The sequence below is a fragment of the Otolemur garnettii genome, unplaced genomic scaffold (genome assembly GCF_000181295.1).
Source record: "Otolemur garnettii isolate 467f Iridium unplaced genomic scaffold, OtoGar3 scaffold00055, whole genome shotgun sequence".
Taxonomy (NCBI): Eukaryota; Metazoa; Chordata; class Mammalia; order Primates; family Galagidae; genus Otolemur; species Otolemur garnettii.
In genome coordinates this window covers 7,771,047-7,825,196 of record NW_003852450.1, presented here as the reverse complement: position 1 = coordinate 7,825,196, position 54,150 = coordinate 7,771,047, and the positions used below count along the sequence as shown (strand labels likewise).

The 54,150-nt window shown below is 48.9% G+C and overlaps 2 protein-coding genes across 2 annotated transcripts; both read right to left on the bottom strand.

Moving 5' to 3' along the window:
* Window positions 1–6,735: 6,735 nt before the first annotated feature.
* On the bottom strand, window positions 6,736–10,170 carry PHLDA3 (pleckstrin homology like domain family A member 3). Its single transcript, XM_003792281.3, has 2 exons — window positions 9,252–10,170; window positions 6,736–7,393 (listed from the first exon to the last, which is right to left on the bottom strand). The coding sequence occupies exon 1, from the start codon at window positions 9,693–9,695 to the stop codon at window positions 9,318–9,320; it is 378 nt and encodes a 125-aa protein (XP_003792329.1). The 5' UTR covers window positions 9,696–10,170; the 3' UTR covers window positions 6,736–7,393; window positions 9,252–9,317.
* Window positions 10,171–20,583: 10,413 nt separating this feature from the next.
* On the bottom strand, window positions 20,584–45,576 carry CSRP1 (cysteine and glycine rich protein 1). The gene is made up of 6 exons (XM_003792279.3): window positions 45,412–45,576; window positions 32,843–32,955; window positions 27,305–27,473; window positions 26,167–26,296; window positions 22,017–22,110; window positions 20,584–21,771 (listed from the first exon to the last, which is right to left on the bottom strand). Exons 2-6 carry the CDS (start codon window positions 32,952–32,954, stop codon window positions 21,695–21,697), a joined length of 582 nt encoding a protein of 193 aa, XP_003792327.1. The 5' UTR covers window position 32,955; window positions 45,412–45,576; the 3' UTR covers window positions 20,584–21,694.
* Window positions 45,577–54,150: the final 8,574 nt, after the last annotated feature.

Below are 54,150 nucleotides of genomic sequence, written 5' to 3'. Positions count from 1 at the left end.
CGTGGAGGCCCACCCCCTCACGGCAGGGAGTCAGCCAAGGGTTCTTCAGAACTTGCAAGTTCTCCTCCTGGCTTGGTTGGCGACATGCTCTGTGAACTCAGAAGGGTTGTGCAACTTGTCCTCTCTTCCCTGGCAGGGGGATGGGGCCTTCACGTGTGTGGAGGGCTCTGAGCCATTGGAACAGAGCCTGGAGGAAGAGAATGACAGTGCAACACAGCCTGATGACAGAGACATCTTGATGAAGCGATGCCTATTCCCTCCATCCTCGCTCTTAACCAGGAAGTTCAGATGCCAGGGAGCAAGATCTGAGAGCTACCGTGAAAAAATTCCAAAAACCAAAAAACACACCAACAAGGTACAAAAGGTATTGAAGAGATCACAGGACCCAGGGTCAGGAGGCAGAAATCCATGCTGAGCCACTGGCTGGCTGGGAGACCTCAGGCAGCTGCTCTAACTATCTGAGTTTCAGCTTGAGCCTCTGTCAAATGAGAATACTTATCTTGAAGGGATGTCAATCTAGCATAAAGTCTGAAATTTAGGCCATAATTTGTGAAAACTAGGAATTAGGATTAGATAAAAGTGCTCTATAAGTGTTACTAATTTAAGTTGTTAATTGCATGCAGTTTTCTAAATAGGGAAAAGTCGCTGAGAGGATTATTACATTCCTGTAATAACAAACATTCATTGCGCACTATCTAAGTGCTTTATCTACTTTACAGGCATCCTCTCAACTTCTCACAATGATCTTAGGAAGTAGAGCTATTATTTCCATTTTCAGGAATGCCAAATAACTTGCCCAAGTCACATGGCTAGTATGAGACACAGTGGGAATTCACTCTCAGGTCTGTGATTATTTCTTAACTGCTGCTGGAATGCCTCTGAGAGGGTTTCATGGGGCGCTTAAGCATGTGCCCTGCACTGGCTCTATCTCATCAGTGCCTCCCACTTCCCTTTTCCGTTCCCACCACTAGTCCTCATTATCTCATTAACTCTGCTCCTAATTGACTTCTCTGCTCCCAGGGTCTCCTTTCTTCATTACTGCTACCAACCTAAAACACAGTGCTCACTATGCCTCCGCCCACCATCAGTGGGGACCCAGCTATTCTACCTGAAGAATTATCCTGGAAAAAAAGAGAGACAAAAAGAGGTAAATAAGCAAATAGTCATCAAAGCCTTTTATCTGAGCTTTATATACTTGTACAAAGAAAAAATGAAAATGAACATGAATGCCCAATACTTAAGGATTGTTTTGCTGGGCGGCACCTGTGGCTCAGTGAGTAGGGCACCGGCCCCATATACCAAGGGTGGCAGGTTCAAACCCAGCCCGAGCCAAACTGCAATAAAAAATAGCCAGGCATTGTGGCAGGCGTCTGTAGTCCCCGCTACTCAGGAGGCTGAGGCAAGAGAATCACCTAAGCTCAAGAGCTGGAGGTTGCTGTGAGTTGTGACGCCACAGCACTCTACCGAGGGTGACAAAATGAGACTCTGTCTCTAAAAAAAAAGGATTGCTTTGCTGAATATAGCAGATATAATAAAATAACATACAGGCATTAAAAGAACCATTTAATGGCATGGCCTCATAGCTATAATATATTGATACATTAAAAACCAGGATATAATAGCATACCCATAGTACAACCCCATGTGTGAACACCAATTATATATTATATGTAATAATCATATATTACATATTTGCATAGAAATAAAGATAGAAGAGAATACACCAAAATGTTAACAAAGATTATCTCTGAGAGATAGGAACATGAAAATGATTGTTTTTATTTTTATAATTTTGTGTGCTTTCACACTTTCATTATAATAAAAATGTGTATGTGTGTGTGTGTGTAATAGAACTCTGTGCTGGGCTCCCCACTGCCTATAGAAAGAAGCCCAGACACTCAGCCCAAGGTCAGGGTGCTCCAAGCCAGCCCACTTCCCTGGTGCTCAGCTGTCCCACCCCCAGGGCTGTGCAAACCTGTTTGTGTCTCCTGTCCTGCCTCGCCTGCCTTTTCTAGTCCTGGCACCTTTGTGCAGGTGATTTCTTCCACCTAGAATGCCATTTCCCCTCTCTCTGAGGGTCAGAATCCTATCCTGCCAAAGGGCCAGCTCAAATGTTCTGCCTGCACTTTACAGTCTCCCTCCTCTCCCTTGCTGCCATGTCTGTCTCAATTACCTGTCCTTGTGCAGTAAACGCTGTGTTTAATAAAGTACTGAGGTTGAGTTGAATTGAACTGAATTACATTTGGGATCCAGTAGAGGCCCCCAGAGCTGATTGGAGCATCCCCCAAAGACCCTGAGTTCTCTTACCTCCCTACAGCTGGGGGCCTGGGTCTCTCCTCTGAGATGATAGGAAACCAACAGTGCCTGAGTTGAGGGTGGGTGATCCCTGGGGGCCCCAGAGCTGTTACCCACAGGCTTTGACTCTGCTGGTGCAGGGAGGCTGAGTGCTATGGGCAGAGCTGACTGGTGAGATCAAGAGGCCAGGAGATGCAAGGCTTCCTATCACCAAGGGAGGAGGTAGCATGGGCCAGCTATCTCCGCTTGCCCAGGGTGGATGGGAGTCTCAGGATATGGAGCTCTCTGCGCTGAAACTGGAGAATCGCAGGCCAACTAGGATGGTTGCCAGCACGTGAGTGCTCCCTCTAGGCCCCTGGGACCAGGACTACAGCTACACAGGGCCATGGCGGCCAATCCTTTAGCCCTCATCTGTGCAGCCTGGGGTGACCCTGCACTCAGGTCCTAAGAAAAAAGAGCGTCTCAGACCAAAGCAGCAACAAATTTCTGAGCCTGGAACATTACTCATTCTCCCAGAGTTCTCATTGCTCCTTCCCAACCTGGAGTCCCTCTGTTCTTCCCAGCTATTTCTGCACAGATCCTCCCAGACCAAGGGACACTTTCCTGGGTCCCTCTTGTTTAAGGGTCTGGTTCCAATCACTTTCTCCACAAAGCCACCATCATCCACAGCCCACAAACCCATCCCTTCTCTGTCCTCTCATGGTCCCCACTCCTTAGTGCTTAATCCTCACTGATTGTCTTGCCTTTGAGCTCCTTTCTCCCAGCAAAATAGTGGATTCATTCACTCACTTATTCACTGGTGCAAAAAGAATTAATCTAATTCGTATTGGGTTAGAGTCCCACAGTGATCAGATTGACTCTACTTATTAGTTGCTGTGTTACCCCAAAAAGCCAAACAAGTCACTTAACCTCTCTGGGCCTTATTCTCTTCATATAAAACACAGGAGTCATAATAATGGCACCTAACTCAAAAGGTTGTTGGGCCATTACATGATTAAACAATTTTATGGTTCTTAGATCAATGCCCAGCACCCAGTAAACACTATATACCCTTTGCCATTATTAGTAAATTACTAAGAATTTACTATGTGCCAGATACTCTGAGGTACCAGGAATATAAAGTCCAAGAACTGACCAGTCTAGTTGGACAGGCAGACACATAAGCCAGCAATTGCAACACAGTGTGACTAATGGAGAAGGTATGGCAGCACACGGAGGGAGAGCAGTTACTCAGCCTGCCCTCTAGGCAAGGCAGCCAGGAGAGGCTTCTCAGAGGTGGTGACATGAAAGAGACAGCTAAGCCAGCTATACAGAAATGTGAAGGAAAAATAGGGGTACCTAGGTCTGGCAGTGTGAAGTAGCCTTCGCTGGTCCTGGAATGGAGCTAGTTTGAATGCCAGGGTCCAAGATATGGAATATGTAGAGTCTCAGCCACTAAAGAGAGAGAGAGAGCCCTGATTGTGGGGAGCAGGCACTTTCTTTTTTTTTTTTTTTTTTTTTTTTTGAGACAGAGCCTCAAGCTGTCCCCCTGGGTAGAGTGCCCTGGCATTACAGCTCACAGCAACCTCCAACTCCTGGGCTCAAGTGAGTCTCCTGCCTCCGCCTCCCAAGTAGCTGGGACCACAGGCGCCCGCCACAACACCCGGCTATTTTTTGGTTGCAGCCATCATTGTTGTTTTGGTGGGCTGGGCTGGATTCAAACCTGCCATCTTAGGTGTATGTGGCTGGCGCCTTAGCCGGTTGAGCTATAGGCGCCCAGCCAGGGGCAGGCACTTTCAAGGAGCTTGGCCTCTTCCCCTTGCAATGGTGAAACTACTAGCAATTTTAGCAAAAGAATGAGTTGCATTCTGGATGGAACACTTCAGCAGACTACGGTGCCAGACTGGGGGGGCAGGAGATTGAAGGGTGCCAATCTCTGCAGCTGCATGGCAGCTTGGCACACAGCCAGGCACAGTCTGGCCAGGGTCCTCCAGTCCTGGCCCTGGTGAAACAGCTGCCCACAGTGCCTACACGGCCCCAACAGACTTCAAGATTACACAGCATAATGTTCTGTAGATGTGCCCTCATGCCTTCTTGCTACAATTCTAGCTTTCAAACTCTCATTCTGGCTCTCCCCCTAGTCTGCACTCTCACCCTTGCAACAGGCTCACTCTTGCCAAAGCCTCAGCTCCCAACCCCAGCTCACCCTGACCAGAACAAGCCCATCCCTTCTCCCCTCGGCCTCCCCACCCCACCTCATCAGGCTCCCAGTTGCTCAGCTGAGACTTGCTCTGTCTCATTTTCCCATGGATGACTCATGTATCGGGCTGGGGTGAGGCCAGGGCTGCTGGAGCAAGGGGAGAGTTGGTGGCAACAGCTCCTCCCTGGCCTCACAGCATCCTCAGACCTACTGAGCAAAGTTTTTCCATCTCATGCATGTCTGCTGGCACTGTTATGGCCTATTTACACCCCCAAAGAAGCCTTGACCCTGCCCTGTGGTCCAGCCAAGCCTTCCTAGGGTGAAGGCCTATGCTCTTTCTTAGAAATTCAGAGCAGTGAGGACATCCATGAACTCAGGAAGCGGGTCCCCTCTGCCCCATCAGATATGGCAAGAACTCCCCAAAGAGTTTATGTATAATATCTTCAAAAAACAACCCTTGAACCCCAGACCTCTGTGCTGGGAGAGTTCTTGGAATCCTCAGACAGCTAATGGGTTTTTACAAATGATAGTAAATAACGTCCATTGCAACAAGCACCACCTATACTTATGAGAGTCTACTAGCTTCTAGGGTGTGTGCTGTAGGTCTAAGAGCAGCATGCTCTTCAGAGAGGCTGGGACTTTCCAAAGAAGAGGAGAAACCAAATCTGGGTTTGGGTAAAAACCAAAGCATACTTGGAACTGACATGACTGGGTGTTCCAAAAAAGCAGGGAGTGCCAGAAACTAGAGCCTGCTATCCCCTCCACCTGTCCCCTACCCCTATCTCATGCTGGCTGTGCCCCCCTCAGCCCTTTGCAGCCAAGCTCCAAGAAGCTCCCTAGTGCTAGACAGAGGAAGTATTGTCCAGTGCTCCCCTGGCTCCTGATGGCCAGCTCTCTTGGCACCAGTTGGCATTGACTGATCTCCCCAGAAGGATCTGGGTTTCTTGGGGCAGAGATTGGATCGTGTCTTTCTTCTCTGCATCCCCAGGCCCAAGCACAGCACCCAGCTCATAGAGGCATCTAGTTTATGGAATAAATGTGCCCTGTCTCCCAATGCCCCCTGCTCACAAACACTCCATTTCTGAGGGCCTGGATATCTCTTTTCCTTATGTCTGTAATCCCCATTATTGGTGATCCTTTGGTTGGATTGAAAGAGTAAAGATTCTATTTTATAGGCTGCTATTTTATAGAAGGATGGAGATGCTAACCCTTTCCCATTAACATAGCCTAAATCAAGAGAGGGGAGGCAAACACCCTCGCTCCACCACTACCCACTCCACCTCCCATAGAAGTGCTGCCATTCTCCCCACCTTTTTCCCAAAGCCCATGGCAGACATCACCAATTGATCACAGCATTCTGAGTTAGCCCAGATCTTTCTTACCACCGATCAGCATTGACATGCAAGATGCTTATTTGCCATGGTAGGATTATACTATCCTGAAGTATCCATGAACAGCTATATAACCTAATATGATAATAAATGAGTTATTTGTAAAAATTCCTTTGTAATTTATCAATTCTTAATCAATTGGGAGATGTAGTTCACATATCAGATGAGCAAGATGTTCCTTTGGACTCTGAGAGACTGAGACATAGGAAAGAGGAGTTTTGATTGGAAGGCAAGAAAAATCTGAAGGGAAACAAAACATGTTGGAAGCACAAAGAGGTTATTAAAGAGATTTTAAATTGCTGAAGGGGGCTGCTCAGCCTCCTTGCTAAGAGACTGTGAAGTAGGCCACTGCTTTGAAACAGGGAAAGTCTGACATGTTTTAACTAATGGAGCAAAGGAAGGCAGAGTGAACTACTGAACACAATGCGGAAAAGTCTCAGGGTTTACCTCATCAGTACTTCCTGTGTACATCAGAGCAGTCATTTCTCTATACCTCAGTTTCCCGTGTTGAAATTATTCCTTTTAAACTGTCCAGTAAAAAAAACCTTACTGTATAAATGTATAAAGCCTGAGTGTATAAAGGACAGGGAGACAAGCTCTGCCCAGAAAACTGAACATCCTCCCACAGTGGCAGGGGCAGGGTGACCTTTTGTAGAAGAGGAATCTATGGGGACAGAGCTGGCCAGTGTGACATGCCTCAGTCCAGGTCTAACGTCCCCTCCTTCCTAGGACTGGCAAGCCTGGGATTGCAATGTCTCTACCTACCCAGGCTAGAGATTTCAGAATGGGCTGTGGATTGGGAAAGTGGGGGTGGAGAGAGAGATGCTCCAAGCCATGGATCTTTGTGTGTAAAGAATTTTACTCAACAGATGCCCTTGTAGGGCATCTTCATTCTGGGATAGGCATGAAATGGTAATGGCCAAACCCACTCCCACCCCCACCACTTCCAGGCCTAACACCACAGTGGAGGGAAAAAGGGTAGAGTGGGGGAAGAAGTGTGCAAAGAAAGGGCCTGGATGGGTGGGGGTCCCGAAAGGACCTAAGCAGCAGGAGACCCCCAGGTGTGGGCCTCAGGCCCAGCAGCTCCCCCCTTCTTAAGGTGAGTCCAGAGACTGTCCCAGCATAGTTCCTCCTCTGGGTACCAGGCTGGCCTTCTGAGTTCTGAGGCGTTGGCTTGCTGCCATTCTCCTTGGGAATGCCCTCCTCCAGGCATGGCACAAAGCCAGGGGGGTAACAGCAGTCTGCAAGACAGATGGCAGGACTACAGCAGAGAGGGGGCTTTGATACCAGCTCTCCATTGTGCTATATGAGGCCAGCCTGTGGCCAGACGACCCTGAGCTGGGCATGTCCTGAGAGTCTGAGAGTATGGAAGGGCTGAATCTTCATCCTCAGCCCTTCAAGGCCTTCTGCCCTCTTGTCTGGGCTCCGTCCATTCCCTCAGCTCCAGTGCCTCCTCCACATGTCCATGGCTTCTGCCTCGCCACATGAAGCACAGTCATGCCTCCTCCAGCCAAAGGGGGCAGGGAAGCTGGCATGAAAGAACACCAGTTACAGAAGGACAACACTGGGGCAAAGAGTACCTACTGAGCTGGGTGTTTTACACCAGACCTACCCAGCCTTTTTCATATCAGCATGAACACAGAAAACAGTATTTGTACACACTGTAGTCAGTGGAAGTTGCTTCCTCCTAGGCCTCCCTAAGGCTATGTGATCAATGTGGATCGATACTCAGCACAGGAGTGTGCCTGACCTCTAGCCTCTTAGCTAACCCTGACTACAACGTGGGAGGGAGCTGACCCCAGGATCAAAGGGGGCACTAAATGGGGCCCCCAGGTTCACTGGACTCTCTACGTATTGAAGTGACAAGGCCTGCAGGTGGGTGAGATAGTATGTGAGGTGGTAGTGGGGGTGAGGGGAATATAGGTTCCCACTAGAGAAATTAAGACTAGAGTGGTGGCTCGGCGCCTATAGCTCAACCGGCTAAGGCGCCAGCCACGTACACCTAAGGTGGCAGGTTCGAATCCCCAGCCCGGGCCCACCAAACAACAATGACAGCTGCAACCAAAAAATAGCTAGGCGTTGTGGCGGGCGCCTGTGGTCCCAGCTACTTGGGAGGCTGAGGCAAGAGACTCGCTTGAGCCCAGGAGTTGGAGGTTGCTGTGAGCTGTAATGCCACGGCACTCTACCCAGGGGGACAGCTTGAGGCTCTGTCTCAAAAAAAAAAAAAAAAAAAAAAAAAAGACTAGAGTGGTATAAATCCCTTCTCAGCTCTGCTCCTAGTTCCCATGGGGAGGAGTGGCATCTGGGGAAGAGGGGACAAGGCTGAGAGCCAGGGCTTCTAAGTTCTATTCCTGGTCCCTCCCCTGAGCCTTCCTGACCACAAATCCACCCCCACCCTTGCCTACTGCTCATGGAGGATTAGGACATCACAAATAACAACTCACAACCCCATCCTGCACCCAACCACCCCCCTGCCTCAGTGCCCCATTCCCTCCTCCAGCTTCTCCTCCTCTGGCCCAGCCAGACCTAGATCAACATTCATGGGCAGGTAGACAGCCAGGCTACCCTCTTTGGCATTTGTGGTCTGGCCTCTGGCCTGGCTTGCCCATCTGCCAACTTCTCTGTTCTCTCAATAGCTCAGCCCTAGGACCCCCAAGCCCACTGTAAAGAATGGGTGGCTATATTGCACACCTAGGCTATATGGAAATAAATTAAATAATAATTTAAAGAGGAAAAGAAAAAGAATGGGTAGTTAGAGCCTTCAGACCCAGTTTAGCCAAGCCCTACCATTGAGGCTCCACCGAGTGCTGGGAGTCCTTGGCTGGGTTCCCAACCCTTGATGACTCCTTTCTAACAGGGATATGGTCTTTCTGCATCAATTCCACGTTCAAAGTCTAAGACAGGCGTTCATCCTAGAAAGGAGGGTAGTTCTCCCCAACTCATCCCCACCTTTGGTCTCCACCCTTAGTTCTACCCAGCAGCCAGAAAACCAGTTCAGAAGTTTCCCTGGGTTGGGGTAGAGGCCTACAACCTGGGGGACTGTGCAGGCCAGCCGCCCTCCACCGGAGTCAGGGCTGAATCAACCTGTGGGAAGGCCCATTCCCCCACCCTGGAGTCTCCTCCCAGGGCTTCCATCTTCCTCTCAGACACCTGGGTCACATTCAAGACCCTCCTGCCTGGTGCCTCAGGGAAGATCCAGCTCCACTCAGTTGGCCACTGGCCCAGGCCTCCCATGTTCAGATTCCTGGGTCCTTAATCTCTTTTAGCCACAGGAACCTTCCCTAGGATTGTCGGGCTTTTAAGTGGAATGCTGGTCCCTGACTCGGTAGGGAAAGAAGAGAAGGGAAGGAAGGAGAAACAGAGGGCTCAGTCCTCTAGGGACTTACCTGACATGACCTCCAAGCACCAGCAGTTGTAGGGAGCATGAAGGTTAAGATGGTACGCCTGGTGGTTTAGGACACGAGGGTCCCGGCCCCAAGGCTCTGCCGGGCACGCACTGTCTGGATGGCCTGCTGGTTCTTGAACTTGACCAAGCCTAGGGTGATCTGGGCGTTCCAGCCAGGGTCTTCGAGGGGGCAGCGAAAGTCGATCTCGCCGCCGCCCTCGGTCACCAACGTGAAGTAGATGTGGCGCCCAGTGCTTTCCACACACTCCACAGCCTTGATACGGTCGAAGCTGAGCTCCTTGGGCCGGCCGCCGGTGCCCTTGGCCTCGAAGAGCTGCAGCCCGCGCTCGGTGAGCACGCAGCGCTTCCGCTTCCACAGCTGCAGCAGCCCACTGCTGCGCTTCTCCAGCACGCCCTCCTTGAGCACGGTCGCCGCGGCCGTCATGGGCACCCCACGGTTCCGAGACAGCTGTAGGCTGCGGCGGGTGTGACGCCCCTCCCCGCTCGGCAGAGCCGGGTTCTGGGGCCCTGGGCTAGCTGGCTGTGCCCCCTACTCACTGGCGCCCTGACTGCACCGTGCGCCCGCGCCGCGGCCCTCAGGACACCGCTGCCCGAGCGCTGCGTATTGATGCCTCTGCCCGCTCGGCGCCAGCCGCCCCGCTTCAGCCGAGATGCCCCGCCCCGCCTCTGCCCGATGCCTCTGCGCCTCCCCGGCCCGTGAGCCTCGCCGCCCGCCCGCTCGCTCTCCTGGGCTCTGTGTGTGCGCTGGGCGGCAGCTCGCGGGATGTGCCCTTACATGTTCCGCCGCTCGCCTCCTGCGCCGCCCGCCCGCCGCGCATTCCTGCCCCGGCGAGCCCTCCCCTCCGCGCCGCGCACCGGCTCGGGTAGGGCCCCTGTGGGCGGGGCCGCGGTGGGGGCTCCGGCCCTCACTGGAAGCGCAGGGCGCTAGGCGGGACCGCTGCAGCCGAGAGGGGGCCGCTTACCCAACAAGCCCAAGCCTTCTGGCCTGCGGTCTGCCGCTTCTCGGAACACAGCTCCCCCAGGCCTTGGACGAAGGGGGTGGTAGTGGGGGGGAGGATAGGGGAGGGCGCAACTCCTAGATTGGAGAAGGCGCTGCTTGGGAGGGCCGTGAGCTTTCTTCTTTCCCTTTCCCCAGTTTTATTTTCCTTAGAGAAGGATGGGGACCGTGACATTAGGCCAGACACTGGAAGATGGCTCTCCTAGGTCCTTATTCTGCCCCACTTTGGTCAGCTCCTCCAAGCCCACTGTTTAAGGGCCTATTCACCCACGTGTTAATAATAGATTATTATGGGACTAATAATACGTAATAATCACAAGAATAAGACCTTTCTGTACGGACACCTTGTGTCTCCATCTTCCTGGCCAATAAGCAGAACCTAACGGGCACAGGGAGGGCCCAGTTGTGGGGGAAGGGGGCGGGGGACATAGCCCTTCGTAGGCACATGCTCACCTGAAGCTCTTAACTCCCAGAATGCCCCTGCAGGAGAGGGAGTAGACAATGCCTTAAGAGAAGAGAGGTAAAAAAGCGAGGTGTCTCCTGAGGACTAGAGGCCAGCAGTGGAGGGAGCTAAAGGTGGCCACAGTCCTCCCTGAGTGAGGCTCCCCCATGGTCTCAGCCTGTCTGACAGTCATGCCTTCCCATGGCTCCTCTTCCCCACCCTCCATAGGAGTGCACCAAGCTGGCACAGTCCTGCCATGATTGAAAGTTCTTTCCCTGAGTAAACAGGGCTCTAGACCAGGCTGTGCCCCTCACTGTTTTATCTCTATCAGTTCTCCCTACCCCCTACTGTGCTTGGACCTCACTTATGTCCTCTCTAGTTCCAGGCTAGTTCTCAATTGTAGACTTTTAAAGTTTACAAAGCCCTCTCACATGTTTTACATTCTTAAGTCAGATAGGTGTTATTAAGAAAAATGAAACTGGCTCGGCGCTTGTGGCTCAAGCAGTTAAGGCGCCAACCACATACACCTAAGGTGGCAGGTTTGAATCCAGCCCAGCTGGCCAAAACAACAATGACGGCTGCAACCAAAAAATAGCCGGGCGCTGCGGCAGGCGCCTGTGGTCCCAGCTACTTGGGAGGCAGAGGCAGGAGACTTGCTTGAGCCCAGGAGTTGGAGGTTGCTGTGAGCTGTGATGCCACAGCGCTCTGCCCAGGGGGATAGCTTGAGGCTCTGTCTCAAAAAAAAGAAAAAGAAAACTAGGCCGGTGAGGTGGTTCACGCCTATAATCCTAGCACTCTGGAAGGTGGATGCAGGTGGATTGCTTGAACTCATGAGTTCAAGACCAGCCTGAGGAAGATTGAGACCCCATCTCTAAAATATACAATAGCTGGATGTTGTGGTGGGTGCCTATAGTTCCAGCTACTCGGGAGGCTGAGACAAGAAGATTGTTTGAGCCCAAGAGTTTGAGGTTGCTGTGAGCCACAGCACTCTACCAAGGGTGACCAAAGTGAGACACTGTTTCAAAAAAAGAAAAAAAGTGAAACTCAGAGAGGTCAAGTAAACTAAATGAAGTCATACATCTTCGTAAATGGCAAAGCCAGGATGAGAATGTATGGTGGCTAATAGGGCCTAGGATCTTTTGATAATACCAACACTTCCTCTACATAAGCATCTGAGTACACATAGTTCCCTTTACAAATGACCTGCCACCCACACTTTTCTTTTCAGCTTACTGAGTGGAGCCATGCCAGGCTTTTGGTCAGAGGACAGAGGCAAAAAAAGAACAAATATTGAATAGCAACAGTGAGTAGACAAAGAAAGGGCCATAGGAGGGAATTCAGCAGGGGCTTACTCCACTGCTACAAGGGTCTTCACCAATTAAATATCCAGTTCTCAACACTGCCACTTTTTTTCTAGTGGCCGGGATAGGTCCTGGAAACCTGGAGTCCTGCTCCCAAGTCTCATGACCTCCTAGGAGTAGAGGAGATGACTCATTGAGAATCTTTCCCCAGAATTGGCATCTTGCTTGGTAGCCCCATCTGGGAGAGGCTCAGGGCCAAGTTGGATTATTTGGGCCATAAGAAGAATAAAGAAACATTCCAGCACCAGGGGAGCAGGGTAAATAGGGAGGGGGCTAATGCTGGCACTCCCTTTCTGGTAAAATATCTATACCTCCTCTAGGAACAGAAGCTCTAACTCAGCCTTTTGGGACACTCAGCTGAGGCAGTATTGGGCCCCAGCGCTACTTTCTTAATCCCTATTGACTTGTTGACTGCATTGATGGACAGAATGTACCCTGGTAGCAGCCCAGAGCTGGCTCCTCCTCTGCCCACCCCAAAGGGAAGGCTGATCTGCACTGTCAGTCAATCTGAGTCCAACTAGAACCAGCTAGATTACAAAACAGCCCTAGGAAACAGCATGCTGGAAAAGTTTCTAGCTAGGTCTGAGCCACTCCACATTGTATTGGGAGGAGGGAGCCATGTGAGGAGGAGGAACCATTCTGGGTGGCTACCTAGGACAAGGTAGAAAGAAAAATGGGAATAAAGTGGGATAGAGGCAAGACTGGGACTCAGAGAGATGCAAAAAGTAACACAGCTTAATTTTTCTACAGTACATTTTCTTACTAGAAATTCTGTTAGTGGTCATAAATTGTTAGATTCAATCTAAAGAAAAAGAATTGATGACAATTTTATTAACAAAATAGAACATATACTAACATTGTAAAATTTTTTTTTTCTTTTTGAGACAGAGTCTTACCATGTTGCCTTCAGTAGAGTGCTATAGCATCACAGCTCACAGCAACCTCAAACTCTTGGGCTCAAGTGATTCTCCTACCTCAGCCTCCCAAGCAGCTGGGACTACAGGCGCCGGCCACAACACCCAGCTATTTTTTGTTGCAGTTGTTGTCACTGTTGGTTAGCTGGCCCGGGCCGGGTTCCAACCTGCCAACTTTGGTGTATGTGACCAGCAGCATAAGTACTGTGCTACGGGCACCAAACCTAACACTATAAAAATTTTAAAACTATACACAATGTCACCCCTTTGCTCAAAATCCACCAGAGCCTTCTCATCTTATTCTGAGTAAAGCCAACGACAGTGACGCCACCTGCAAGGGCCTCCAGGATCAGCCCTTTACTTTCTGACCTCACCTCCTGAACTCTCCCGTCCTTCCCCTGGACCCAGCCACAATCCTTACCACCCTTCTAGGAAACATAGAAAAAAAGCTGGGTACCTCACTGGCACGTATCCCATTATCCCCTGGCGATGATGTGCAAACAGATCACCTGGGGATCTTATAAATGTGTATTCTAATTCAGTAAGTCTGGGATAGGATCTGAGATTCTGCAGTTCTAGAAGTTTCCATGTAACACCACGGATTACAGGCTACTAGTTTACAAAACTGTACTTTACATAGCAAGGGTCTAGAGCAGTGAGTGGTCTTCAAAGTGTGGTCCCACACCAGCAGCATCAGTATCGCTGGAGGAGTTTGTTAGAAATTCAAATTCTAGGGCACGGAGTGGTGGCTCAAGCCTGTAATCCTAGCACTCTGGGAAGTGGGGTGGGGAGAATTGCCTGAGCTCAGGAGTTTGAGGGTAGCCTGAGCAAGAGTAAGACCTCATCTCTAAAAAAAAGTAATGCCTGTAGTCCCAGCTACTTGGAAGGCTGAGGCAAGACGATTGCTTCAGCCCAAGCATTTGAGGTTGCTGTGAGCTCTGACGTCAAAGCACTCTATCAAAGGCAACAAAGTGAGACTCTGTCTCAAAAAAAAAAAACAGAAGAAGAAAGGAGAAAAGAAAAAAAAAAGGAGAAAGAAGAAAGAAGAAGAAGAAATGCAAATTCTAGGCTCCACTCCAGACCTACTGAGTCAGAGACTCTGGGTTTGGAGCCCAGCGATCTATGCTTAACAAGCCCTCTCTCTGGTGATCCTGATGCACATGTATGAGAACCACTGGTGTCGGGGAAGAAGCACTTAGCTAGGAGACAGGTCACTCCCGCCCCAGCTGTAACAGTTGGTGTTAGTTACCTTGGACAATCAATTCCTCCATCTGACCTAAGTTTCCTTATCTGTAAAAAGGAGGCTGTCTACCTTTGTCTTGCAAATTTAGTACAGATTTGCAAGAAAGCATGACTAGTTTATGGGGGTTAGAGAACTCCCTACGTAGGCAAGTAAAGAAGGACACAGCTATTGGATTTGCATTCCTGGATTTGTCAGGCCAGGTATCTTCTCCTCACCTAGATGGGGCAGGAAAAGGGGTTTGTCCACAGTCCTACTCCCTACCCCACACCCCTACTTCTGGGCTTCGCATTTACCTTCCAATCCGTAGGTCCCTCTCTGCTCTTTTCTCCCTAGAAGCCTGGGGGTAGGGAGAACCACCCTTCTGCTGACCTCTCCCTGAGACTTCTCCTGACCTGCTGGAACCCCTTTGATGTACAGCCCTTTGTTCTAGGGCTTTGGGGTTTCCTCGGATCTGTTTTTTTAAAGGGAAACATTAAAAAAAAAAAAAAAAAACAACCATGGTTTTAAGTCTCTAATGACTTAGGTTTTATGGGCACCATTGCAACAGACCTCAAGTGAGCAGCAACCCTGCAGCCAACCAGCCCAGGCTTGTTCCTGGGCCTGGCTATCTTGGTGGAAATCCCCTCCCACGCTCAGCCCTTTAATCATTTTCCAGCCCAATAACTTTTCCTGATTCACCAGGGATCCCTTTCGTCTTGAGAGCGCCCACTGCCCCTCTCTGATGGAGCTGAGTCTGAACTTGAAGGCATTTGATCCCAGCTTGGGTTTGACAGTGATTGGACTTGTGGGCTGGGAGGTCAGGTTGGGGCCTGCAGAATTTTCCCTTTTCCCATGCCATCTTGGCATCTGGGTGCCCACATTGTAGGAGCAAAGGGGCTGCCCTGGAATGACCCTCGTCCTTGGGGACACTGGGGTGGAGAGGCAAGGATGCCAGGTGACTGGCTAATGCCCAAGGAACTAGTGGCCTTAACCAACTTGCCAGTAATATTAATAGCTGTGCAACCCTTGACATAGCAATTGTTTTCTGTTCCATAGCTTCTCTTTTCTTTTTAATAATAATGTGCTTTAAATGCAAATAGTACTTGAATGAATTTCTATTACAAAATATTCAAAACATAATAACATCTTTTTACCACTCTTCTGGTCCCTCCTAGCACAGGAACAACAATAACTTGGGTTGGTGTGGGTCTTGCCAGACATTTGTCTTCACTTTTCACACATTTGCACCCAGAATAGTATAAAGCAGGATTCTCATTGGTAATGGCAGGGCGGTGGTTGGAGGATTCCTAAGTCCCCTTCGAGCTCTGACATTTTCTGTGTTTGTGGATGGTTTTTCCCTCTTCTCCCAAAGAGCAGACATTAGTAGGATCTCCCTAAAATTACAGGAAGAAGGAGAATACAAAGAGAAAAAAGATTGCAAGAAAAGATAAAAGTGTCAGTAATAGTTCTTTCTCATGTAGGTGAGATTATGGATGATTTTTTTCCTGCTTGCCTCTGATTTTCAAATGCTTCATAGTGAGAGTTTATGAATGTTATTATTCATGAGTATTACTTTGATAGGGAAGTTCCCATGCAGTGTCATTGTTGAAATCAGGCAGAGTAGAAGGCTGTTAGCTGTCCAACCTGGGACTGGGGCCAAAGAGAGTTAACAGGTAGCTCAAGGCAGAGAGACATGTGGAGGGGCCGAGGGAGGAGAGGGAAAATCACAGCCTGTTCTTAGATGTGATGATGGGGAAATTCATAGAAAAGAACTTTAGAGTAATTCCTACTGTGTGTGAATTAAATATTCTGTGATCCAGGCCTCAGGCTAGGGTCTGGGATCCAATGGCGAATTGAAGAATCAGAGCTCTCTTCTTAATGGGGACTGGCACAACAGGGGAGGTAGAGTTCACATCCTCAGGGAATCCCTTCCTATCTTTGGCAAGGAGATGCTCCCTCCTCCTGAAGAAGGTCCCAGAGATATCCTGACTTTGCAGTAACATAGTCTCCCAGTACTAGGTGTGTCCTATTTAAGGTCACATCACTGCTGGTATTAGTATGCATTCTAGTTGGAATGGGCCTAGGTTATTATGCACAAACTCCCTGCAAAGCTTAACACCACAAAGATTGACCCACTCATATCCTATGTGTATTCTATTCGGGCAGAACTGTTCATTGTTGTACACACAGATCCAGGTTAATGGAGATGCTGTCTTCACATCACTGCCACCCTCTCTGCAACTGGAAAAAGAAATGAGTCACTTCTGGTCTCAATTAGAGGCCATATCTAAATTCAAGGAAGGAGGAGAAATGTAACCTTACCATGTGCTCAGAAGATGAGGAATATCTGTGAACATCCCTAAAGGACCAGACAGTGTGGTTGCCATGGGAATGGTGGGGGCCCCCAGGAGGCAGGACTACAGACTCCTCTTCACTCCAATAGGGAGCAACAATGCCCCTTGGCCCAGGACCAAGCCCTTATACTCTGTGAAAGAGTCAGGCTGAGGTCAACACAGTAGAAATGGAGAAGGTTCAGGGGCATGTGCTTCAGAAAAGGCACCGAGGATTTGTCCAGGCATGAAAAATGTCCACTAAGGGCTTTATTCATGATAATCTGCTTCCTCAATTTCCATGGCCTTTGGGGGTGAGTCTTCCTAGGCCCATAAATGCAGAACAGCAGAGTGGGGTGAGTCCCCTGGAGCCTGGCTGCACAAGTGTGGTCCCAGGAGGAGCAGCAGCACCACCTTCCCCAGGGAGCTTGTGAGAGATGCCTAATCTCAGGCCCCACCCAAAGTTACTGAACTAGGATTTGCATTTTAACAAGATCCCCAGGAGATTCATATGCACATTAAACCTTGAGAAGTACTTCACTAGATCTAATTTAGGCCAACATCTTCATTTCACACTTGAGGAGCTAACACCCAGAGGGGAGGAGAATGGCTCAAAGTCACACAGCTGGTTCCAATCCTGGCTCCACAATGTGCCAGGGACTTTGAGTAAGTCATTAAAAATTCACTGAATTGGCTTCCTGCCTGTGGCTCAAGCGGCTAAGGCGCCAGCCACATATGCCTAAAGTGGCCAGTTCAAATCCAGCCCGGCCCGCCAAACAACAATGATGGCTGCAAAAAATAGCCAGGCGGGCACCTGTGGTCCCAGCTACTTGGGAGGCGGAGGCAAGAGACTCGCTTGAGCCCAGGAGTTGGAGGTTGCTGTGAGCTGTAATGCTACAGCACTCTACCCAGGGCTACAGCTTGAGGCTGTCTCAAAAAAAAGAAAAATTTCACTGAATCTGATTCCTCTTCTATGACAAACAGATAATATAACCACCCCCTAGTGCTTATGTGATAATCACATAGAACAGCATCTATACTGGTGTCAAGCATATAGCATGTGCTCAGTAAATGTTAGCTATTGCTATGGTCCTAACTCACTGTTCTAGCGTCACTCCTCATACCCCCAGTATGTACCAGTTTCTTCTTAAGATGAGAGTGCAGGGATGGGACCTGGACCCAGCTGCCTGCCATTTGACCTTTGTCGGGAGCCAAATGACGCCAGATGGCCGCCCATCCCCTGTCCCGCAGGACGGGACAGACCTTGAGCCAATTGCCCAGATTAGTCTTTGGTTCTTGGCTTCAATTTGATCATTTGTAAATGGATATGTGGGTTTTTGTGAGTATTAAATAAGTTAATACATTTAGGGTTTTCCAACAGTCTATGGCACAGAGTAAATGCACCGATGGATGAATGGTGTTTCCAAAATGTCCAAAAGGAGGCTAGTGTGGAGAGAGCTGGGCCCCAGGCAAGGTAAGGGTCTTTCTCAGAGGGAGCTGCTTCTATCTTACCACATTGACCCATTTTAAGTCCCCAGTCTGTTTCTCCCACCCCTGGACAGTCTGCACCCCTTGGTTGTGTTTTTCCTTCTCAGCTAATGAACTACTGATCGCCCGGATGCCCCTATCAGGAAGCACAGAAAGGAAAGGCCAGGCCATGTTTGTGCTGGGGAGGAGCGGACAGGCAGCCGGGCAGCTGCCTTCAAATCTCTTCAGCGCTGAGAGAAGGTTTAGACCTGTTTTGGATGACTGTAGGGGACAGAAATAGGAAGTTCCAGGAAGTGCTCTCTAATCATTAGAACTGTTCAGAGGCAGCCGCCGGGCGGGGCGCTAAGCTCGGCTTGTCCCATCGGACGGGTAGCGGCCGTGCTGGGCGGCTGGACTAGCCCGCAGGTTCTTAAGCCTGGCTGAGCTTGAGCACCAGAATCACCTGAGTAGTCTTTCAAATACGGATTCCCAGGCCCCACCCCAGCCAACTGAATCAGAATCTCCGAGGGTGGGGTTGGAAATCCATTTTAAAAGGCTTCCTCCGCGGACTCTGAAAATAAGGGGGCGGACTTGGGGCGGGGCAGGGCGGGGCGGGGTCAGAGGTGGTTGATCTGAGTTGCTCACTCTACCCCACCTACCTCCCTCACCAGCTCTGGGTGTGGTGACGGAGGGGCTGGATTTCTGCCCCTCAAAGAATTTCTGTGCCCTCCATTCGGAGATCACTCCCACACCTAGCAGGAGCTCCCCTAAAGATTTCTGTCCTCACTCCCCAAGTCTACCTCCCTCCGGTCTCCCTGTCCCTCTCAGGCTCTCTGGTGACCCAAATAGGTTGCTAAGTCTCTAGGAGCAGCACGAGGAAGCTGGGTCTCCCTCCCATCAGAAGGGTCAGCTCTTTCCCTTCACACCCTAAGAGCCCAGGGCACGACCACTCCTGCAACTAGGCCTTGCGCCTACCAAATGCATTCTCCTGGGGGCGCTCTGGACGCTTTGTTCAGAGATCACAGAAACGAGAAAAGAAATACCTGAATTTACATAAATATCCTTGCTCACCTCTGTGCGCAAATCCTCCCAGGGAGGAGAAGCTAACATCAGGGATGAGTGCGCGGGGGCACACAGGAGCTAAGGGTCTTCAGGGCCCACTGGGAGAGAAGGGTAAGAGATGCGCCGGACGGGAGAGCCTGTCCTTTGCCCCAACCCCACAGCACCATCTGCTGTCTCGTGGCACAGCGCAAGCGCCGCGCCTGCGGATGCTGGGTCCCTAGCTAGCGGACCTTCTTTCTCCCAGTGCACCCCGACCTCTTGGTGCCCCTCCCTCCTTGCCGCACCCTCCCGCCCCGCCCTTCGCTGCCCTTAGGGTACTTCCTAGCCTTAACCACATCTAACTTACAGCCCTCTGTCTCTACTCGGCTCTCACTCCCAGACGGTGCGTCTAGGCCCCTTCCCCACTGTGGCATCGCCCCAGAAGAACTGTGGTCCCGGAGCAGGAAGGACAGCTAGTGGAGCAGGGGATAGGAGGGTGGGGCGCCGAGAGGCCTGCCCGAATAGCCAGTAGAGGGCAGCCTATCCCAGCTTTGTGCCCCCAAAGTCTCCCATCCTGACCTCTCCTTTATGTCCCTCCCAGAACAGTAGGAGGATCCACCTGTGCTTGTGAACCACCCATCCATCCTCCCCACACAAACCTTTCCCCACCACCTCCGGTAGGCCACGCCCTGTGCGGGAGCTAGAGGGCATACCAAACCAAGGAGACCTTAACCCCACTTGGAGAACTCCCAGCCAGTGCTTACCCTGGCCTGTATCCTCCTCTGGACCTATCACCTTGCACTTTCCTATTGCTCTGCGTCATTGATTTGTCTCATACATATATCGGCCCCTCTCCCAGAATCCAGGAGGGGACCCATCAAGGCCACTATTTGGTCTGCACATTTGTATGCAAGGACTTGTTAAAGCAGCAGCTCATCATTGTTTTCAAAATTCACAGTGGGTGCACATTTGCAAGAAGGGCTGAAGCAGTAAAGCCCAACCCCAAAGCTTATCAGACAGATGAGCATATTTCACAAAAATTTGGCCTTCCATGGACTAGGCTGTGGGGGCCCCACAGTGTGGCAGGCTGAGCTAGGCCTCTCCACCCCAGCCCTCCTAGGCAGAACTAAGCTTTTCAGATTTGACATGGAAGTTCTTCTGGCCGAATTTCCTTCTCTGGAAAGGAGAGGAGCCCTCTGCTGGGGCTTCCCAAACTGGTAGAAGTCCTGAGTACAATTTTGGGGCCTGGCTGAGCCCCTCAAAGTCAAAAGTCCACCCAGTTCCCATGCCCAGATGTGGGGGTGGAGTCCAGATAGGGCAAAGTGGTGGTATATAGTTGGTCATGTCACTTTGGGCAGTGTGGTTCATTTAGATCAATACCAGGAAGTAGTTGGTCCTCAAGAAAAAGCAGAACAAATCCATTTTAACTCATTTCCAACTGGCCTCCTGCTAATTTTACTGTTCCCATTAAGTTCCCTTCCAGCACCAGAGGAGTGGCAGTGCTCCACAGATACAAGACTGCAGGATCAGACACCAGATTTTGTTCTAAACAGCTTTATTGATCAGATGAGAAATCAGCTTGAATATGGCCTGTGCCTGCCACCCTTTTAGTCACCAGCCCCTTCCCTCCACTGCTCCTGATCTGGGGCCTGGAAGGGATGGAGTGACATGGTCAGAGATGGTTCCCTGGAGAAGAATGGAGTGGAGGAGGCAGGGTCTTGGGTTGGAGAGAAGGTCCTGAGGAGTAGGGGCAGAGGGAAGGGGTGTCTGGATGAAGACAGAGGCTGTGTTGGCTTCCCTCCACTTCTCAGGGTCAAGCAAGCGTGTCAAGAACAGAAAGCCCTGGCTGTGCTGGGACAGGCAGAAATTCCCATCTGTAGCCTCAGGACCTAGGGTCAGGGCCAGAACTAACTCTCCAGAGATGTGTGCCCCTGATAAACGCAAATGTGTACTGGAGTTGTTTCATTAGGATCTCCCCACCAAGCATTTCTGGGGAGGTCAGACAATATCCCAACATGAGTTCCCTTCCAACTAAGTAGTAGGATGCAAGTTGCATTAAAGACTCACAGGCAAGTGGCCTAGAGAAGCAGGGTCTCCTACAATCCTGCCTGCACAGCTCTCTGCCTCCAACAGTGACTCCCTGAGCTAGGACTCCTTATTCCGAGGGACACCAAGAAACCCATCTTTTTCCCCACAGATCCAATAAAGCCCAGCCTTCCTCTATCTCATCTTGGTCCTGCTTCCTTTCTCCTCCAGGCCTAGTGCTGCTGCTCCTAGTGCTGGGCTCCAATATGTGGGCTCACCCGTCTTGGCCAAGTGATGGATACTCAGCCTAGGAGGCTAAAAATAGAGGGCTGTGGGGTGAGGTGTGGGAAGCCAGCAGAGGGCAGCCTTGTCTCACCCAGACCAAAACCACTGAAGCCCTCTACTGGTGATGGTGTCAGATGCCACAAAGGGGGACCCCTTAGCGGGTGGGACCTCAGGCAGACCCCCAAATCAAAGGGAGCCAGATGATAATGTTCAAGTCGTTAGTGATATGTGGCAGGGCTGAGAGAGAGAGAAGGCATCCCGGAGGCCTCCAAGGCTGCTGGGAAGGGAATGGCGATTTAAAGCGCAGGAGTGGGCAGGATACAGCAAGCGATGGTGGCCTCACTCAGAGTGGACCAAGGCTCCAGCTCCTTGCCCAAATCCAAAGCCTTTGGGCCCAAAATTTTTAGCATAGCATCCTGCAGAGAGAGGAGAGAGGTAAGGGCATACTCCTCTGCCCCCAGCCACACCACCCACCTTCCCACTAAAGATACCCCTCCCCTAGTACCAGACACTTCATTTGTAAAATGAAGGAGTCATACTAGATGCTCTGGCTCTCAGGTCTCAAGGCCAGGAATTAGTTTATATTCAGCAAAGCTATAACTTCTTAGGGCTCCTACCCCTTTGGGCCTCATGACCCTCATTCATAAGTGAAACCACCCACCTTTACAGTAAATCTCTCCGTCCTTGTCTGCCAGGGTGGTTGACTCAAGGCCTTTGCCACACTTGGCACATCGGAAGCAGGACTTGTGCCAGGACTAAGTAGAGAAGGAAACAGTTAATGCTGCCACCAGTGACTAGGGTACCCTCCACCTCCAGCCCCACTCCCCTCGATATCATCATGGAGGACGAGCACAAGACACTTCTAAAGTGTGCTCAGCTGGTACCATAGGAAGCACATGGCCCGTGGTGCCAAGGAGTAGAGGGAGCAGGTTGGGGACCACACACCATTTCACACCATCTTTGATGAGGTGCTGTAATGGCTTGATGACTAGTGTTACCAGCTATCCACAAAAGGCAGGCGAGGAGATGGGATTACTTCCAAGGTAGCTGTCTGTTCCCCATAGGTGGGACCAGATGAGCCTTCTCAGGCCGTCTCCTGCCTGTGGATTAGTGGGATGACCAAGGGCTTTGGACTCTTCCTGGTTCTGCCACTTACTAGTTGAACAGCCTCACAGGTTCCTCATGTGGGAAGCATCTCTGCCTACCTTGCAGAATAAATGTGAGGACCAGGCAAAGCAGGCATTTGTAGTGGGGATTCTCTTGAACCAGCCAGGCATCTGAAATTCTAGAACTGGATGTTTCATTTACCCAAAGGCCATCACCCCTCTGAGAATGGGTTATCTCTCTCACTAGGTAGCTGCCTGTGAGCATTAAATAATGTCACTAGTGTGAAGTGCTTGGCACAGGGCCTAACACGGGGGAGGCCCTGAGTCTGTGTTATCTAGTATTACTCTGAAAGGAGAAAGGACTTGTGCAATGCATTGATTTTAGCAGGAAAAGGCCTAAAAAGTATAGTTTCTCCAGGGGCCACAGACGGCCCTACGTGGTTCTAAAAGGTTCACCAAGGCAACACTGGGCAAATAGCCTCCCAGGGGAACGTAGGACCCAGGTTTGCACACAGTCCAGGGACCTTGCACAGAAAGAATTGTCAGCAGCCAGCTCCTATCAGCAACAGCTGAGCAGGCTAAGAGGCTGATTGTAGACTGATCTGCTAAACCCAGGAAAAGCAAGAGGCAAGCAGCAGCCAGGACAAAATAAGGCCTTTTAAGGACAAAGAGACTCCTTCGGCACAGCCGCCCAGGCTAAAGGATAAGAAAGGAAACTGGATCCCCTTGGATTTCCTGGCTGCCTGACCCCGCGTGGTAGGTCCTCCTTGTGTGCTAAAGAATATTGGTGGGGTGCAGAAAGCTGAAATAGGCAGAACCTGGGACTCAGTCCTCCCCTCATCACTGGGTATGACCTCAACTTCTCTGTAAAGCAGGGACTGCCACCCAAACTCCCCAGGCTGGAGAAAGGCTGAATCACAGCCAGACTATCACCCATCCCCACATTTCCTAGCCAACCCTCCTTTTAAATTAGCTCAATCCTTTTGCTCATTCACACAGCACTTAAAAGTACGCCCAGCTTTTCAATGTATTTCTTTTTTTTTGAGACAGAGTCTCACTATGTCACCCTCAGTCCAGTGCCATAGCATCACAGCTCACAGTAACCTCAAACTCTTGGGCTTAAGCAAGTCTCTTGCCTCAGCCTCCCAAGTAGCTAGGACTACAGGTGCCTGCCACAATACCCGGCTATTTTTTTGTTGCAGTTGTCATTGTTGTTTAGCAGGCCCAGGCCGGATTCGAACCCACCAGCCTCAGTGCATGTGGCCAGCACCATAACTACCATGCTACAGGCGCTGAGCCTCGCAATGTATTTCTTGACCCAGGCAATAGAGAGGTGATGGCTTCTCTTACATTTTCTACTTGAATGCAAAATTCTCTTATCCTACTTCTTAATACAGTTTTAACTTTACCTTATACTCTGTCTAAACATTGGAAACAGTGATTTTTAAGTAAGTTTTATAATTTCCTATTCTCATGGTGAGACAGAGCAAAAAAAATCCCAATTTAGTAATAATATTAATATCTCTTGTTTTCATCATTTAATCAATAGCAATCTTCATTCTGACCACATAACAACCCCAAAAGTAAACAACAATAATAACTATAGCTGTTGAGCACATACTAGGCACTACACTGTATACTACGCAGGCATTTTTTTCTTTTTTTCTTTTAGAGACACTTTGTTGCTGCTGGTAGAGTGCTCTGATGTCATAGCTCACAGCAACCTCATACTCTTGGGCTCAAGCAATCCACCTGACTCACCCTCCCAACTTCCCAAGTAGCTGGGACTACAGGAGTCTGCCACAACGCCCAGCTATTTTTTAGAGATAAAAAATACCTCAGGCTGGTCTTGAACTCAAGCAATCTACCTGTGTCAGCCTCCCAGAGTGCTAGGATTATAGGCGTGAGCCACTGCATCAGGCCCAGTTGAATATCTTTTTTTTTTTTTTAAGACAGAGTCTCATTCTGGTATCCTGACTAGAGTGCCATGGCATTATAGCTCACAACAACCTAAAGATCTCAGGCTCAAGAGATCCTCTTGCCTCAGTTTTTTCTATTTTTTGTAGAGATGGGGGTCTTGCTCTTGCTCAGGCTGGTCCCAAACTCCTTAGCTCAAGCAATCCATAGGCCTCAGACTCCCAAAGTGCTAGGATTACAGGTATGAGCCACCATGCCCAGCCATGGCATTATCTTATTTAATGTTTTAAACTACCTTGATTGTCAGGGAACCGTGATTTGCTCCACCATCCAGGTCTACTGGATGCAGACCTGAGGCTCAGGAAGGTTAAATTTGCCCAAGGTCAAACAACTAGTAAATAGTAAAACTAAGATTCAGACCATGTTATCTAGGGTCCAAGCTCCTCATCAAATGCTGGGAGTACTTTTAAGTGCTATATGAGTGAGCAAATGGATTGAGCTTATTTAAAAGGTAAGGGTTGGCTAGGAAATATGGCGATGGGTGTGGTTTAGCTGGGATTCAATCCTTCCCATTTTCCAGCTGTGGAAATGGGTTCAAAGGGGTTAAATGGCCCCAAGTGAAGTTAACAGAAGTAAGAACAATAAGAAAAAGGGCTTCAGTGTAAGGGGCTTCATCCTTACTTAGCCCTCCCTAGCTAGCAGATGTGGGCAACTTATTTAATCCTTCTGACTCAGTTTTTCCATCTGTAAAATGGGGTTAATATTACCCATCTCCATCTGTGATTGAGGGTTGAGAGCCTGCTATAGTTAGATTTGGCCTAAGTGACAGTTCCTCAACTCCTGACCACATTCCTCAAGGTCAAAAGGGCTTGAAAGCCAGGACCCAAATACAATGGAGCTGAAGGTAGGCTCTAGGCTCAGTTGTCCCACAGCTTACTGTGGAACTTTGCCAAGTCACTGCTCCATTCTGGGCTTCCTACAATGATCCAGAAATCCTCTCTGGCTACATAGCTTGAAGATACCTCTTCTGTGATTTTCTGACTGCTCAACTGATGCTGCCAACTTCTGGGGCAAGAATTCTCCTGCCTTTTCTTCATTGCATCCTAAGGGATGTGATCAGCTCAATTTAGAATGGTTGGTTTGCTACAGTGATTCTTACAGTGCACTGGTGATTGGGGCTATTATCAGGAATTCATGGGGGAAAGGGTACACATAGTAATTATAAATAGTTTGAAAAAACCTCCCAAGCAGCTCTGAACCCTGAAAATCTCTGCCCTGGGGGTATATGAATGGGTTTCTAGGAGTCCATATCCCATGAAACAGAAAGTATATTTTGAGGTAGTTCTTAACATTTTGGGGATCACAAATTCTTTTGACAATCTGATGAAAGCTATGGGTCATTTTCTTAGAAAGAGATATGTTCTCATAAAATTCTGTGTATAATTTCAGGGACTTTGTGGACCCTCTTAAACCCATCCACACATCCTTAGACTCTGTGGTCCCCAATACTAGAGTTGACCTTTGCAACTCCCTACAAATTGCTCATACAGCCTATTGGTGCTGGGGATGTTACTATTTATGGGTAATATGAGCTCCTTGGAGACTGGAAGGCACAGGACAACCAAGCCATGGACACAATGAGTTACTCCTCTGCAAGGGAAGGGGTTAAAGCCCAGTGCTCAGGTTGCCCTAAACAGAGGTAGGGTCAACACTTGCAAAGTTCTGGAATCCACATTTCAGGAAGATATCTCCCTCCCCCCTCCCCATCATGCCCAGCAGCCATCTTACCTTCCCAGCACCAATCACCTTCTCCGCAGCATAGACTGCCTGGGTGCATCGGGGACAGCGCTCGGAGCCACCAATCTTCTGGGCAAACTTGGAGGCATTTGGATTGGTGGTGGGCCTGTGACCAGGCACCCTGCCAAGGGGAGGACATGGTGTGAGAGGACTTATGTTGACAAATACAGGAGAGGCTGGCACTGGGAGGGTATGGCCCGCCGTCATCTCATGCTAGGGTACAGGGAGCAGCTCTCTCTACCAGAGTTATCAAGGTTAGGGCCACCAGGGTCTCGGGTCATCTCCCATTTTACAGCTGGACAAACCAAGGCTCCACACCATGTTGTTTTCATTGAAACATACTTCCCTCAGTCTCCAGTTAAAACACTAGAATCATTTGACACCTCATTTGCTAAGAATTGACATTTTGTGCCCCTTTATCCTGTAGCTGGTCTATTACCAGATTATTTTCAGGAGAAATTCTGCTGAAAAATCATTCCCACTGGGGCAATGACCTTGGCTGAAAGTTGGTCACTAGCCTGTCATTTCCGTCCATCTCCTAGGAGCTAGCCAGGCTGACTGCCAAAAGCCATTTTTTATCAGGAGGTCAGAGGCCGGGGGTGGGGGGTGGGTGGGGTCCGGATCAGGGGACTCAGTGACACCCTGTGGCATTTTCAAGGAAGGGAAATGACTTCCCCATGCAGGGGTGAGAGGTAACAGGGCTGAGAGCCTAGTTATAGTAATGGCACTGCCCTGGTCTGGCTCAAACACTCCCCCACTCATGGGGCCCAGGTTCAGTGACTGGATTTTCTCATCCAGAAAAAGAGGAAAATTTTCTCATCTAGAAAAGGAGGAAATTACTGGATTAAATAATTTTCTCATCTAGAAAAAGAGGAAATTACTGGACTAAGTAATTTTTAGGGCCCCTCCCAGCTCTGACCCTTATACAAATATAGGATGCACACCCCAGGCAGAGAGAAGTCTGTTTCAGTACCCATGAACCCCAGCACCTCCAGAAGTTCTGTGACTACTTTTTAAATAAATGGCTTTCTGTGCCTTCCACTACTTAACCAAAAGTCGTTAAAACCATGTGTTATCCAAGGGTAGGGGGAGAAAACTCAATAAAAAGGGTGAAGGGGTATTTACTCACTCCTCATGTTTGATGCCTAATGATTCCCCCTTGTCGGTGCTGAGCGTGCCTGCACCTTGCCCGTAGCCATAGCCTTTTGGCCCATACTTCTTGCCATAGCAGGACTTGCAGTATATCTCCTCACCATGCACAGCCACAGTGGTACTGTCCAGATTCTTCTTGCAGACCACTATGGAGGAGAAGCAGGTATGATGCATTGAAGCTGGGGTGAGCTGCTTGCTTACTGCAAGCCACCCCCTGCAGCCAAAGCTCTCTGGACACTTAGCATACCTTATACCCTGATCTTTCAGAAACAGTCCAGACATAGAGGCAGGTGGAGTGGCCAGTGGGCTGGAGGTCAGGGGGATGGGAGCTGCAAGCCTAACTCCAGTGTGCTAGCCAAGCCACCACTTCCAGGAATCCATATGTGTCTCCCTCAGTGCTCAGCACCCCTGTACCTCCTCAGGCTGCAGTGTACCCCAGGTTCAAAGGCAAAAGCCTAAGCTAACCCTAAGCCACAGGACACTTGTTGAGATTCTTTACTCTGTCCTTGACAGAGACCATGTGTCCCAACAGAAGAATAAAGACAGGAAGGAATAAGGGCAGAATCTAGAAGAGATGATCTGTGCATACTAGAGGGAGGCGAGGGGGAGGGATGCAAGTGAAGTAAAATGCCCAGAAGAAAAGTTTCACGTTTATTAGGTGCCCCAACATGATGGACTTTGACATGAGTTGTAGGTCATGATAATTACAATAAGATTTGAAGTTTTGGGTGGTGCCTGTGATTCAAAGGGGTAAGGCACTGGCCCCATATGCCAGAGGTGGCAGGTTCAAACACAACCCCAGCCAAAAACCACACACACACACACATATACACACAAAAGCTGTTGTATCCTGATTTTTTTTATTTTTAATTTTTTTGAGACAGAGTCTCATTCTGTGGTCCTGGGGTTGAGTGCTGTGGCATCATAGCTCACAGCAACCCGAAACTCCTGGGCTAAACAATCCTCTTGCCTCAGCCTTTCAAGTAGCTGGGACTACAGGCACCCCCTACAACACCCAGCTAGTTTTTCTATTTTTAGTAGAGAGGGCGTCTTGCTTTACTTAGGCTGGTCTCAAACTCCTGAGCTCAGGCAATCCACTCGCTTGAGCCCTCCAGAGTGCTTTTAATATTTTGCTTTATATAACTTTGGATTGTTATAGTGACTTGTTTTAAAATATTCATCTGCTACTACCAATGATTGGGTCACCTTATGATAAGTTTTATTTGGTTGGGTTTTTTTTTCTTTAGAGAATGTGTTACATTTTCTTGGTTTATCAGTTTCTTTTTTGTATGTCAGATAATTTTGGAATGTATCATGCATGCTGTAAATGTTAAATTTTGAAAAATTTGACTCTAAAAAAAAAAAAAAGATTTGAAGTTTCTCATCTCAGAAATCATTTTGCTATGGGAAGAAATAGGGAAGAATTTCCTGATACCTACCATAGGAGACATTAGGCTGGGATGGGCTAGAAAGGCTGTGGGCCTATTAATCTCAGAGGAAAGCTGTGCCAGGTATCCAGAGTAAAACATTCAGAGCCTGGGATCACGTGGAGTTACGCAGAATCAAATCCTAGCTCTCTCTCTTTCCAAGTGTGTGATCTTGTGCAAATTATTTTGCCTTTCCAGCCTCCATGTCCTCATTTGTAAATACAGATAATAATGTCTGTCCCAAAAGGCAGCAGTGAGAATCAAATATAATCTTACATGTAAACCACTTAGCACAACACCCTGCACATAACAGGTCTGTAATAAATGTCAGCTATTCTTATTAGTCTATATAAAGTTTCATCACTGGGAGATAAGGGAAGGGAGGGACAGGCCCAGCCTCAAGAGACCATTCCTTCTAACCCCCAAAAACTCCTCTCAAGAGAGTCTAATTCACCTCTTTCTTTAAGTCTCATTCTGTTACCCTAATCTGGTTCTGTGATATTCTTCAAATATTGGAGTTCAATGTGCCCAACCAGACTGCATCCTCAAATGTGTCCTTCTGAAATAGAAACCTAGGGAAACTGGGCGGCGCCTGTGGCTCAAAGGAGCCGTCCGCATACGCCAGAGGTGGTGGGTTTAAACCCAGCCCCAGCCAAAAAAAAACTGCAAAAAAAAAAAAAAAGAAACCTAGGGAAACCACCGGAGGAGCCACAGCTCTTCTCTCCCTCACAGAAGGCTCTTAGCTCAGCTCTTTGCAGCTGCCATGCTCTTGCCTTTGAGCGCTCCTCTGGCAACTTCTCTCTTGCCCTGATCCCCAGGTTGGAAACTTCAGACTAAATAAGGACCCTCTTGTCCTGCCCTGGAGATCTCCATCTCATTCCAACACTCTGGGCTGCCCAAATATGGAACTTCCCATCACTTCCCCTGGGGCTTGGCTCCCAGGAAGAAAGGAGAGGGAACAATAGGCCATGAACTCCAACATTCCCTTCTAGGGTGGGAAGAGAGGCATTCGCCTGGAATTGTTTCCTTGTAAAAACCCAAAATGAACTGGGAATTCCAAGACCACAAGGAAGGCAGATAGCGGAGATAAGTGTGGTTGTATCAGGGCCTATAAGTTGACACCCTCCACTTGGCTCCCTTGCTAAAGAGCTCCCTGCTCCACTCATTCTGCCTTGGCCTCCTCTTCCCTCAGAGGTCCAATCCTCCCATGCTGGCCCTTTGACCCTCCACCCAGGTGATGCAGTTGGGGATCCAGCTCACTGTAAAGCCCAACAAAGACTCAATCAAGGGCAACTGTGCTCTGTAGGAAGGCCTGAATAAGTTTCTACCAAATCATGGTAAGCCATAAAAGATTAAATTTGTATATTTTTTGGGAAAATCTATTCCCAGATGTCCCGGAGTTGGTGAGGCCTCATGATGCTGTTTGGAAACACACAAAAGAGGTTCCCCAGGGGAGAGGTCAGAGTTCCCTCACCCCACTTGAAAGTGGAGAGTGATTCTTTCTGCTTCTACAAGAAAAACCAAGGCCCACAAAAAAGTTCAAGCTGACATAATTAGCCAGAAGCAGGGGCCGGCTCTGCTGACCCCTGTTCCATCAGCCTTCACCACATGAATAGGGTAAGTGAGCTCTTCTTTTCTACAGCTGCTCAACCCCGACCTACCCCAGGAGGGAACTGGTTACAGCTCAGAGATGGGCACACAGCCATGGGCAGGTTCCCAGTCACAGAGCTAAGCTCTTCTACCAGGCTCTCAACCCTGCCTGCTAATGGGAACTGGAGGCCCCTACTGAGACCACTGGAGTGTGCTGCAGTCCTGCTTGCTCCCTGATCCCAGGGTTTGCACTGGCTCTTCCCTGACTGTACTTATTATATTATCTTGTCTTCCTCCTGCCCATCCAGATGCTTAGGGCAGGGATGCTAAGTAGAATCCAGAACTAAGGAACCACATGGTTAGAAGAACTTTTGGGCACCCACCCAGGGCCCAGCCAACAGGAAGATGGTCCTTATTGCCCCCCAGGCCCGAGCCCTGGCTAACCACTCCATTCCTTAGGAGAAGGAAGTCCTTTGATTCTGTGGGATGCCCTGAATTCAAGCTGGATATTCATCACCCACATCACTGAAAAGGAGAAATGAGGCTCCTTCCATTTATAAACAAATCTTTGTCAAAAACCCACTGTGTGCCTGGCACTGTTCTGGGCACTAGGACTAAGCAAGCTGTGGATGCCTCAGACTGCTGGGGCACGTGTGGTGCTAAGCAGTCCACATGAAGCTCTGACACCAGGAACTGTGCTGGCCCCACGACCCCAGAGAGAATGCAACTGTTCCCAGTGGTGTTATTACCTAACACACCCCCAGCCCTGCTCCCTAGCCTGACTTTCTGCAACTGCTGCTAATCCTCAATACCCCCTCATACCCTGCCCCAGGCCCTGCTCCTTCCTTCCTCTGCCACTCCCTGAATTCCTGAATTCCCGACTTCCTTCTGACCAACGGCTCCTCTACCAGCAGGACTGTGGGCGCTATTGCCACAGCTGGCCCCCCTTAGTCAAGGATTAAGCAACATTTGACAGCAGAGAGAGGTTGCTAGGACCCTATCAGCCTGGAACTTCCACCAAGCCCTCTCTTATATCTTCTGAAAAAATAAACAACTTGTACATTCTTAAGTGCAGCAAACTGCTGATAACAAGACATTGCTGCTTCTGGCCTCCATTGCAGGCTGGAAGCCAACAGAGCTCACCAAACCCTGTTTACTCTCCATTCATTAGACACAGCCCTGGGGTTGTCACTCCAGGCTGGGCTGGGCAGGGTGTCAGGTGGCTTCGAGCTGGTCTGCCCAGCAACAGGTAGACATGTGGCACATATGCGGTGAACAGGCCTCATTCATCTGGATATTATTCTGGAACACAAATCGCCGGGGAACAAAGGATCCTCCGATCTCCCGACTTTGCTCTGTGTGATGCAGGATGGAGTTCAGCTCCCTGTGAGAGCTTCTTTGCACCACAGCACCTTGTTAGAGATCCCTCAACAGTGTGTGTGTCAAGGGAGCGTTTATCATTTATGGAGCATTCACGATTGCTTTCAGTGCTTCACCTGTTTTACAAGCTCCTTTCATTTTAAGTCGCACAACAACCCCATGGGGGCATTATTACCTCCACTATAGGGATAAGAGAACTCTACCAGAAGAACTTGAGTAACGTGTCCTTTATCACACAGATAATGAAAATTGAATTCAAATTCAAACCCTGATCACACTGGCTTTGAAACCTAGGGGTTAACCAAGACATTCTACCGCCTTCCACTATTTGTCTGCTCTTGATGAAAATGTGTCTTGCTGAAGTTGCCTCTTCTTCTAACTCAGACCTTCTGCTCTGATCACAATGAACTAAATCATTTAGGAATCTGAAAAGAGGCTTCTCCAAGTTGCCACATCCTGGAAACATCACCTGGCCCAGGTACCAGCCAGTGCAGCATCATCAAGTCAGGATCCCTGGGTCCCCCTAACCTCTCTTGGTTTGGCTTGTGACTGGAGCAAATCTTCCCCTGGATTATTGAGAGTATCAAAGAACCTTGATACTCTCATCCCAGGCTGTCTGAGTAGGAATGAGAAGTGAGTGGGCTGGCTCACAGGAGACTGAGGAAGGAGGAGCCCAGCTCTTCCTCCAGACTCAGCTTCACCATAAGGTTGTGGCCTCTGTTCCCTTTAACAAGGCATATTTTTGGTCAGAAGGCAAGTGAAGCTTTGGGACACTTTTGTGCTAAAAGTATCTTCCTCTGAAATGATGGGATTGTGGCAGTAAGAGAAAGAAGGGAGAGCAGAATGGAAAATTTTCCGAACCAAGTCTTCACAGCTTGGCTCTCAGCCCCTGAATGCCTGCCACCCCCACCAGCTCTGGCCAGTTCATCCCTCAGAAAGCAGCTTCTGAACGGAACAAAGAGGCCCTTAAGTGTTTTCCTCCCCAGCTGCGCTTCAGCCAAATGTCAAACTGTTTACATCCCAAGGGACCAGTTCCCTTGGGTGTTGACAGGCCCAGCCTGTGGGGGCAGGCCCCATCCTGGTGTTCGTGGCAACAGCAGTGCCTGGGGTGTACTCACTGCACAGGAAGCAGGATTTATGGAAGCTATTGCCTTCACACTGAACCTCTTCAGCAAAGTAAACTGTCTTCTGGCACACCCCACATTTCTTGCCTCCTCCCCAGTTCGGCATTCTGAAATGGGACACAGAAAAGAATTAATTTGACAGGGAGATGAAAACATTTCGGATTGCCCACAACTGAAAAGCAACAGGCAGAGACTATGCAGAGAAAAACAAGGGCAGAACTCCCATGGGGGCCACGAGTCCCGGTAGAGCACTTCTACTTCTCAATGCCATCCTCACACTGTTACTTGGGGTGTCCTCCCCCAATCTAGCCAATAGATATTTACTAAGCAACTGCTATATTTTCAGTGCTGTGCTCGGCACTCTAAAGGATATAAATCAGCAAGAGATACAGACTTTATACAGAAGGCTGCACTAGCAATTAAAACGAGCCACCTACTCCTACATGCATCAGCGTGGATGAATCCCACAAAAAGAATATGGAAGAAAAGAAACAGAGAGATGAGGGCTGGTAAAACCCAAGTCCACTTGTGTGAAGTTCACAAATAGGCAAAACTCATATTGTCATGGGATGAATCTACAAGTGGAAAAATTATAACAGAAAACCAGGGGATGATTATTACACACCATTGTCTTTGAGGAGTTACCTCTAAGACAGGGAAGGGACACTGATCAGGTGGGGTCACCAGGGAGGCTCCAAAGCACTGACTGACGATGTCTCTTTCTTAACTTGGGTAGTTGTCACATGGGGACCTACTTTATAATAATTATTCCTTGAACTGCACACATAGGTTTATATACTCTTATGTGTGTAAAATACAGTTTACCAAAAACTTTTTTTTTTTTTAAAGAAAAAGCAGGAGGCAGGCACACAGGGCACAGTTCTCAAACTTTAGAGTACATTAGACTCAAGTTGAGGGCTTTGCAAAATCAGATTTAGCAGCACCACCCCAAACCTGATGAATCATAACCTCTGAGAATGAGGTACAGGAATCTGAATTTTCAATAAGTACCCCAGGCAAGTCCAAAAGTGGCCTGGACTAACTTTAATATACTATAGGTATTGGTTCAGAATTGGGGTCCGGATGCTAGACAGATTTGGCCCAATCTTGATCCTGCTACACACTGGCTGTGTGGCAATGGGCAAACCTTGATTTCTGCATCTGTTAAACGGGGATCAAAAACAGAAGCTACTCACAAATCCCCCAACCCTTTTGAAACTGAAGCACTCCTTCCCTCAGCTACTGGGACCATTGGTAGTTGGCTGCTGCCTGCTGAGTTCTTCTCTGGAAATTGCCCCTGGCTAAAGAGAGTAGTTCCATTCAAGCTTCCTGTTTGTGGGGCAGCAGATATGCAAAGACTGGCCATTGCCTCAATTCAGACATCTTTGAGGGGTTTTCCCCGACTTCAGAGGTTCCTCAAGGGATCAACTGAGACATTTGTCGGGACTTCGATAGAGATCAATTTCTTTCTTTCTTTCTTTTTTTGCAGTTTTTGACCGGGGCTGGGCTTGAACCTGCCACCTCTGGTACATGGGGCCGGCGCTCCACCCCTTTGAGCCACAGGTGCCGCCCGAGTTCAACTTCTTGTTCTGTCTATCCTGCTTCACTCTTCCACTTTTACTGGTCCTCATCTAAATAGCACTGCCCAATAAATCATTTCCTGTTTGTATATTTCTATCACAGAGTCTGCTTCCCAGGAAACCTACACTGCATTGTTACCACTGTATGTTATTTAATGTATATAATATTTTGCATGGAAAATATATTTCATTATCCTTGTGCTTGGACATAAAAATTAACTCATTTAATAAAATTTGTCATTTGTTTCAAAAAAAAACAGAAGCTACTTCATAGAATATTTCTGACAATTAAATGACGTATAGTATGTCAAAGGTGTGGCACGGTGCTTGGCACATAGTAAGTGTTCGATAATTATTATTAACACAGAAGTCCAAGGCTGTGAGACAGGTGCTACCTCAGGTCAGTGCCTGATTCTCCCTAGAGCAGCACAGAAGGTAAATACTGCAGGAATTTGGAGAACAGGTGGGGCCTGCTTCTTTCCATCCTCATCAATCACTCACTCAACAGACATATGACTAGAGGAGGATGACAGAAGTTTGTTTTTGTTTTTGTTTTTTTGAGACAGAGTCTGAATCAGTTGCCATAGGGTTGAGTGCTATGGCATCCTAGCTCACAGCAACCTCAAACTCTTGGGCTCAAGTGGTCCCCCTGCCTTACCCTCCCAAGTAGCTGTGACTACAGGCACCAGTCATGACACCTGGCGAGTTTTTCCATTTTTTAGTAGAGATGGGGGGGTCTCACTCTTTCTCAGGCTGGTCTTGAACTCCTGGAGCTCAGGTAATCCACCTGTCTCAGCTTCCCAGAGTACTGGGATTATAGGCATGAGCCACCACATCTGGCCCATGACAGAAGTTCTTGAAGGGCAGGGAGTAGAGCGGTGCTATACAAGGTTCCGTCAACTGTGGGTACAAGCTAGGTGCCGAGGCAGCCCAGGTCATGGTGAGTAAAGGAAGACACAGGGTGCTAGGGGATAGACGGGCTGGGATTCAGAGGGATTTACTGCCTCAAGACGCAAAGGAACCCCCCAGCAGACTGCTCAGGAACCTGTATCATTTGTCATGGAAATATTCTAAAGGGGACATGGCAATCAGAGCACAGCCTCCCAGTAACAGGGCTTGTGCCAGCAGCTAGAGAGCCAGTATCAAGAACAGCAGGAAAAAAATAAATGAATACAATATAAAGAAACATAAAATAAAAAAGGGAAAAAAGTAAAAATGCTGGCTTGGCGCCTGTACTCAGTGGTTAGGGTGCCGGCCACGTACACTGGGGCTGGTAGGTTTGAACCCAGACTGGGCCTACCAAACAACAATGGCAACTGCAACCAAAAAATAGCCAGGCATTGTGGTGGGCGCCTGTAGTCCCAGCTACTTGGGAGGCTGAGGCAAGAGACTTGCTTAAGCCTAAGAGTATGAGGTTGCTGGGAGCTATGATACCTTGGCACTCTACCAAGGGTGACACAATGAGACTCTGTCTCCAAAAAAAAAAGAAAGAAAGAAAGAAAATAAAAAGGTCCAAGGTTAGAGAGGGAGAGATGATCTCTGCTGCTGGAGGTATAGACCTCAACTCAAGATGGCCCAGGTTGTGTTCCCATGCCTTGCATGGCCTTTGGCATACAGATGTTCATATGGATGGTCAGTGAGCAGTCGAGGAATGAATAGGGATGCCCTGATACTGAAAGCCACAGTTGGGACCATATCCTCTGCGTAGGTATATCTCTGCAGAGCCTGGAACCTAGTAGAGATGCTTGGTAAACATATGCAGGCTGATAAGCGGGGCTCAGGGTGAGGAAGTGGCATTGGTGATGCTGGCTCACTACCAGTTACCGGTGCTGAAGTATCACTGGTGATGCTGGCTCACTACCAGTTACCGGTGCTGAAGTATCACCCAGAAGACGGGAGTCTTCAGCAAGGTTTTGTTGGAGTAGAGAAAGATGCATTTTCATTCCCATATCTTAAAAGTTGGCATTTCCCCCTGGTCCCATTCCTGCATTCCCACCCTACCTCCATGCCAAGAACTCCCTACATCTCTGGCCCTGACCTCTCCTCTGAGTCCAGGCTCATTTCAGGTGAGCCTCTCCACCAGGAGGGTGCATGCATCGGTACCTCAATTTTTACATGAGTGATCTTAACTCAGTATCTCTTTTTCAAACTTGTTCTTTTTCCTGACTGCTCCATTTTTGCTTGTGGCACCACACCTCCATCACTAAAGAATCTTATCTCAAATCCTAGAATGTGACGAGATCATCCCCTTCTTTAGATGTATCCCACTCTATGCTCCCCTGCACCTGCCCAGGCCCAGAACTGTGTGCTGAGTAGAGGGGAGCAACGGGCTCCAAGGTCACTGTCACAGGAGGGAAAGGCTGCCCTGTCATGAAGCTGATAGCTGGGAAAACAGAGCACAGAGAAAAAAGAAACTGAGTCTGCAATGGTATCATGAAGCCACCAAATTAAGCCAGACCTAAAGTTTGACCTATCTCTGATTTCTCCAATTAAACAAAGTAACACCTTCACTTCATTAATCCAGTTACTTTACAACTGAACACATCCTCAGAGAGACAGCCCTGACAACTAGGCTGCTTCTGGAACCTCCTTCCTAACCTGCTGTCCGCACAGCTGCCAGATCTTTCTCAGCGATTATTCTCTTGTTCAGGGGAGTCAGTGACCCCTCACCCTGGCATTCCAGGTTCTCCACAGTGCAGTCTCCACTTATTTCCAGCTCTCTATCTGTCATTCTATCTCACAAGCATCAGGGTTGGAGATTTAACTGTTGCGTTCAGCCCCTAGAGTCCCAGCACTGGGCCTGGCACACAGGAAGGACCTGGGCAACACCAGTGCATAGAGCTGGGGCAGGCTGTGCCGAGGTGCAGGACTGAGGCTCGACTCTGCTATCCCCTCCCAGGTGGATCCAGATGGACCACCACTCACAGCATAAGCCCAGTTTTTCTCAGATTCTGGACCAGCCACAACTCCTCAAGTCCGTACACATCACTGACACACCAGCTAGGAGGGATTTCTCTAACCACACACGTCCTTTCTCTGTCTTGCTCAGGTTCTGGGGCTAGTTCCCTTCCCAGCATCTAATGTTCCTCTGTTCTTTCAGCCCCTTTCTGCCTTGAGGATTCCAGGGACTAGCTGCCCTGGTCAAGTAAGAACTCAGGGCTATAAAACTATACAATGTGAATGACAAGTCAACCAGATCAGCAATGGGGATCGCTGTCCACCCAACCCTCAGCCGCTCCCCCTTCTTCCTTTCTACAGAACACTGATTTTATTCAGGCAGCCAAGTGACCCAGGAGAGGTGCCTCATTTCCAGACTTGGGCCAGAGCCTGAGTCACCTAAGCCATCCATGGTGATTTCATGTCCCTGCCAGTGGCTGGTTCAGGAACAGGCCGAGACCATTTCTGGACGTTCAGATGGGAGAGAAGCTCTGCTTAGGAAGCTTCCAGGCATGGGGGCTCACGCCTGTAATCCTAGCACTCTGGGAGGCTGAGGAGGGTGGATAGCTTAAGCTCATGGGTTTGAAACCAGCCTAAGCAAAAAGCAAGACCCTGTCTCTACTAAAAATAGAAAAACTGAGGCAAGAGGATTGCTTGAGCCCAAGAGTTGGAGGTTGCTGTGAGCTATGACGCCACAACACTCTACCCAGGGCAACAGCTTGAGATTCTGTCTCAAAAAAAAAAAAAGTTACTAGAGGGACTTTATCTAACAAATGCAATCAGTGTAACCTAATTCTCTGTACCCTCAATGAATTTCAAATAATAAAAAAAAAAGAAGAAAAATGCGTTCAGTCATATGGAAACACACAGGTGGAGCTCTTCTCCTTCTAATAAGATGACTCAATGTGTCCAGTGAAATTCCTATAGCTGTAGTCCCCAACCCCCAGGCCACAGACCAGGACCAGTTCTGGTTCATGGTCTGCTAAGAACTGGGTCGCACAGCAGGAAGTAAGTGGCGGGCAAGTGAGCAAAGCTCCGTCTGAATCTACTGCTCTCCCCACAGTTGGCATCCTCTGAGCTCTCCATCCTGTCTCATCAGTGGATTCTCATAGGAGTGAGAACTCTACCATAAACTGGACTAGTGCATGCAAGGTATCTAGGCTGTGCACCCCTTATAAGAATCTAATGCCCCTTCCCTAGTCCATGGAAAAATTCTCTTCCATTAAGCCAGTCCTTGGTGCCAAAAACAAAACAAAACAAAACTGGGGACCACTGTCCTATAGCCAAGGCCCCCAGACTGAATGCCTGCATGCATCAGACAGTTTATATCAGCCCATTTCATCCTCAACATCTGAAGGCAAAGAATATATGGCACTTTACAGATAAGAAAAAGAAGGCAGCTTGGCGTCTATGGCTCAAACAGCTAAGGTGCCAGCCACATACACCTGAGCTGGCTTGTTTGAATCCAGCCCAGACCCGCTAAACAACGATGGCTGCAACCAAAAAATAGCCAAGCATTGTGGCAGGCACCTGTAGGCCCGGCTACTTGGGAGGCAGAGGCAGGAGAATCACTTGAGTCTAGGAGTTGGAGGTTGTTGTGAGTTGTGATACCACAGCACTCTACCCAGGGCGATAGCTTGACTGTCTCAAAAAAAAAAAGAAAGAAAGAAAGAAAAAGAAGGCTGAGAGACGTTAGGCAATTTGCTTGTAGACGCACAGCTGGAAGAGGTAGAACTAAGATTTCTGAGTCTTCTGTGGCCCTCACATACCATGGCCTCACACACGTGGTCCTAGCATGTTGAAGAGTGACTGCACCTAGTAGGTATACAGCACATCAGTGCTGGTCCCCTTCCTTTGCTTTCTCCTCTACTTCCAACCCCAGGAACCAGCAGGAGAGATACTCAACCCCCTAGGAATACCCCTAAGGTTGGAAAGTTCCCCCAACCACGTGGTTGGGAGCCAGCTCTAAGCAGGGTTTTGTTCTCAGATACAAAGGCCCTTTTCCCTCTGGGGGAGACCCATAGCTCCTTACAGGCCTCCCCTTGTTTTCCCTGGCTCAATATCAGGGGCCCATATCCAGCAGGCCCCAGGGAATCAGGAACATGAGTGAAACCCAAGAACCTGCCAGTAAGGAAAATGTCCTCAAGACCTCTCTGCTGGGCTGCTCCTTTGAGCCTGGCCATTTGGTTGGGGGAGGGGGGTCTCCAACCAGTAAGGGGGGGACAGAACTCTAGTGCTTTGTACTGATTAGCAAAGACTGTGTCCATGGCCAGGAAGCGCTCCAGGCAGTCACTGTGGATAGACTCCCTGCGTCCCTCTGTGCACAAAGGGAGCCCTCCAGGGAACTCTGCCTGTGGGAGAGACTCTTAGCTAGAGGGAGTGCAGGCCACCTCTTTCCCTGCAGCAGAGGCGGGCCTGCCCGCCAGCCCCCTCCTTTCTGCCCAGCCCATTCTTTCCAAGAGCCAACCTCTGGCTGTAGGGAGGTTGAATTGCCTTAAAAGGAAACCTGTTTCTCAGTTTGGCTCAGGCTTTATTGCCTCCCCAGGTCCAGGGGACAGAGACCCTGCAGGAGGCTGGGACAAGAGAAGTTCCCTATGTTAAGAGTTCAGGCTGGGCAGTTCAGTTGTTAGGACGTGGTTCTCAACCTTCCTAATGCTTTTGCGCTTGAATACAGTTCCTGTGGGTCTCGACCCACGGGTTGAGAACCACTGGTTTAGGAGATGGGAGCTGGGGTTAGTTAGATCTGGATTCATCCCTTCCTAGCTTAATCATCTCAGGCAAGTAACTTTTCCTCTCTGAGCTCCAATTAGCTTGTCTCTAAAATGGACTGCACATGGACCCCTACAATCATATTCTGAGGATTGAAAGGGAATACATGAAAATGATAACTCAGGGCTGGCACACTGTAAATGCTCACCCTTCTGATTACCACTCACAGGACTGGCCTAGCCAAGCCTTGACAACATATTGCCAGATGAGGGGCAAATGTCTACTCTCCTTCCCAACTAGCCCACATCTGGAAGGAACAGACTTGAGAAGGCACATGCCAAATAAGGACCAGGAATTTCAGCCCAGCTAATAAGTCTGGGACAAGTTACTTGCCCTTCTTTGGAGCTTAGTTCCCTCTGGCTACATGAGACCACAGGCAGGGACCTCTGTCTTCATCTCAAGCTTTCTGATATTGCTCTGAGCAATCAAGAATCATTACTATCTTCTGGAACCACTTTATCCACCTGTTGGATTTACAGTGGGTTCTCTTCAGAGTTATGTTCTCAGTGGGCAATGCTGTCTGTGTTCTGGTATGTCCTGCTTCACTGCGTTGATAATTTCAACAAAGAATAGAGCTTCAATTTTCTGTTGACTGGTGGAAACAGCTGGTCAGTTGTTTACCTGAAATGTCAGGATCCTCAGAGATGGAGGGAAGCCAGAAGCCTGAGTCTGCTGCCCACACCTTCCCGCCTGGTTGTCCCATTAGGAGCTATGCCCAGATCCTCAATCTGGAGAAGACAGACCCAGGATGGTGGCTCTTACAACAGCAGAGAAAGGAGTAGACACAGGGTATAGACTCACACAGTCACCCCAAATCTTGTGAATGTTGGGGTGAGGTGACAGGTTCCATGTGGTCATGTTTCAAGTTTAAGGAACTATCTCAGGGATATAGAACTCTCAAGTGCCAGCCACCAGTGCCTAAAGGAGAGATCCCTTTTTCCAAATCCTTGACAAGCCACCTACCTAACATCTTTATCTCTCCAGTGGAAAAACCCTCTTTTTCCAATTACAAAATCACTAGTTCCCTAGGGCCAAAGAGTGATTGACAGGCCCAGGACTTAAGTCCCCACCTACTTGGTCTGGTAGAGACCTGTCTGTTTATCTAGTTACAAAGGCACTACTCACATTACCTGAACTATCTGGCATCTGCTGGGTACACGGGAGTGCTGCCATCCTTCCAACCTCTGCTCAGCCTCTTCTCTACACCCTCATGTCCTGAGAGCAGCCAAGAACAGAGAGGGACAGAGGGAGTCCTTGCTAGTCAGGACTCAGAGGTCATGTTCTGGAAGTGACAACTGAGAACCCAAGACATATACTTCCCTGAAGGTCAGGGCCAGTGGTGAGGTAGAAATGGCTGCCAGGAAGATGGGGCAGACCTGGCCCCAGCTTTATACATCCCACCACATGGTTTCTTCAGATCCCAGCTTGTGACTCACCCTGAGAAGTTAACCAGCATCACTGAGCTGTGATCACTCCAGGCCCCACAAAACCCTGGAACATGACTGTCATTCTAGCTCAGGCCCCCCTCTCTCCATCGTATGAGTTTTCTCTTTCCAAATCCATGCCCATGGCCCCTGTGGGACTGTGAGCTGACCTGGGCAGTGCTCTGTCTCTCCTTTTTACCACTCATCTCAGATGCATTCTATGCTCTTTACCCTTGCAGCTCAGAAGTCCAGAGGTCAACAAAGAAAAAGGTAGGAATAGGGGTCTTTGAGTTATTTTAATTATTTCCAAACTATTAAGGGAAATCCTATATTATAATAAGGTCTCAGAGCTAATTGACAGAATTTACTTGCTTTTATCTGGAATGATGTCAACTTAGAATGGTAACAGTTGGTTATCCCATGCTGAACAAAAATGTCAGAATAATTTTTCTTTGATTAATTTTTAAAGTGAAAAGAAATTAGCACTTAGGTTATATAAACACAGGTTGCCTAACATCTCAGGAAGCTCCAACCCACACCACCCCTGCATAAAGCATGCCAAGCAGACTGGGATGGGGGCTAGGGTCTGGCTGCCTGGCTGGGGCTAAGCCTGTGCTCAAGCTGTTAACCTTCCATTCCTTCCTCTGTTGTCACCATTGAGAACCCAGACTCTGCCTCCTGGCCTTTGGGAGGCACTGGAAACGGCAGAGTCTGGAAATGTTAACTGCCTCTGTATTTACACACTTTACCATACATGGGAATTACTCAATGCTGGCGTCAGACAAATTCCTGGGGAGCTGCGTAGTACAGACACTAGTACAGACACGTCATCACCATATAAATTCCTGACAACTGGAAACAGCAGGCCAGGTGGCTTCTGACAGGACCCCTCTCTCTCTTCCACCCGCAACCCCCCTCCACCCATCCCAGCTTTATTTTCTCTCTCTCTCCCTCTCCCCACCCCCTCTCTAGCAGGCTCTTTTCCAGGCTTCTTTTCTTTCCTGCAACCTGGCCCAGACACTCAAACATGTAACAGATCTAGTGAAAGTGTATGCACTGGGGTCTGGGACCTAACTTCCAGGGTCCCCGCTCCTCTTCCCTGGCCACTCAGCAGAGCAAAAACCTAGACATCGTGAGTTCTAAGCCTGATCTGTCTACCTTAAAACTGGCAAAGGCAGGCGGTGCCTGTGGCTCAAGAAGTAGGGTGCCAGCCCCATATACCAGAGGTAGTGGGTTCTAACCCAGCCCCAGCCAAAACCGCAAAAAAAAAAAAAAAAACTGGCAAAGGCCTGTGTTCCTTAAACAGTTTATAACCCACTGTAAAGCACCTTGTAAAGCTGATATGTTTCACAGACAGCAGATATTTCCTTAGTGAACTGATCTGGGAAAAGGAAATGTAGAAAAGCAAGAAAAAATGAAAAGGTAGTAGTGATTCGAGCATGGATTCTAGACGCAGTCAGCCTATGTTTGAATGGCAATTCCACAAATAACCAGCTGCGATCCCAGTGCGAGCCTCAGTTTCTTCATCTGTAAAATGAAGAACATTCGTACCTACTTTGTAAAGTGTCCATGATAATGCCTGTGAAGTATTTAGCTTTGTTCCTGGCACAGATATCTTATGTTAAGGAAAGGCTGACTTAACTTAACACTAACTTCATTTTTGCATCTCTTTTGACATTTGCCAATATTCCTGAGTAATAGCAAATGGCAGACTTGAAGGAAAGGTCTCTTTAGTCTCACTAGCACCTCTTAGGATCTCAAAATGTTTATTGCATGCCTCTTCGTAGTCCTCTGGCAAGCCAACTTTTCACCATAAGCTGGGCTTACATAAATATCTCAAACTTTAGCAACCTACTAGAAAAGCCTTCCCAATTTGCTTTCCCCACCAGGAGGTCCACAGTGAATGAAAATTATGCCCCTTTTTCCTCTCACCTGCTGATCAATTCACATACATGGAAAAACAACTGGCTAGTAACTATCTGCAAAGTTTGTGTATGTCCAGTAGGGCAACTCAACTGAAAGCCTCTTGCCACCACATTTGGAAACATTCACCAAATGTTTACTGATCATCAATCAAATGTCACTATACTCCCAGGCTGCAACTCTGACCCTGTGAGGACTCACCAGCTCTAGAGGCAGATGTGTGCAATTAAAAAAGCAAACTACCTGGGCCAGGAAGGAAGGTGCTAGGGCAGACCAGAAGCAAAAGAGGCCACAGCACCCTTTTTCTTCCCATTTTATTAGACAGCCAATTGGAGAGCTGGTGGGCATCCTCCCCAGACCTCCATACTGGGCATCTCAAGCCTTGTACACAGTGCCTTCCACTCTCCAACCCACACCACACCCTCTGCAGGATAAACTCCCTTCCCTGTCTGACTGCCCCTGCCCCGGATATCCTCTCCAAGGCAAAGTGTCATTCACTGGGAGGCCCCGAGTAGCACCAGGCTGGATTCTAGCAAGGAAGGGATAAAAGCTGCCCACCAGCAGCTAAAGGCTGAGGACAGTCTCTCAAAACACAGACCAGCTGGAGAGTCAGGAGGCTGCCACTGGCTGAGTGGGAGTGGGGGAAGCTCAGCACCCTCTCCCCAGTCCCATCTGGGGGAAATCCCCCACTCTGAAAGGACGGAGAGAGACAGCTGGCACCTCCAGCCTCCCCATGTTCTGGGAAGAAGAGTACAGATGGGGAGAGGATAAGGAAGAAGCCAGTAACAGAGTGCTACTGCCTCGCATAATACATTCCCCAACCACCACCGCTAAAAGAAATTGAGACGTTAAGTCACTTGTTCAAAGAAATCTGTGTGTTATTAATATTTAGTGGTAAAACCATGACTACAATTCTGCTTTCCAAACTATCTCTCACCAAAATTCTAGGCCCTCTTCATAACATACTTTCTACCAGAGTGCCACTGCAACAGTATCCCAAGGCGGGACCCTAAGTGTGTGTCCGGGGTCTGCCCATTCATTCACCCCAAGGAAGCAGGGGGGTGGGTGGCTGGATGGAGCCCAAGGCTCTAGAAGGGCCTGAGCCCACGCTAATGCTCCCAGCCTAGACGCAAATCTCAATTAGATTACAAAAGCACCAGGACCGAGAGCAGGCAGAATGTTCTCAGCAAAGTAGATCAAACACCTGCCTCAGAGGGTTGATGGGTGGGTAACGGCCGGAAACTTGCTTTTAACTGTGCTCAAGACCAGTCCCTTTCCTGTTCCCCAACTTTCAAGGATTGAAGCCACAAAACATTCTCTGTAGGATTTTTCAGGTTTCAGCAAGGGAGAAATCTAGCGCCAAGACTTGGAGGAGAGAAGGGTCCATCAAGTTTTTTCAGAATAAGGAAAAGTCACACCAGCACCCAGGGACACAGAAGCTCCAGGTCAGACCCGTGAAGCCAGATGTTTCACCTCCCCACCCGCAGGCGTTTTCTCCTAGAGCGCAGGGTGATGGAGGGGGTGGCACGGATGCCCTCATCTCTGTCATACAATGAGCGTCAGTGGCGTGCAGAATCGCCAATTGTTCTGCCTGACCTGCAGGCGGTGGCGGGTAGCCGAGTCACCCTGGGTCAGAGGCACGCGGAAACCAATTGTGTCCTGGAAGTCCCGGGAAGGGGGAGTGGGGGGGGGCGACCCAGAGCCTACTAGAAAGAGAAGCACCGCCCAGGCTAACTGCGACCGCTTCTCACGATTCCTTGCCGGCTACGGCCCCCAGGGGCGCGCCACTTTCCCTCCAACTTTCCTCGCAGCTGCTAGGGGTATGGCGGGGCGGGAAAGACCAAGGGGCGCCGACTGGATGCCCAGGCGCCCCTGCCGCGGGCAGCCGCGGGGGACAGAGCCGTGCGACGCTCGGCCCGGGTGCACTCACCTGGCAGCGGGCTGGGCGGCGCGGGCTGCAGTGCTCTCGGAAGTGGCGGCTGGGCGCGCCCGGCCCTTGCGCCGTTTTGTTCCGCTCGGGGGAAGGCGTGTCCCGAGCCACTCCAACCAGTGGGCTTTGCACACCGCACCACACCAGGGCTGATGTCATGGCGTGGGGCTGGCCCCCTCCCCGACCCGGGACAGCCCGGCCCGCCGTGGCGGGGGTGGGAGGCACCTACTCCGGGCATGCCCGGCTCCTGAGCTGCGGTCCTACTGTGTGCTCTGTCGCCGCCACTACGAAAGGGACTTGCACATGCGACGGAACTTTCGGAGTTTTCCTGCGGGCCAGGAGATATGACCCGCGATAAATCTGTGGCTCTAGGGAAAGGAGGGAGGGGTCTCGAATTTGCACGTCCTGCTGGCGGTGTAAGGGATAGATTTTGGGCGCCAGAGTAAGACAGGCCTTTGCAGGACAAGTCTCCTGCCTATGCACTAGCTGGACCTCTGGCCTAGACATTTGGCCCCTCTGGGCTTCGGGTTTACCTGTGAAAGGGATACAGTCCACAGGGATTTGCGAGTAGGGGATAAAAGGAGATCGATAGAACCAGCAGATCTTCACCAGGGCCCATCCTATGATAAAGACAATAAAATAAACCTAACTCCCTCCTCCAACAGCTCTTGTCCTCTTAGTTTTCCCCAATCTTCCCTGCCACTTAAAGAATACCTCACCCCCTCCCCAGAAGCAGCAATTCTGAAAAGGGGGCCTCCAACCTGACACAGGCTCATGACCCTACAAGCTGCCCCAGGCAGTTACCCATACTCAGGGCACCCATCCCCCACCCCAGCTCCTGGCCCTTCCTGAGTGCCTGGTGCAGGCAGAGAAGCTCACACCCCGCAGAGCTGCTGCCTGGGATGACGTAGCTCCTGACCCTTTTTTCCGGAAGGGAAACAGCCCACAAAACCAATGCCCTAGACAGAGAAGGAGCACCCCCAACCCCCAGGGAGCGCCCAGGTAGAGGAAGAGAGAGAGGCTTTTAGGGAAGATACCATTTTCTCTTCCTCTTCCCCACACTTCAGTCCTGCTCTGCTCCAGGCAAGGAGTATTGCCTCTTGCCTGGGACTTGTGACTTTGGATTTGGAGCTACCTGAAGCAGATATCTGCAAGACAGACTGATGTTCCCAGGAACAGGAGAAGCAAAGGAGTGAGAGCCTCGGGGAAACAAAGCACTAGCTTCTATTTTGCAGTCTTCTGTAACTTGTTCACGTTCTTTTTACCAGCAAAGGAAACCAGGGCTAGTATTCTGTTTTATTCTCAAGGGTTGAATTATGTTATTTTCACCTAGTACAAACTTTGGTGGGAAATGAACCACACTCAGATCTTTGGTATAAACTTTGGTGTTATTGTGTATATTGCGCGGGTGTGTCTGTGTGTAACTTTCTATTGCTTTCTGGCCATCTAAGAGTTCAGAAGGAAGTAATGCAACCTCCTTCTGCCTATAGCAGTTAATTGGGGGTGAGGTCCTGGAAGGCGGCTGGGCAGCTGGTCATCCCCTCACCCCAAGTCACCTATAGACACAGGGCCCCATATTCCCTCCTGGACAGGTGTCATGGCTTCATTTAAAGCCCCAGTTTTCTTCCAGGAATAAAGTAAAGCATCTTATGATCCAGAAGATGCAGTATTTATGTATGTAAGTCTTTCTTGCTTTCTACCATAAGAAACACATTTCCTTTTTCCAGGTCCATCATATAAACAAGGCCCCCCGAGACTGAAAGATCTATAAGCACCCAACCAGAGTTTCTTACAGATTGGGCCATCTTCATCTGACCAAACCAAGAAATAGGAGGACAAACCAAAAGAACTCCTGGGCATTCCTGCACTGAGCAAGCAATAGATAAGCAGCTATAACAAATTATTGAACTATAATCAACATCAGAGACAATGGGCTTACTGCCCCAAAACAGTGATCACATGAAAGTTTCCCCTAAGACTCCTTAGCTCTGAGTCTCTCCTGGAGTGCTGAGTTCTTGGAGTTTTGCCCAAAATCTTACAAAAGGACAAACTCCTACATTTCCTTCTTTGGTCTTGGTTTGTCTTCTCTGGAGTTGTGGGATTGTTGGCAGATTTCCTCGTGAAGACGTGCCAACCTGTGCTGTGAAATGTCCTCAGAGCAGGTCCAGGAACAGGAGCAGTAACTGCAATGACACTTAGATTTCTCCCAGGGGATCTTAAAGCACCTTGTAAACAGAGTGGCTGTATATCCATTGTGGAATGCTTCTGATGATAGTAAGTACTACTGGGACAGCATTCATAACTATACTAAGGCAGCAGGACTATCTTGGGCAAACAAGGTCATATGGTCACCTTGCTTGTCTACCCAAAGACTGTCAGTACACGTGTCTTAGGAGTTGTCTAGACAGAGCTGCAGATAAAGGAAGCCAACTTTACCATTGTAGGACCTCCCTGTCTGTAGTTTTTCTAGAACCTCATACCTTTTGGTTATGCTGCCCCCCTGTGTACCACCAACCACTTGAGCTTGGTCTTAGCCCATTCGTAGATAAAGAAGACTCCAGGGGTGGCTTGGCACCTGTGGCTCAAGTGGCTAAGGCACCAGCCACATACACCTAAGGTGGTGGGTTCGAATCTAGCCTGGGCCCACCAAATAACAAGGACAGCTATAAACAAAAAATAGCCAGGGGTTGTGGCAGGTGCCTGTGGTCCCAGCTACTTGGGAGACTGAGACGGGAGACTTGCTTGAGACCAGGAGTTGGAGGTTACTGTGAGCTGTGATGCCACAGCACTCTACCAAGGGCAACAGCTTGAGGCTCTGTCTCAAAAAAAAAAAAAAAAGACTCCAGGGGTAAGGAAGGACTTTGGGATGGATTAAAGTCTAAAGCAATCCTGGGGTTATCCACCAGGTAAATAGGCACAAGCCTGATGTTGAAATAACCGAAAGGCCAGTAAACACCATCAATATTTGGGACATGCTTAGGGCAGAGCTCCTCATTCCGGCTGACCTCAGTTGTACAATGGTGCATAGACTGGCTGTGCCCAGCCAGTAGCACTTGCATTTACAGAGACAAATCAGAGCTTATCACCCAGAGATTCTCCACTGGGGGTTCTGGAAGGACGCTTGGCACATTTAAGAGCATGGTTGCTTCTCTACACTCTGAAAAATGTCCAAACATTTTAGTATCTTCATGTCCTTTCTGTACATTCTACTCTCCAATGCCTCTAGCTTGGTACTTAATGGCTACTCAAGTGTGTTACAAGCAGGTAGGAGTCTCCTGCCCTTCAGCTTCCTCTGCTGTCTTCTTTGGCATCTTCTCTTTCTCTTCCTCCCTCATCAGCATTCTGATGTCACATCTTCTTTCTCACTTTTCCTGCTACAAAGTCTTTCTTTTTCCCATGGATCCTAGGTCAGGGTATTCCTAGTGTGAGACTGAGGGAAGAATAAGGAAATGTGGCTGGTTTAGCTCTGCAACAGAGACATTATGCCGGAGACATTAGCAATCCAGTCTGGGCCAGAGATTTCTCACTTGTCCATCCATCCATCCATTCATCCATCTGCCAATTTCTCCATCCATCATCTGTTCATCCATCTATCCATTCACCTATTCACTCAGCAGATATCTCCTGAGATCCTGCCCTATGCCAGTTATGTGACATAGGTTCTGGGAATACAAGGAAGACTATAACTTGGATCCTGACCTTAAGGAGTTTACAACATAATGTGTAAATGAATGATCATCAGGAAAGATGATTGAGTTGGCTAGGAACCAAGAAGGAGAAAATCTTGGAACAGCATTGTTCAACCAGGAACTGCAAGTTCATCAGCAAAGCTGACACCTAGGATGAAAGACAATGTTCCTTGGGTGGTGCCTGTGCCTCAAAGGAGTAGGGCACCAGTCCCATATACCAGAGGTGGTGGGTTCAAACCCGGCCTCGACCAAAAATTGCAAAAAAAAAAAGAAAGAAAGAAAAAAATGTTCCAAGAAAGATGGGCGCTGGCAGGTAGACAATGACCAGAAGAACAGAGTAGACATGGTAAGCCATATGAAGAGGGGTGGGCTGTTCTGAGGGCAGTGAGAGTACTAAAGGCTCTTAAACTGGGGAATGACATGGAGAGTTTAAAAAGCACTTTAGGGGGACATCCGTAGCTCAGTGGTTAGGGTGCTGGCCACATGCTCAGGGGCTGGTGGGTTCAAACCCAGCCTGGGCCTGCTTAAAAAATATATATAGCTGGGCATTGTAGGGGGCACCTATAGTCCCAGCTACTAGGGAGGCTGAGGCAAGAGAATCGCTTAAGCCCAAGAGTTTGAGGTTGCTGTGAGGGGTTGCTGTCACACTCTACCAAGGGTGACCAAATGAGACTCTGTCTCCATAAAAATAAATAAATAAACAAATAAGTAAAGCACTTTAGGAAGATGACTATGACTCCCAATGAGGCTAATGAAAAGGGGGTAAGAAGAGCCAGGGAGCTACTGTATTATTGCAATAGTCCAAGAAAGAGATGACAACTGTCAGTAGCCCTGGGGAGGGAAGGCAGGTAATGAAGTTGAGAGTTACTGAGGAGGAGGAAATCTGCTGGACTTCATGACCAGTTGGCTTCTGGGCATGGAGCACAAAGTACAGCAGAAAGGGAATGAAGAATGAGGGATGGCCCCTCATTTCTGGATTGGGCAGCTCTCTAAGGTAGATAATTCAGGACCAACTATGGGTTGAGGGGCAGGGAGGGATAATGAATTCAGTTTTGTTGGCTTTGAGATGCTTGAGTAACATCCAAATGGAACTGTCTAGTAGGCAGTAGGACACAGAGCAAAAGAGATAGAGATTTGAGGGTCTTCAGTCTAGAGATAACTTGAGCAGAGGAGCACTCTCAGAACACCAAGGGACACCATGTGCAGGTGGCTGGGCAGCCACAGAAAAAATTAAGAAAGAATGATCAGAGTTATAGGGGAAAAACTCATGGCCTGGAGGCCAATGGAGAGAGTTTCAAGGACCTGACATAACTATTGTTTTTGAGCCATGCCAGGGGAGACCTGGGAAGTAAGGCAATGCCTGGGGAAGAAAATGAATGGAGGGATCAAGAAAGGCAAAGGTTGGCAGGTTTGGCAACGAGTACTCTTTATTAAAGGCCTACTAATCCCTTGCGTATCAAACCATTTGGTATTCCTTCCCCTTTCCCACACCCAGAAAACATGTGACTAGGTCTTAGAGGCTTAGAAGATTCTGTAGCGCTAAAGAAATGAATCTGGGGAATGAAGGTCCAGAGGATAAAGATCCTCACTGAACAGGTTAGAATTTTTTTCAATAAACATTGCCTTTTATGCTTCTCAAGGAGTGGGAAACAGCCATTTCATAGCTGAAATAGACTCTAAAGAAAAGCAAGGCCCCTTATGTCACTGCTATGTTTTGGAAGAATCCAACATTAAACTGGCAATTTGAGCCTCAGTTCCGTCAACAATGATTAAAAATACCATTAATAATAACAAATAATCATTGAGCACCTTCTACCTACCAGGCACTTTACACAATTGTCTCCTTTAGTCTTCACACTCACTGAATGGTGTACTGACTATTTTTACCCTCTTTTTTGCATGTGAGGAAACTAAGGCTTAGACCAGTCACTAATTTAGTGGCTGCATGACCATGACCTAGACCTTAGCTATCTTCATTCTGAAATGATAGGCTATTCTACCTCAATGTTGTCAAAAGTTTCCACTCAGGTACCTCTGACAGCAAAGAGTAGGGCACACATCCCTCTTAAGGAACTCAAAACATAGACAGAACCAACCCACTCCCAGTCCTTGAAGCTTTAGGTTTTGTCATAAAAGTTTATTGGAATTTTGCATTCTCCTTCACACATAGCTATGTTTATCATAATAAAGAGATATTGTTTAAAATCACTTACTGTTAGCCAGGGGTGTTGGCTCACTCCTGTAATCTGAGCACTCGGGGAGGCTGAGGACCAGGGATTGCTTGAACTCAGGAATTTAAGAGCAGCCTGAGCAAGAGCAAGACCCTGTCTCTACTAAACAGAAAAAATAGCCCAGCATTGTGGCAGGCACCTATAGTTCCAGCTACTTGAGAGGCTGGAGGATCAATTGAGCCCAAGAGTTCAAGATTGCTGTGAGCTATGATGCCACCGCACTCTACTCAGGGCAACAGAGTAAGACACTCTCCCCCCCCACCACCAAAAAAAAGAAAATCACTGTTGAGAGAAATGGAGGTTCTTGGGAAAGGTGCCCTGCTTCCCAAGTAGCATCACGGTGGGCCCCTAGGAGTAGAAATAGGCCCACCTATCCCTGCAGGGGATCTTCCTGGCTCTTCCTGGCCCTGGCACTGTGTTGCTGTGAGGAGGCAAGTCATACTGGGGTTGCAGAATGGGGCCCATCATTCCTGACCCTTACTATCTTTCAGTCCCTGTGTTCATGTTTCCCAAGGAAGAGTCCTAATATATCTCAGGGTTTTCTGGGAAAATGACCATGGTAACCCAAGGCAAAAGAAAAGCCAGAGAAGGCAAAGACTTGGACCCAAGAAAGGGGGAACTCCATCTAGGAAGGAACCAAGTGGCTACTGTGGGGGGGGAACCTGACTGGGAAACCTGTTTTGATTTTCAAGCTGAAATTTACACTGTGAAGCACAAAGAATGCTCCAGGGGTACCTGAAAGGTAATTCAAAAATGCAAAGGCTTACCTCAGGGTTGGGTGCTCTAGGACACTGTGAAACAGAAGATAGGTTTTTTTTTGTTTGTTTTTTGCTTTTTGTTGAGACAGAGTGTCACTTTGTTCCCCTCAGTAGAGGGCTATGGCATCACAGCTCACAGCAACCTCCAACTCTTGGGCTTAGGTGATTCTCTTACCTCAGCCTCCAGAGTAGCTGGGACTACAGGTGCCTGCCACAACACCCACCTATTTTTGTTGCAGTTGTCACTGCTGTTTTAGCTGACCTGGGCCAGGTTCGAACCAGCCACCCTTGATATATGGGCCTGGAACCCTACCCACTGAGCCACAGACGCTGCCCAGTAGATAGGTTTTTTTTTTTTTTTTTTTGAGATGGAGCCTCAAGCTATCTCCCTGGGTAGAGTGCCATGGCATCACGCTCACAGCAACCTCCAACTCCTGGGCTCAAGCGAGTCTCCTGCCTCAGCCTCCCAAGTAGCTGGGACTACAGGCGCCTGCCACAACGCCTGGCCATTTTTTTTGGTTGCAGCCATCATTGTTGTTTGGCGGGCCCGGGCTGGGGATTCGAACCTGCCACCTTAGGTGTATGTGGCTGACGCCTTAGCCGCTTGAGCCACAGGCGCCAAGCCAGTAGATAGGTTTTTAAAGACCACTTCCTCATCTCCTCCCCTGGGCCTGACAGCATGTAGAGCGACTTCCTCCTGCTCCCTCTGTGCTCTACCACTGTCCAAAACAGGCAGAACTGTGAGTGGCTCTGGCAGTCAGAATGTGGGAGGGAAAGCAGGAGGATTCAGGAAGCCAGGGCAAGAACAGGAAACAGGGAGCTCCCAGAGAGCTGGCTGTCTGTGCTGGGACCACTATTCTAAGCCCTATAGGCCCTGGGGAAGTGTGGCCACAGGGGCCTAGGAGAGGCTTTTCTGACAAGTCCAGTTGCAGTCACTCCAGGTCCTGAGGCATGTTCTTCCTTTCTGCATTAAAACCTCAGTTTTCCCTGTACCCTTGGTCTAGTGTACTCTCCCTTTGCTTCTCCGATCTTCTTTCTGACTAGGGTAGTCTCCAATCTTGGCTAGTGTCCTTATAGCAGTGAAGTAGACTGGAAATAACTAGACTTTAGGCAAGTTCCTGACACTCGGTTCCATCAGTTGATGTATGACATCACACTCTGAGACAAAAGAAAGGATTGGGTGAATTTTGGAGAATTATTTCAACCCAAAGACAAGCTCAAGAAGCACAGAATTTACTAAGCTGGCAGGTCTTGGAGGGCAAATATTGTAGCTTACTTTTCATTGTAGCTCCCGCACGGCCTTACCCAGAGGAGGTGCTTAGCTAATATTTTATGAATGCAGTGTAAATAAAGCCATAGTTTGCAAAGAACCATGAGTAAGGCTGCCACCTGGTGACGAATTTGTGAAATACACCCCCTCTGCAGCCTCAGCTGCCTAAATACATTCTGAGATAGGAGAATGGTACAGACAGAGCATCCGGAGTTTGTGGGTGGTGGGAATTCAGCTAGGGGTATCAGCGAAGACTCGCAAGAAGGTGAGATGCTAATGAGCTGGGACATACAGAGTGGTCAGCTGGTAACACGTGGAGATGGACAGTGATCTGGTTGTCTATTGGGGTGTAACAAATCATCTCAAACTTAGTAGTTTAAAACAACAATCACTCTTTATCTCTCATAGGTCTGGGGGTTTACTAAGCGTTACATGTTCTTGCTCATGATCTCTCCTGTGATTGCAGTCAGATGATGGCTAGCCGGATTCATCGCGAGGACTTCCCTACTCCTATGGCTGGAGGCTGGTGCTGGCTGCCAGCTGGGACCTCATAGCCAGAACAACTGCACATGGTGCCCCATGAGGCCTGGCTCTCTCCCAGTGGGGTGGCTGGTTACAAGAGCAGGCATCCCAAGGGAGAGCAAGGAGAAAACAGTCTGGCCTTTTGAAACCTAGCCTCACACATAGCAAAACTTCTCTTGTGCTCTATTGTTAAGACGGTCACAAAACCCTGCCCAGCTTGAATAGAAGTGGACATAGAGGTTCGGCGCCTATAGCTCAACCAGGTAAGG

Excerpts from the sequence above, each read along its gene's own strand:
- PHLDA3 (XM_003792281.3), bottom strand. The coding sequence starts at position 9,695 with ATGACGGCCGCGGCGACCGTGCTCAAGGAGGGCGTGCTGGAGAAGCGC.
- CSRP1 (XM_003792279.3), bottom strand. The coding sequence starts at position 32,954 with ATGCCGAACTGGGGAGGAGGCAAGAAATGTGGGGTGTGCCAGAAGACA. Across the intron at positions 27,474-32,842 it reads TAAATCCTGCTTCCTGTGCA|TGGTCTGCAAGAAGAATCTG; the intron begins GTGAGTACACCC and ends TCTCCTCCATAG. Across the intron at positions 26,297-27,304 it reads TTAGGCATCAAACATGAGGA|GGTGCCTGGTCACAGGCCCA; the intron begins GTGAGTAAATAC and ends TCCCCTTGGCAG.